The following is a 72089-nucleotide window of genomic DNA, read 5'->3' on the forward strand; positions in this document are numbered from 1 at the left end:
CCCAAAGTCTCCAATAACCATTAATGGTTAATTCAACCCTCCCACATGGTTAAAACATTTGTTTTGACTCAACCTCTACCCAACCCAAAGGTCTCATCAGGCCATTAATGCTTTGACCATGATTATCTCTTAAACATTTGCATAAAGGTTTATCCTTGGATTAACTCTTAATCCAATGGGTAATCTTAATTTAGACTTGACCCTTACCTTCTAGATAACCATGAGGTCTTCTCAGGCCTTTAATGCCTCCAACCTCTTCTCTCAACCCAATCCTATGTTGAAACTTGTCACCATTTTATTGGTGCCAATTGTGCACATGGATCCCCAACTTTCAAACTTGGCCCTTGATTAAACCATTCAATCTTAACCCTTCATTTCCCTATTTCTTCTATAAATAGAACCCTTCTCCTCAAGCAAAGGAGAAGCATTTTAGAGTATTGTTGTTATACTGGCATTAGCATAGAGCTTTTTCATAGCATCACTATCTACTCTAGCATAGTATTTAGCTTTTCATTTCATATTTGAAGCTTAGTATTAAATCTCAATCCTCCATAAGCATCCATAGTGCAAAAAGCTGCTGAGAGCTACACTCATTTGGGACTTGGAGAGGAGAGGAACAAGGGAGGAGCAACTATGAGCATCTTGATTAGCTATTTCATTTTATGTTTATATGCTTTCTATTTCATGCTTAATATCTCTCTTGATATGCCTGTTTAGGATAATCTTTTGTTGCTAACACTAACGTTTGTTTCTTGTGCTCTTGTGTGTGTTGCCATCAAACAGATTTTCTAATCCTTTTTGCAGAGCATCATTTGGTGAACCCGACGTGAATCCAAACACCAAAAAGATCAACTTTTTTTTTTTTTTTAACCAATAACATGTTTGAATGTTGAAAATGTCACACAGGTTGCGATTTTGACACTGTTTTGGTGCGTTTGGCATTATTTTGGCGCTATTCACCCTGTTTCAGTGCTTTTCCCTTCTATGTCTTTCCCTTTCTTTTAGTACGTTTGTGTTAAATAGTGCCTCTGTTCAAACGCAGACTAGCGCTATTGTAACAAAACGTTGTACAAATCACCTTGTAACCAAAAAACCAAAAAACCAAAAAAAAAAATAAAAAATTAGGCTTGTAGAAGCCCACCAAATAGGCGGATTTTACTAACTATTTTTCTCTTTTGTGCAGATTTAAATTAGATTAAAGAGTAGATTTATATTTTTTTACTAACTTGTTTTTGAAGTTGGTTTTAAAAATGAATTCACTTTTTATTTTGGTTTAAAATTAACTTCACATTTCAAATTTGGGCTTTTAAAAAAAAAGAATCACACATTTGTTTGGGGCTCTTAAAAAGAATTTCATTGTTCAAAGGTAAAAAGAACCACAAACTTATACAAAAACAACTTTATTTTTTTTTTTGCAAGTTAGGAAACAAACTTCGTTTTGGTGCTTAAAATCAACAAGGCAAATTTTATTTCTTGCATCAAGATAAAACTCACAATCCACACTTCCATTTTTGGTGCAAATAAAATTCACAATCAACTTGTCTCATTTTCAAAGCAATTTTACTTCATGCAAACGTGTTTTTCATTAAGTTGACCAGGATTTTCAAATTCTAGTTTACTCAAACAATTGCCTTTGAAAATTAAAAAGAACACCATGATTGTTGGAGCAACATCTCCGAATAGTTAGATCACATTGCAATGACAGATTAAAAAGAACAAGTGTTTTTCGTGCTTGGCACACTTGTGCAAAGAGTTGGTCGAGTGGTCCTACTTCTAACACACACTATCCTCTCCCTTGGCTTTCGTGGTCCTAGGTGCAAGAGAAAAGTGTTAGTAACACTTAAAAAATTTATCTTTTTAAGAGAGGCCTGCCAAGAGACACATCACTCTTGGGAACGACCTTGAGCGGTAAATCCTTCGAGCCGCTATAGAAATCAGGTGTGAGCGAAAGCTGTAGCCTTGGGTATAGCTGTTCCTACAGTGTAACTGGCCGAAAGGACAAATGGGCCCCGCCACCAGTTACAAGGCTCTTAAGTGAGTCACTGCAGAATGAACTTATGTCCAAAAACATCGAACATGACTAAACACCTTTAAGTAGTAGCCCACCCGTTCTATTGATTGAGGATATTTGAGGTATAATTTAGTGCAAGAGCATAGATGGTTTTGCTCCCAAGATACTCACCATACATATTTCCTTGAGTAGAAACATAGCTTTTTGAAAGGTCACTTGTGGCTTGATAAAAGTGGTGACTCCCCCATCATAGGGATCATCTATTTGTTATGCTCGTGCAAGACTTAGTATATCACATCCTTACCTGCCACGGCGGGATTCATAAGGTATGTAGTACCAAAGTCGAAGAAATATCAAGATGTGGGCTAAATTTATCACAACTGGCCATTTGACCTTAAGGATAAAGAGTGTTTGAAGTGTGTTCGTTTTACAGACCTAGTGCAAATTGAGCCGACTTCAGGCTTTGGAATTACACCTTAAAATAAATCTAAAGGAAGGGTCAAAAACAAGTCCAAGGATTGGGTTGATCTAGACCCATACTCATTTGTGCCTTTTGAGGCAACATTCTTGTGTTTGTGTGCTTGCTTTGTTTTCTTGTCAAAGAAAAATCAGAAAATCAATCCCAAAAACAAAGTATTCATCCAACATCTGTCAACACAACCAAAAACATCAAAAACAAGGTACAAACAAACAAAGAATCAAAAATTTATGACCATTCTTCACATCTTGCGAAAGAAGAAGTGTCATTAGAATATCACCTTGAAAAGGAGACCACTAAGCTCAAAGGCTTTGATCAAAAGGAGGAAATTCTTCTATATCAATCGACAAATCTTTGTCTCCCATAGAGTCTTTTCTACATCGCATGCGTCTCTATCTTCAAGGTAAAACAAACGAGTTTGATTCCAAATCATTGAACCGCAGAGCTTTTATGCAATATAGAGCTCTGAGTTATCACAAAAATCAAGGAGGAAAGATTAATCCCAAATTCTTCCCAAACATTTGTATCACCTACAACACAGCTCGAGAAGTGCCACCAACACCTGAAAGGGAAGAAGAAGAGTTTGTTCCATTTGTGACACAAAGTTTTTATTGAAAGATTGAAAGTTGAAAACAAAAACATCCATCATCTCATTCATACATCATTATTCCATCATCAATCCATTCCAAAAATTCTCAAAGCATTAAGAGGTTCTTGTCCCAAATTCTCTTTTTAGATATTGCTTGAAATCAAACACATCACATCACTTTTTATATTGTTTCTACATCTAGGATAAGCTCATCCTAAGAGACACATCTACGCAGGTTAAAACTAGTTCATGAGTGAATCCTCTCATTACTAGGTAGTTAAATCTGTAACACATCTCAGATTTCTCTACACCTTATCACATCCAAAAATCATCAAAACAAACAAGCAATTCAAAGAAAGAATTCTGGTTACATCTACCTTTAGAGTGCTAGAGATCTACATATCATACAATCCACTAATCATCCATCTTTCCTCAAAACAACTCATCATCATCATCAATCAACTTCAAACATAAACTTGCAAACAAAATGGCTCAAACCCGATCGCGATCAAGGCAACGAGAAATAGAAATTGAGGAAGAAGAGGACAACCTCAATGAATTTCAAGAAGCACTTGGAGGAAATGGGAATGATGAAAACCCAGGTACACCCACTCCTTCAACAATCGAAAGGGTTCAGCATAATCCTCATTTTAACAGATTATTTGATGAAATACTAAGGAGCAACGCAGATGCTCACTTCTTAAAACTCGCTCAAGAAGGAGCCAAACTCCCCTCAGACTTTGATCTTGCCCAATTAAGACAAGCATCAGAAAGACAAAGTCGCCATGAGGAAGAAAGGCGTAGAGATCCCATCAGATATAACATCCCTCGAGGTAACCCACCACCTCCTCCTCCTAATGAAATGGAGATGTTGCGGCAACAAGTCGAGAATCTCGCCCAACAACTTCATAGTGGTGTTAAGACCAATCAATTCTCACTTAACGACATCTGTCCCTATCCGTTTGATAGGAATCTTTATATGCCACCCTTTCCACGCGGATTCGAAACACCAAAATTCGAAAAATATAGAGGAAAGGGAGATCCCCGCGATCATGTCCGAGAATTTCATTCCGCTTGTCTCGAAGTTGCATATGAAGACACATACTTAATGCGCCTTTTTCCCCAAAGCTTGGGAGGAACAACCACATCATGGTTTTCCCGACTACCAAGTGGCATTAGAACATTTGAGGAACTCATCCAGAAGTTCCTATCTCATTACTCTTATAATATTGAACGCGACATCACCATGGCTGATTTGTGCAATACCAAACAAAAACCAGGTGAACTATTCTCAGTATTCCTGCAACGATGGCGCCAAATGTCTAGCAGACGTTCTCTTCAGTTACCTGAACGAGAACTAGTGGAAATTTTCATTTCCAACTTAAACGAAGAAATGGAATTTCACCTGGATGTCAAAGACACAGACTCCTTTAACGATATGATCACCAAGGGTATAAAATGTGAAAGGGCACTCATCAAGAAAGGACTCATCAAAATCTTTAATGAACCAAAAGATGGTCCTCGCCCGCGATTCAATAGTGATAAACCAAACTTCTGGAACAAGAATAAAAATATCGTCAACGATGGGGTTGTGGATGCTCGGACTGTCCAAAATGCACAACCTGTGGTTCGGTTTGCAGGACAAAATCCTCCACCTCAAAATAACACAAATGTTCCTCTTAATCAAGGTCGCATCACATCTCATGATGAACCAAGACCTCGTCCACAAAAACAAAAACGCACATACACTCCCTTAGGGGAACCCATCGAAACAGTGATGCGACAACTCATTTCTCAGAATTTGATCACTTTACCTAAGTTATCAAATTATGAGCCTCAAGTCAAACCGGCATGGTGGAGAGATACTGAACATTGTGAGTTCCATCAAGGAAGAGGACATAAGACAAGTAATTGTCATCGATTGAAAGATCTCATTCAGGATCTTATTGACCGAGGAGAAATTGAAATTGAAGGACATGACCCAAAAACAACCAATAATGATCATCAGATGTTCAAGAATCCACTTCCATCACAAGATCAAAGGGGTCCTTCCACTTCCAGACGAGGTCCTGATACCACTGATTATACGCAGGCTGCGTATAATTACACTGTCAATCACCTGTATGATGCCAGTGAACAAATTGCAACTATCACCTTCAAAAATCCCACCTCAAATTGCAATGTTGTTACGCGTCGCGGCAAAGTTACCATCAAGGCAGCTCCACAAGGCACCACCTCCATCCCAAAGCAGTACAATCTTGTGGAACAATTAGACAAAACGCCTGCGCTTATATCCATTTTAGAGCTGTTACGCCTATCGCCATCTCATAAAACAATCTTGGATCAAGCACTCCAAGAGGCGTCAGTCCCTGCAAACTTGAATACAGACCAATTTCAAGCCATGGTTGGAAATCTAAAGTCATCACCTTGTCTCACTTTTTCTGAAAGCGACAACTCTTCTTTCCAACAACCTCATAATGCCTCACTCCACATTGAAGGCTTTGTCAACCAACACAGGATCAAGCGAGTCTTGATCGATAATGGAGCAGGCCTAAACATTTGCACACTTCAGTTGGTCACAGCATTGGGATATGCAATAGAATCAGTGGATCCTCGTAAGAAGATCACCATCAAAGCCTATGATGATGCAGAGCGTTCATCCAAAGGAGCTGTGGTACTACCAATCCGAGTGGGCCCCGTGGTAAAGCACATCATTTGTCAGGTTCTGGACCTTCCTCTGCCATATAATCTATTATTAGGGAGACCTTGGATACATGCCATGCAAGCTGTTCCATCTACCTACCATCAATGTATCAAGTTCCCACATAACGGTGTAGAGATCACAATCCTGGGCGATGCAAATCCCTTTGCATTTTGCCATAATATCAGCCATCAACCAGAGATTACTGTTCCTAATAATAGGGAAGCCATTTCCTCCACATCATATGTAAATCCCGCCTCTCTTGCTAGTTCGAACACCCCTATACCCAAGCAAGAAAAGCTTAAGATGAAAGTCGCAGAGGAAGGTCCTGGAGAATACAACTTGAGTCAGCTCTTTTGTGTGGGACAAATGCCCACTTCTCCTAGAACACATGGTAAGCCACAGCAGTTACTCCAGCAACCACTAAACATGCCTGCATGTGCCTTAACGCCTTTCATCCTTGGAAAGAGTCAAGAGGAAGAGACACAAGATGAGGACCTAGCGGACTGGATCTATAAAGATCCCATCACCACTGACAAACCGCAAGTTACACTTCCTACGGAACAATATGGCAAAGGCCTCCTCATTATGCAAAGAATGGGATATGATGGTCAGAGTGCTTTGGGATACTGCAAACAAGGACGACATGAACCTCTGCTACCAGAATTCAAGCCCAAAGGTAATACAGGCCTTGGCTTTGAAAAAGAGATCCTTCCTAAACTCAGATTCAAAGGAAAACCCAGCAAACCATTTTGCCCACCTACTGCAAAGAGGATACCTTTCATAATCAAAGCACCATCAAGCACTATCCCCACTGCCCCCTCAAGGCTCACAACTCCACCATCACCAATGTCACTCATCCCATCAAACGAACCAGTAATCCTATCAGCAACACCATTTGTAGCAGCAACTATATTGGAACCCGCAACAGCATCTATGGCACCAGTAGTTCCAGCAGAAGCCACTGAGTCACCATTACCGATACTTCCAGTGACAAATCCATTAAACCCCATCACAATTCCTGCAGCACCGATCACTACAAGGATACATAAACCAATCACACCTGCCGTGTTTAACTCCAAAGACATCCCAGTATGGTATAGCAATCGGATGCTGGAGAGTGATTCAGAGACCGACTCACATGAGTGGGAATTCGATTCAGTGCAACTTAACACTTCAGATGAGGAAGACACATCACCACCTCCACCCCGCAAAGACATCCCTGTTTACGGAGAAGCACAAATAAAGACCACTTGGGTACCTGAGCTGGAAACATCTTCCACAGACCCTACGTCTCATCCTACGCCTGATTCTGACAGGGAGAGTACCATCAACGACCTTCACCACACTGTCTTAACCCTCACTGATACATCTCCCGCACTTAACTTAATCGATGAAGTAATGCCCATTATCCACCCTGAACTCATCGAATGGAACCAACCAAATCCCCCATGTCTTGACCTCTTCCAAAATGATGAGGCTATCATTGACTTTTTGGAATTAAGGGATAATCTACCAAGCGGGGATCACAAAGCTGGATTCACCATTGAACTTAATAGCGCAGCATACTTCGGGGCGGATGCCAAACCCTTCAGCTGCAAAAATATAACATTAAAACATGGATCTTCTAGTGAAAACCACACTGTGGCACTGTTTGATCCAACAAAAGTAAAAAGAAAGAGCGTATCCAACGGTGAAAACCTCTCTGAGGCGCCTGAGGATGAAGGGTTTGACATTCTCCCTGCTAATACACAACAGGAACGATCAACGATCCTCATTGAGGAGACCAAAGAATACAATGTGGGGACTCCTGAAAACCCTCATATCATACATCTGGCATCTCTTCTCACTCCAGAGGAACAACCTCAATTCATAGAGTTCTTCCAGAAGCGTCAGATCAACTTCGCATGGTCATATGCAGACATGCCTGGGCTTGATCCTGATTTAGTCATGCATCATCTCACAGTAGCAAAAGGAGCCAAACCTGTCAAGCAGAAGCTTCGTAAGATGCATCCTCAGATTGCCGTGCTAGTCAAAACAGAACTCAAGAAACTCCTGGATGTTGGTTTCATTAGACCAATTGATTATGCAGAATGGATCTCCAACATTGTACCAGTTGGCAAACCAAAAGGGGGCATTCGCATTTGTACAGACTTCAGAGATCTGAATAAGGCATGTCCTAAAGATGACTTCCCCCTACCAAATATCGACATCATAGTGGATTTGACAGCAGGACATGCCATGCTTTCACTCATGGATGGCTTTTCAGGATACAATCAAATAAAGATCGCACCAGAGGACCAACATAAGACAGCCTTCACATGTCCATGGGGCACATATTGCTGGAATGTAATGCCTTTTGGTCTAAAGAATGCAGGAGCGACCTATCAAAGAGCAATGACCACCATCTTCCATGACATGATGCATACTATAATGGAAGATTATGTGGATGATTTACTAGCAAAATCACTTACTAGAGAAGGACATCTTCACATCTTAGATAAAATCTTTGATAGACTGGAACAATACCATGTTCGACTCAACCCAAAGAAATGTGTCTTCGGAGTGACCTCCGGGAAGCTTCTAGGATACATTGTCTCAAGCAAAGGCATTGAGGTCGATCCAGCAAAGGTTAAAGCAATCATGGACATGCCACCTCCAAAGAATATCAGTCAGCTAAGAACACTACAAGGACGGCTTCAATCTATCTGCAGATTCATTGCACAATTGGCTGATAAGTGTCACCCATTCACACACCTGCTACACAAGAACATCCGCTTTCAGTGGGATGACAAATGCCAGCAAGCATTTCAGGCACTTAAAAACTATCTCATGAATCCACCATTGCTGATGCCACCAGATCCAAGTAGACCGTTGTTACTTTATATCTCAGCGACAAGTACAGCACTGGGTGTGCTACTGGCACAACATAATGCAGAAGGAAAAGAGTGTGCTATTTACTATATCTCTCGCACACTGGTGGGCTATGAACTCAATTACACGCCTATTGAGCGAGCTTGCCTAGCAGTAATCTTAGCAGCCACTAAACTGAGGCACTATCTGTTGACACACAAGGTACAACTCATCGCAAAGATTGATCCACTCAAGTATTTACTCAGCAAAGCAGCATTGACAGGTCGCTTGGCCAAATGGGTAATGATTCTAAGTGAATTTGACATTGAGTATGTGGACCGTAAAGCTATCAAAGGTCAAGTTATTGCAGATCAGTTGGCTGATGCACCTCTCATAGGTGATCATCCTCTCATTTCCAATTTTCCAGATGAAGAGATATTCATGATTACAGAAGCACAATCATGGAAATTATACTTTGATGGTTCATACACTAGGCACGGCTCGGGGGCAGGCATTCTGTTTATCACACCTCAAGGTGATAGCATCCCGAAGTCTTACAGGCTCACATTTCCATGCACAAACAACATAGCAGAGTATGAGGCCTTGATCACAGGACTCAGATTAGCCATACAATGGAAATTAAAAGAATTGCAAGTATATGGCGATTCCCAACTAGTCATTCGACAAGCAACAGATGAGTATCAGACCAAAGATGATAAACTCATGCCATACAAGCAAATGGTGGACAATCTAAAGACATCATTTACTACTATCACTTTTGAGCAGATACCAAGAGATCAGAATCGAGCTGCTGACGCTATGGCTACCATCGCATCTCTACTAGATCTTCCACAGAATTCAACACGCTACGAGTTCTTGGTAGAACAACTTTGGATCCCGGCTTATGATATCCCCGAATCTGAAATGATATGTTGCCTTGTTGGTTCTGAATCCCCATGGTACGGTGAGTTCTACACCTATCTCCGCGATCACACCCTTCCTCCCAACCAATCAAATAACCAACGTAAAACCTTCATTCGCCAAACTGCTCGATATACCATTATTGCCGAAACCCTATACCGACGCAGTCTTGATGGTACTCTCCTTCGATGTCTAGAACAAGGTGAGATAACAAAGGCTTTGGAAGAGGTACATGAAGGAATTTGCGGGACTCACTCAAGTGGTCCATCACTAGCCAAGAAGATCATGCGAGCTGGATACTATTGGCCATCTATGGAAAAGGATTCCTACTACTTTGTCAGGAAATGCAAGAAATGTCAAGTTCACGGCGACCTAATACATGCACCAGCTCAAGAACTGCAACCAATCACAACACCATGGCCTTTTTGTCAATGGGGTCTTGATCTTGTGGGTAAAATCCATCCATCTTCATCCAATGGCCATAAATTCATTATTACCGCTACCGAATATTTCACCAAGTGGATCGAAGCTGTTCCACTTACCCAAGTCACCGGCAAGCAGATCGCCTCATTCATCCTCAATTACATCATCTGCCGGTATGGTGTGCCCATGTCCATTGTCACAGATAACGGTCTTCCTTTCAAAAATCAGGATGTCCATGAGCTCTGTGATAAATTTCATATCCAACACCGCTTTTCCACTCCCTATTACCCACAAGGCAATGGTCAGGCCGAAGCATCCAATAAAAACATATTGAGAATCCTAAAGAAGACAGTCAATGATGCCGGTCGTGATTGGCATGTTCAATTGAATCCAGCATTATGGGCATATCGAACTAGCATTCGAACCCCTACAGGTGCAACTCCTTATTCATTGGTCTATGGTGCTGAAGCTATCTTACCTATTGAGGTCGAGATACCATCCTTACGAGTTTCCTTGCATAATCTCATCGATGATGAAGCCTACAGAGTATCCCGTCTTCAGGACTTGGAGCTACTTGATGAGAAGCGACAAGCTGCATACAACCATCTCAAAGCCTATCAGCAGCGCATGAGTAGAAGCTACAATCACCGAGTTAGACCTCGTACATTTGAGGTAGGTGATCTTGTTCTTCGCGAAAATCCTCGCAACCAACCAAACAGAGAACATCAAGGCAAGTTTGAATCAAACTGGCTGGGCCCATATGTTGTCACTGCTGTGTTCGGGTCCGGGGCATATCAGTTGGCTACTTCAGAAGGAGAACCGCTCGCAGATCCAATCAATAGCATGCACCTCAAACGGTTTTATACCTAAGGTATACAGAGCATCAGGCTCCCCTACATATCAGAAAATACCAAAAAACATTCAGAAAAATGTCCTGAAGAAAATATAAAAACATTCAAAAAAGTAAAGAAAAATCATGCATCCAAACGGTGAACAACCACTCCGGTGGCACCTTGGGTAAGAACGATGGTGAAAACCTGGCAAACAGGTGCCACTCGTAAAGGCTATGGCTCCATTATCTTTCAGACTTGTGGCGATCACATCTACTTCATACATACATCCATCCATCCATCAACCATGGCTTGTTATTCCTCTGCAATTATGATAGTACTCCATACATCTTGCATCCCGCTTTTTCATAGTCATGTCTAAAACTGGGGGCAATGCCTTTAACCTATTGATGGAAGTGGATTCTACATTGTCTTATGATTCATTAAGTTCTTCATTCAAACAATCATCAAAAATCCAAAAACATTCAAAAATATCTCGCAAAAATACCAAAAACATTCAAAACAATTCAAAATCCAAAAACATCGACAAAACCATTGAAAAATCACACAAAAACATGGCAACACCTTGTACATACTCATCCATGCAGATACCAAAACAAACATTGCGACAAACTACTCACACAATGACCATTTACCAAACAACCACACAATCCACATCAACAATCCAAAACTGTCTTTAAAACAAGGATGCATCCTTCCTTACCAAAACAAAGACAAGATGATGTTTTCTTTGACAAGAAAATTCTGTTAGGCTGTCAAATACTTGGTTGATTTGTGAGTAATTCATTTGTTTATCTGTATCGGGATCTTTTCAACATTGTTTTGTATCGTTTGTGCATTATTTCCGATGAAGTTCTGGGGCATGTACTAATGGTGTCTACGTGGGAAGTTCACCAAGCTACATGATCGTATGCAAAAATATAGTCATAGATCACTACGACTTGCTGACTACAGCGTATACCTCGACCATATGAGCATGAACCATTACCAAGGATCCATATTCTTTATTCTTTATGTATATACTATTTGTTTACAGGTACAATGCTCATTCTTTGGTTCCTCCTCATCCAATTTGGATAAAGGTTTTTATTTCTTAGTACGGTATGCACTTGTCTCAGGATATGATCAACCTAAGATCAAGGAGGACGATCCAAGTCATGCATGAACGGAGATAATCCTTGTCTGTTCCGCAAGCAATACTCAGGTCAATTTGATCCATTATATCAAGTTGCTTGTATTAACTTGCTATATAAAATCCATGTAAGAAATATTCTGGTCATCTTGAATCTTTATGTCAAGTTGCTTGTATTTTCTTACAACATTTTAAAGCTCAATGATGAAAATAGAGCACTATGGATCGTCATTCCATCTCATTTGTATATATTGCATTTCGTTGCATTCCATCCATCCATACATTCATAAATAGCTGCATATCATTCATACATAGTAATGACAATGGATACTCTATTTTCCTCTTCTTCCATAGGAATGTAATAGGTCCTCCATTTCTTCTATTTAACATTGAACCCCCCCCACCCTCCCCATCTCGATAATCAGCATCACATATCCTTCATCGCTTCCCATCCTCACTCATCCACAAAATTAAGCCAGTTACTCTGTCTACACAGATACATCGACTCCCACACACCTAGACTATCAACAGATACTCTGATCAAGTATCTTCGGGTCTCAACAGGTAATCGATCATGGTAATCCTAGATTACATCAGGCATTTATCATAATGACCTAGTCTCAACGGGGCTGCCATGATTCCCCACAGCCATCCATCACACGCACACACTATCAATTGATCAACCAATCAAACACAATCCAACGGACAATTACATCAATTGTCTACGTCTCAACGAGTATTTTGCTTCATATACCTTGACTTCATCGGGCAATTACATCAATTGTCTAAGTCACCATCAGGTCACTTTGATTCACTTACTCAGACTTTATCATGTTCAAGCGACCAACTGACATCAACTGTCACGCTTTGACTTGACCGGGGCAATTCAACAGATTGCACCAGATTGTCCAACCAATTTTGATCAATTGTATAGCATCAATCAAAACCCCACACTACATTTGCTATGTATCTCTTGCATGACCTCAGGGTACTCGCTGGCTTGTTGTTTCTTCATATTCACTCCATTTTCTCCCATTCTTTCATCATTAGTTCTAATTTCTTCTATTCTACCTCCCCTCCGCTTTTCATTCTTTTTCGAGAGATCACCCGATTTTTCAAAAAAATTCGGCCCATCCCTCGAGGGGGCATACCACCCATTAAATTTACATTTTATGGGGCATTTCTTCACACCTATTTTTCTTTCTTTGAAACGACGCGATAAACCGCACCGTCTCAAAGAGGGGCAAATGTAGTCACATAAATCTGTCCACTTAATTAAATGAATACTTAGTATTTATTTGATTATTTAACCATCAATTAATAATTAATTAAATTAATATTTAATTAATTCATCTTAACCCTATTCTCCTATTAATTAAATAAATTATTCAATTTATTTGATTTAATTCACTTAACCAAATTCAGACCATTAATTAAATAAATAAATCATATTTATTTAATTAAAATCTTCTCTCACATTTAAATAAATTAATATTTATTTAAATCCCCCAAAAATCCCACCTCTCACATTTAAATAAATTAACATTTATTTAAATCACCTTTATCCTCCACCCACTTGCATTTTCCTACAAAAACAAGTTGCACAATTATTTTAAATAAATAATTTATTTAAATCACCTTTATCCTCCACCCACTTGTATTTTTCTACAAAAGCAAGTTGCACAACTATTTTAAATAAATTATTTATTTAAAATCTTATTTATCCTCACCCACTTGAAACCTTTAATGGTTTCCCTTAAAGTAGTCAAACTTGATGGCTTTAAAGTCTTCAAACTTGATGGCTTCCTTCTATAGTCTTCTTAAGACTTTAATGGTTTTCCTTAAAGTCTTCAAGCCTTTAATGGTTTCCCTCAAAGTCTTCAAGCATTTTAATGCTTTATCTTCATTTTTCTCATTTAAATAAATTAATATTTATTTGAATATTTATCCAAATGCAACTTACACCATTTAATTGAAATAAATGATTTTATTTTAATTGAAAATACCAAAATTTCTCCCACTTGCATTTTCCTACAAAATCCACTTGTATGCCTAAACCCCTTCTAAATTCTTCTAAACCCTTCCTAATTAGCCTAATCCATCCCCTAAATATTGTCACATTCCTAAGCAAATTGGAGTCACTTCTCAAAGACTCCAAAGTCTTTGAAAAGCAATTAATGCTTTGTGTGTTCAACAAATTAACCCTCAAAGTCTTGGATAACCTTTGAAAGCTTCCAACCTTCAACCACTAAATGGCTCAAAGTCTTGGATAACCTTTGAAAGCTTTCAACCTTCAACCACTTAATCCCCAAAGTCTCCAATAACCATTAATGGTTAATTCAACCCTCCCACATGGTTAAAACATTTGTTTTGACTCAACCTCTACCCAACCCAAAGGTCTCATCAGGCCATTAATGCTTTGACCATGATTATCTCTTAAACATTTGCACAAAGGTTTATCCTTGGATTAACTCTTAATCCAATGGGTAATCTTAATTTAGACTTGACCCTTACCTTCTAGATAACCATGAGGTCTTCTCAGGCCTTTAATGCCTCCAACCTCTTCTCTCAACCCAATCCTATGTTGAAACTTGTCACCATTTTATTGGTGCCAATTGTGCACATGGATCCCCAACTTTCAAACTTGGCCCTTGATTAAACCATTCAATCTTAACCCTTCATTTCCCTATTTCTTCTATAAATAGAACCCTTCTCCTCAAGCAAAGGAGAAGCATTTTAGAGTATTGTTGTTATACTGGCATTAGCATAGAGCTTTTTCATAGCATCACTATCTACTCTAGCATAGTATTTAGCTTTTCATTTCATATTTGAAGCTTAGTATTAAATCTCAATCCTCCATAAGCATCCATAGTGCAAAAAGCTGCTGAGAGCTACACTCATTTGGGACTTGGAGAGGAGAGGAACAAGGGAGGAGCAACTATGAGCATCTTGATTAGCTATTTCATTTTATGTTTATATGCTTTCTATTTCATGCTTAATATCTCTCTTGATATGCCTATTTAGGATAATCTTTTGTTGCTAACACTAACGTTTGTTTCTTGTGCTCTTGTGTGTGTTGCCATCAAACAGATTTTCTAATCCTTTTTGCAGAGCATCAATTATATATGAAGAATTTTTTAAATATATTTTTTATTTTAAAGATATTAATAATTGTTATATTATAAAATGTATAATTGTTATATCTATCCCTCTATCTCCCTCTCTTCATCTTTCTAGAGTTTTACATCTATATCTTTTTTCCTCTCCATATGTATCACTTCATATTTCTTCTTCCATCTCTCCTTTATATATATATATATATATTATTGTCTCTCTAGATCTCTCTATCACTATATATCTCCCTTCGTCTACTTCTCTTTATATATCATTTACTCTCTCTCATTCTCTATCTCCACCTCCATCTCCATCTACATATCCACCTTCCTCTCTAACTATTGGTAGGAACTTGTACAAAATTCCTATTCCAAAAAACAAGGAAACTTATTTCTAAATTCATAACTAAACTTGGATTATAAATTTAAATTCACTTTAAAGTGAAAGTTAGCAAATAAAATTTTCAAAATTTATTGTACCTATTTTTTTAGAGAATCCTCCTCTAACTTGTCTATGCTTACATGCATATTTTTATTTCATTATTTTCATCTTTGAAATAAAACTATAAACTATATTTGTAGAATTAACAAATTTCAAACTTTGAATTATTAATATCAAATTATTTTTATGGGGATTATAATTTAAAATGTATACAATAATGTCCTCACCCAATATTAGCTATGCCTACATTTTGACTTTCAAAAACTAAATATTTTAAAATTATAAATAAACTAAATATTTAGATTTTAGAATATATCTAGTATAGTCATGCTCCAATGCTATGCCTTTTGTATTGAATCAAGCAAAGGAAAAAAATATCGCATGGGAGGCAACCAAACAACTACCAATATGCATGAATAAAACAATAGCCTTAACGTCCCAAAAGATTAACAAATTGTACTTCATATAAAAATCTATTTACCAAATGGGTTTACTTGCTTCCTCCAAATACTATTATTAAAATAAAATAACATATATACTTCTCTCTACCTCTCTATCCCTCTATGATAGTGCCACATATATCTCTATTGATCCTTCTCTCTCTCTCTCTCTCTCTCTCTCTCTCTCTCTCTCTCTCTCTCTCTCTCTCTCTCTCTCTCTCTCTCTCTCTCTCTCTCTCAACCTTTATCTCTCCCTCTATCTCTCCATCCATTTCTCTCTCTCTTCCTCTTCCCCTCTATCTTCATCTCTACTTTTATCTACTCTAAACTAATGGCAGGAACATGATGCTTTGCGTCTCTTGTTTTAAGAAGTAGATATTCTTTTCAACTTCAACTACCTTTAAGTGCTAAATGTAGTCTTCAGTTGAGGGCTTAAAGTTGATCACATGTTATTAATTTAGAAGGTTGATCCTTCTTCTCAACTTAAACGTAGAGCACACTAATGTCTTTACATTCAATAGAGAGAATGTTTATGTGTGTAATGTAATAAAAAAACATGTAATATCAAATATTTATCATTTATGCAAACACAATCAACATTAACTATAAAGAAGGAACATGGCATGATGTATTTATCCTTTTTAAGATAAAAATTGTTTATCACTCTTAGGAAATTATTTTTCACTTGAGGAGATTTAATTTTTATTTTAATTTTATGATCGTTAAGAGATGAAGGAGAATGAGTAAATGTATGTTTAAGAGTTTTAATAAAATTAAATATTGGTGATTTTTAAGAAGTGGGTACTTTAAACACTACACAAAACATGTGCAAAGCTTGTCGGGTAAGCTAGTTTGATGTTTGTGAAGGAGTCAATCCATTAGTAAGGTTTCCTCATGATATTTATATGGGTGGTAGGCTGCATGGGAGACATGTAACATTCATCCCCGTTATTATTTATGATTGCAAGGAACAAGAGCTAAAGGGGAAAAAAATACTATTTTATAGTCTGATATTTTTATACTCACTAAAATAATGTTCATGCTTGTACGCAATAAAAATTTATTTTTAAATACAAATGGACCTCGTACTCAACTTTTATTATTTATCTTTCTTACCATTCTTTTATACTAATAATTACTCTCTTAATTTACCTATATGTCAACAAGTTGTCATTGTTAAATGATATATTATTCTTTATATTTACATTTGAACATTTTATCTTGTCCAATTTGACATTAATGTTTTCTTGTAAAACTTCTTCAACTTCAAGTTTCTTCCCTTCAAATTTAACTATTTATCTTTCATCTCGTATGGTCCTCGATCAAAGTTCTTCATGGCTCACTTATATCTATTTGATTTTTATTAAATTCATTACATGTCCCTTTAAAATTACCCTCTTCTTCACATTCTTGTATAGTATTTATATTTCCCAGATATCAATTTGCATTTCTTTTAACCATATTTTATCCTCATATATACAACTTTCACAATAATAAAAAATAATTCCAGTACTTCTAATTAAATTATTATGTCTCTTATTCTCACTCATTTCTAGTCTTTCTTTCTTATTATCTATTCAACATATCCTCGTATGCCCCTCTTCACTTCCTCATTGCCACTTCAACTACAGTCATTATCACTCTCATAAAGTTTGTGATTTCCACTACCTAGATAATATGACACATAAAGTATTGAGTTTATTATCTATGTCTTACTATTGCCACATAAACATCAAAGCATCCATCTCAACTATGTTAGCAATATTTGCATTGTATGCATATGTTGAATGTCATCTATTATCATTATGTATAAAATAATTTACAAACATCCATCAATTACGTCATGGTAATGAGACTCTAAATTCAATGTAGGGATGTATTATGTGATAACATGTAAAAATCCATCAAATATTGAGTGACATTAGTAATTAATTTCAAGTTCTATAAAATCATAATGTAGTCTCTAATCACGGTGGCAAGAAATACCTTGAACATTCAAGAGCAATGTGAAAAAAAAAAAATGATTACAAATTGTTTTTACTAGTTCGTATAAGAAAATTATTGTTAAAATTATAACTAAATTATCTTATCCTTTAACAGTGAAGTTTCTAATTTCTTAATGCTTCCAACTAATTAAATATATACACTCTACTAGTATGAGATGGATCTCAATTTAATTTAAACCCAACTAGTAGTTGTCCTTAATTGTTGATGTAAATCATATATATCACACCTTAGTTTATATTCATCTTTCTTGGGCTGATATTATTTATATCATCCATAATTATTTATGTATTTTGGATAATACTTGAATTTTTTGTTAGAGCATATTTAGCTATTAGTTTCTTTTTTACAACTAGTTATGCTTTTTTGCTTAAGCTCACTTAGGAGTGTTTATTTAGTTGTACATCTAGTTTAGCTTTTATGCATCTAGTTTAGCTAGAGTTGAGCTTTATTTAGCTCCTCATGCTTGCACTTTAGCTCTGTGCTTTCTTTATAAGCACCTCATTGTACAATTGTAACTCATTTTGAATTCTTTGCTTTTGAGTAATATAGCATTCATTTGTGAAACTCATGTTTGTGGAAGGTGTTCTTTTTTGTCGTTTGATCTTGTAGGTACTTGTGTTGCAACATTCAACATGTATCAAAGCTCAATCTTTAATTCAATGTGGTATTATAGCTCTAATATCAGTATAACTCATTTTGTAATGTTTTCTTTTGAGTAATATAGCATTCATTTCTGCAGCTTCCATTTGCGGAAGGTGTTCTTGTTTGTCGTTTGATCTTGCAAGTGCTTATGTTGATCATACAACACAATTGTATGAGTTTTAAAAATTTTCTCCCATTGAGCATGCATCTGGCTCTATCTCGCATGAGTAGATAAAATATGATGAGAGGTTTGGTCACTTGAACCCATGTATGCTTCAATCATCTACAGTGGTTCCTAAGACTTGTGTTGATCCTCCTCCACCTCCTACTTCTTCAGAGATTAGTTCAATTCAGCAAGTTGATTGTTCCCTTCCATTTTTAGCGGAGTGGCATGAGTACTTGCTAGATATTGCAGGGTTATTTGATACATCACACACTCCAAACATTGGGGACATAATTGAGGATATTCCATTCCTCCTTGATGGTAGTTTGAGCATTTCTGTCATTCCATCTCCAATGCCTTCAAAGGTTGTTGAATATGTATCTTCACAACAACTTGGATTTGCTTCAATTAATTTGGCATCTTTTGATTCAAACAGTTGATCAGTCTTCCATGGAACACATCATGAGACTTTTCCTTCCATCTCCTTCCATGGAGTTGTTTCAACCTTGGCCATTTGATTTTTTTCTTCCTAAGGGGAGGATTGTGGTATGTCACTCTTAGATCTTCATCAACATTCGTCCTTGAGCCTTCATCTTCGACATTGGAGCTTCTTCATTATGGGGAGGATACATTGCCTCTTCTTTTCTCTCCTATGGGGAGAATCTTGATTGCACTTATGTGACTGATTCAGTACTTGGGGGGCCACTTGGAGTCCTTCATCTTAGTCACATGTAGTACCTTTTTCATTTCATTGCATCTCTCACTTTTGAAGAGGGTTTTTTTTCCCATGTGGTTTTTCTCCTTTTCTCCATTTAGAGAGACCTCATCGGTGTGAGTTGCATTGATTTGCATTGGTTTGTACATGGGTACCTAATTAGGCATTTTGTTGTCGGGACCCATTTTTGTATTCATGCATTTAGAGTTTTTCTTCTCACCCTAAGTTTCACTTAAGGGAGGGTGTTAGAGAATATTTAGTTATTAGTTGCTTTTTTACAACTAGTTATGTTTTATTACACAAGTAGGAGTGCATATTTTAGTTGTGTACCTAGTTTAGCTTTTATGCATCTAGTTTAGCTAGAATTAAGCTTTATTTAGCTCCTCATGTTGACACTTTAGTTCTCCTAAATTTAGCTTTGTGCTTTCTTTATTAGCACCTCATTATACCATCGTAAGTCATTCTGTATTCTTTGCTTTTGAGTAATATAGCATTCATTTGTGTAGTTCTCATTTGTGGAAGGTGTTCGTGTTTGTCATTTGATCTTGTAGATTCTTGTGTTACAAAACTCAACATGGTATCAAAGCTCAATCTTTAATTCAACATGGCATTGTAAGGAAACTTGCAACCAACTTTATGACAATTTCAAATAACCCAATTTAGATCTCAACAAAATAATCACATAGAATCCACATGCAAAGAATAAACAACATACCCATCAAATATGACACAAGATATATCCTGGGAAAACCCTCACGAGGGAAAAACCCAACCTCCAAAAGCATCCATCACCATGTATTATTCAACAATGCAACCATTACAAATACAACTGTGAAAGTGTATGAAACCTAGCCATCAACAAGCACTCCATGTGAACAAGCATGTAACCACACATCCCATGCCATGCTTCCAACCTCTGCAAATGCTAATCTTGCTAACCAACCCAACTGGCTAACCCAAACAACTATTGCTTTTATAAACAAAAGCTCCCACAAAACCACCAAGTGGTATTACATCAAAACCACGTGCTCCAAAACCATGTGCAAATATCATGGGCTACCTACCCCCTTGACCCACATCTAATATTGAGTACTTTATTAAATTAATTTCACCAATATTAAATAAATATAATATAATATCCCAATGTTACAATACAACTCATCAAGCGGTCTCGAGAATATTCCCAACAAATCTCTACATGTTACATGTCCATGTGCAACATTAAAAAAAAAAAAATTACTTTACATGTCCATAGAAAACTCACATAATAAATAAATATTACAATTACAAACATTATTATGCAAGGTGTACAACACCTATTTTTCCAATATTCTCCCACTTATCCTATACATTGCATAAGGGGAAATAAGTAACCACAACATGAATAAGGGAACAATCCATCAAGCACATATACCATCATGAAGCCAAGTTCTCCATGTGCTCCATCAAGATACTTGCAACAAGAAACAAAGTGACCACCATCTCATACATGAATGCTCCCACCCTTCACGATGCCATTGCCACTAGACATGAAAAGACCATCCAAAGAGAAAGCCACACAATCTCTCATAACAAATAATAGGTCCTATCTCAACTGATATCCAAACACAAACACTCAATCCAAAGGTATCCAGTGTATTGGTAGCAGTCAATAACCAATAACCATAGCCGAAATAGCACCCATATCTAGTGTTGACACATCCAACTATCCATACCTCCAAGGTATACATATCAAGTGAATCTCATATCATCAACATATACAACCTGTAACATGCAATCATTAGCTCCAAGTGCAATACTTGTCACATATGTACACCTAGAAACTCCCATTGCATAGGTAATGCCAAATCTGAAATGAATCCACTAACAACATCACATAGAAAGTGTAACCATAACCATGTAGTATCAAAGAATGTCCACAACAATATGAATAACCTATAAACCTATAACTTGCAAGTACAACTCTCACCACAAGTCTCCATAGCTCTTCCAAGTTCTCCACAACCAACAAAACAAAGAGATAAAGAAGCCTCCATGTCATCTCCCACATGACAATTCATGAACACAAACTAGTGAATGCATAGCTCCAAACAATCTCAAACCAATGTAACGTGAAATCGAACATCCAGGAAGATAACCTAGACCAAAGAGAGAAACACTGCAAATCAAAACCTGTAGCATGTCCTTCTACATACACCTCTAAATTCCAACTGTGTCAAGTATGATCTCCTCCATAAAACCTCAAATGAAAAGCCATAACAACATCCAAAACCCATTCAATCCCTTGGACCAAACAAACATATATAACATGTAATCAACATAGATGTAAGCCTCTCATAACCAAGAAGATCAAACTAATAACATTCCAAATCCCAAGGGAATATGCCCAATAAACCATCTCCCAAACTCAATAATCAATGAATGTCATCATAATAATAAACTCAAATGCAGAAGGAGATAACCAATGCCAAACATCTCTCAAATTGAATCCTCCAGAACTAACCATCCATCCATAGCTAAAGATCCATGTCCATGACAGATAAGCCGCCGAGTAGACCAAGAGTGGGGAATGAGAATGCTCATCCAAGATATCCAAGTCATCATGACTCATCTAAAAACAATCTCCTCTCAAGTCTATACCAGGTGAATGCTCCTCACTCTTCCTGCTAAAACCATCAACCGTCTCAACACATGTCTCTAATCACAAGAGAACATTAGCATCGCCTATGTCTCCAAGTATCCATGAGTACCTGTAACCAATCAATCCATGCCAAACTCTGAATGCAACACAACACTATCATGAAGTAATCAAGCAAATGATCATGTACCCAATATAAAGAGAAATACCAAGATTAATGTCAAAGCTCCAACCACATAATCAGGAACATAATCATGACAACATGATCTAACCATCTCCTCCAAAGAGATAAAATGCTCCATATGAACATATCAAATAACCATATCATGCAAAAACTCTAAGCTAGCCATCAAGAGTATACCATGACATAATATCAACCATCCTATCAAGCAAGGATAACATGTCAAAGGAAATCATAAACCACCTCTCAACTAAGAACTCCGTGAGGCCTACAAGATGTCCACATCCTCAAATATCATGAAGATCGCCATCTCCTATCAATATACTCACAAATGTGAAAGACCCTTATGTAGCAATAGGATCTAAGACATCCTCCAACATCTGCACACTAAGAAGATCATCCACCATCCAATGGTGAATAGACATCACTGCTAGAAGCTCTCACTAAACTGTGATACCAAGCTCTTCATAGCATAGTGATAACCATCTCCTAAATGAAGATCATCCAGGTCTACACACATATAGCTAAAATGTCAATAACATCAAGCAAACCATGAACTCCAAGCCAAGAAGATGAAAAATTGCCAACAAACAATTAGGGACTAATCCTAGACCACCACATAATCCTAGACCACCACATGTCCATGGGAAACTCACATAATACATAAATATTAAAATTACAAACATTATTTTGCAAGGTGTACAACACCTATTTTCCCAACAAATATTAGAGCTTTGAAACTTCAATATTTGTTAAGTTACTTTCCAATTTTCTCTAGATTGGTGTTAATATAATCTTGTTTTATTTCTTTGTTTTCTAAGAAAGAATTTAAGAAAATCACATGCTAATTTTCAACTATTGGGTTATCTCATATTCCTATGTATTCTCTATAAAATACAGATGCATTATTTCTAGATAAAAGGTGTAGAGCACCTATAGTAGTATTAACATAAAACATTTTTAATAAAAGGATTGATTGATAAAAACTGTATAGAATAACAAAATAGAAAACTAAAGCCAAATCATTGGATCAAAATACATGTGTAACCGTTTGCCATACTTTTCACATGTTATCTTGATGTGATCTTGTGTATCATCTTTAGGTTCTTTATAAAGCATTTTGTATAAGTCCTCTTCTTCCATCTCACCCCACTTTTGAAATATAGTAGGCTCTTATTTTAATGTGATGATAGATACCTTTTTAGAAGGATGTGGCCGTCCATATTCTTTTGGAGAATCCATTACTTGTCTTAGGTACATAGTTTAATTTAGAGACATACTCGCTCATGCCTTTTTCCTGATGTTTCCCTTTAATCTCACCTTGTTTTTATGTTGAAGGTTTTAATGATTCAAGATCAATATATGCAGATGATGGAGTTGCTTCTCTTTGATTGGTATTATTATTTCCAATTTTGATCACAAGTTATTGCAATATATGAACGGATTCAGATTGCCATTAACAGTCACTTCAACTCCATTATGTGGGAACTTGATACACTGATGATATTTAGAAGGAACTGTTAGAGTATTCGGGTATTTACTTGATTAATTAAACAATGTTTTGTTTAATTATTTAAGTTCCCTTTATATCTTTTACTCTTAAGCTAACTTTAGGTGCATAATAATTAATTCTTTTATAAATTATTATGTGCAAACCTAGGCTTTCCCTTTTAGGGTTTCTTGACCTATTAAAGGTTAAGTTCTTTCTTTTCTTTGTATGAAGAAGGATTATTATTGACAATACATTTTGGAGATTATTGAGCTCTCATCTTTTGGAGCATATTTTTCTTGTGTTTTTGTTCCTTCTGTGATTTGCTTCCTTGCTTCTCCTTGTAACAGGTTTTTCAGCTTGTAGAGATCATTTGGGCTCTTGTGGTGTTGTATTTTCTCAACTCCTATATGGTATCAGAGCTTCAGATTTGCAGCTACCTATTCTTGTTTTGAGAATTTTTGCATTGGAAGCAGATCTAGGGTTTCAAAAAGTTTTTATGCACCTAGGGATAAGAATTTTTTTTTCTTTTTCTGAGCACTTTGGGCCTAAACGGACCTCACCATCATGCTCAGAAGGCCCGAAAACCCTTATGGTCATATAAAACTTGACCTTTTTTTTTACTCCTGAGCCTCTGGGTGATTTTTGGACTTGTTCTTCAGATCTGTATATTCGGGGGTTTGTGCAGTTGTTTTTTTCCATTTCTGGGGGTAGCTGATTTTTGGGTACATTTTGGTGCCAAAAGAACCTCACAGTTGGATTCAGAAGGCTGATTCCATGAATTTTGATATATAATTTGCCTATGTTCGGTGATAGGGGTATCCAGGGCATGATTTTTTTATTGGCACATTTTTCGAGGCACAAAAAACCGTACAACTATACCTGCAAATGTGTTAGAAAAAAAAAAAAATTATTTTTTTTAACGTTTTTTATGCCCTAAAAGAGGTTTTTTTTATTTTGGTCCTAACTTGGTCATACGAAGGCGTTTTTTGACAAATCTTATATCGTCGGAAAGCTCTTTCCAAGCTCTATCCAGATCTAGAGGTTTGAACTTTTTATTTTTTTATTTTTTTATTATTTATTTATTTATTCATTTTTTTCTATCAAAACCAGATGTTCTTTTTTGCACTCTGGGAGCCATATAATGAGCATCCCACCTCCGTTTTTTGAAAAGTTTATATTTTAGAAAGCGTGTGATGTGTACTTTCTAGCCATCTGAGTTTTATTTCCAGATTCTACTCCATGCATATTTTATTCAATTTTTTTCTTTTCAGTATTCTGGTGGATATCTTGGTTGTTTCAGGTCTTGGGATCTCTTCTCTGGGTAAGATGTCTCTATTTTGGTTCCCGTTTCTATTTTCAATCTTCTTATCATTGTAGCTTGTATTTATGCAAACCCACTAAGATAAAGTGCCATCATGCATTGTTTACTTGGGATCATGCACATCTTGTGCCTTATTGTACATGCACTACTTATAAAGTGCCATGAGGGGGTCGATGTTTGCCTTTTGTTTGCCATCTTCCTTTGTCAAGTGAGTGTTCCTTCCACAACATTCACCTCATGCTATGTGTCAAGTGAGTGTTTCTTCCACGACACCATGTACTTTTCTCAGCACCTTTGATGTTCCTGGTTCTTCGTCATGCAGTTCTTCTTGGCTGTTCTTTTCAGTGTTCCTGTCCCTCTCCCTCTTCTGCATTATGGGGAGGTTTGTCCCATTGGTTCTAATGCTTCCGTGGTTCGATTGATCATCTCTTCAGGCTTTGGTTTTTTAGCTACTCCCTAAGTTCATCTTAAGGGGAGTGTTAGAGTTATCTTGTATTAGCTAATAATTATTTATTTAATTATTAGTTTATTAAACTCTACGCTTAAGCTAAACTTAGGCATTTAATAATTATTAAATACACATTATCCCTTTAGGGTTTATTTAGGGTTGCTATTATCCTTTTATAAGGATTGTATTGTACTTGTTCATTAAAATTTGATTCTCTCTCTGAATGATAATCTTCTTCTTCAGAGCATTTATGCTTTTTTGTTTTATGTGCCTCCATTCTTCTCTTGTGACAGGTATTTGCATGCAGGTGTTCTCAGGATCTCTGAAGTTGTATTTCCTCAACTTCTTCATGATACCATATAGGAGTTGAGAAAATACAACACCACAGGAGCCCAAATGATCTCTGCAAGCTGAAAAACTAGTTATAAGGAGAAGCAAGGAAGCAAATCATAGAAGGAACAAAAACACAGAAGACAAATACCTACAATATTTTTCTTGTGTTTTTGTTCCTTCTATGATTTGCTTCCTTGCTTCTCCTTGTAAAAGGTTTTTCAGCTTGCAGAGATCATTTGGGCTTTTGTGGTTTTGTATTTTCTCAACTTCTTCATGGTATCAGAGCCTACATTTGCTGCTGCTTGTTTCTGATTTTTTAGAAGAGTTTTTGAGGAGGGTTTCAAGTTTTTTCAAAGTTTTTTATTGGATCTGGGGTAGCTGTTTTGTTTCTGATCATTTTGGGCTCAAACGAACCTCATTGTTGAGCTCAGAATGGCCCAAAACCCCCGTTTCCATATAAATTTTGTTAAAATTTTGACAAATTTGGGTTTTGAAATTTTTTCTTTGGTTTTGATGATATTTAGAAGGAACAACTCTCATTTCATGAATCCATGGATGTCCCAAGAGTATATTATGTGTGAGCTCTAAATCAAGGACTTGACAAACCACATCCTTTATAACTAGCTCAACTCTGAGAGGTAAGGTGATTATGCCCTTGGACGAGTGCTCTTCGTCATCATACACTTTTATGCTGATACCATGTATATAATTCACAACCATTTTAGAATGTCTCAATTGGTTGATAGTATTCAATGTACAAATATTCAAACTTGCTCCTCCATCTATCAAGACTCATTTTAATCGGTTTTTATATGTAAAGGCTTCAATATGTAAAGATGCATTATGAGGCTGGGTTACGGATGCGTCATCGATTTCTGTGAATGTGAGGGTATGCAGAATGAAAAAGGTATCCCACCATGGCTTGGAACTGGTCCACATTCAGATTAGTGGGTATAAAAGTCTCTCTCAAAGTCTTATCAATGATGGCTTTATGTGTAGGGGATATGCATAAAAGCTCAAGGATGGAAATGAGGGCGAGTATTTTCCCTAGTTGATCTACAAGGTCATACTCATTCTTTGTGGATGAAGAGGCCATGGTCTTGGAAGGAACGCTTTGCAAGGTGACTTTACCTCGATGGGTTGTGACATTACATTTGAAGGTTTCATCTTTAGAAGATGAGGAAGATGGTCCAATGCCTTTCAAAACAACTTTACTCCTTTGGGTAGGACTTTCAAGAGTTTTGTCGTTTATGATGATGGTAGAAACATGATTGTCGATTGAAATGTGATTAATAGTAGAATCATAATCATAGGGCGTCTTAGTATAATTGGCTTGTTTATCTGTAGTATTTGCTTTTCCCTTGTCATGTTTAGGAAGTGGCTCCTTAAATAACACATGTTCTTCATTGGAGGTGTGACCATCAACTTCTGTGTCGCCTTTGTCAATGTGATCCTGTATGATATTCTTCAATATGTGATAATTTCTAGTTAGATACCCTTTTTTCTCTTGTGATATTCACAATATTCATCATCATTCCACCAATTTGGTTTTACTTTTGGCTCATATGGTGGATTATCTGGTAGTGTTATGAGCTTGTTTGCCACTAACTCTTTGAATGTTGTTTCAATTGGTTCTCCCAATGGACTGTATTTTCTTCGAGGTTTTGATTGCCTTTGATTATTTACTTGATCATTCATATTGGATGAGCTTGCACCAGGGAAAGTTATCTTAGGTTTGACAACATTTGCATTTACCACCCCTTCATTGACTATGTTCTTATTCTTGTTTCAAAAGCGGGGTTTATCTTTCCCATTTGATTCCTCTTTGTTCTCTTTGAATATCTTAATGACACCTTGTTCGCTATGGACTTTTTCTGTTGCCATTCCTTTTTCAATGACCTCTTTGAAGGTAGACAAACAAGCTTTTCTTAGCTCATATCCAATATCCTTGTTTACATTTTGAGTGAACATTTCTACCATTTTTTTTCGTGTTATATCACAAGAGCATCGACTAGCAAGACCTCTCCATTGCTGTAAGAATGGAGAGAAAGATTCCCCATTTTTCTGCCTAGTATTGCACAAGGTAGATAGTGACACATCTGTTTCAATTTTGTATGAGAAGTGTTGTATAAAAGCCTTTTCTAGATCACTCCATGATTTAATTCTAGATGGAAGTTGGGAGAAGCATTCCATTGCTTGTTCACCTAAGCTTTGTGGGAACAATTTTATCAAGTATGTTTCTTCTCCTGCTACCTCAATGCAAGCTATGAAAAATTGTCTTATGTGTGCCTTAGGATCCCCTTTGCCTTTGTACTTATCAAACTTTGGTGTCACAAAATGAGGAGGGAATGGAGGCATTGGAATGCTTCTATCAAATGGATAAGGACATATATCTTTCATTGGGTACTATTGCTTTGAAGTATTAATGTCTGCCATTTGTTCTTGTAAGTCGTTAATCTGTTGTTACAAGTCATTCTTGGGTGTTGTCTTTTCTCTTTGAGCTAGTCCCATGCCTCAGCCACTGGCTGGATGAGGAGGGATATAATGCATATATGTGTTCGTATGGAGGAGGAACGTAGTTATAGCTTGGATAAGGACCACTCGGTATGGTGTTGTAATGAGGAGTACTAGGTCTAGGTCGATACATGTCATAACCATGAAGATGAGAGGTATCATAAGAGTGATCTTGAGTATTGCCCCCAAATCTGACATGGGGTCTCCTCGTGTCATGATTTTGAATATTCACTTGAGTGTAATTGTATGCATTAGTATGATCTTGGGTATCATCATAAGCATGTGCACAGTGGTAGTTCTTCTCCATGGGAAAGGACGACTGCGGGGTTGTTCATGAGAGGTTCTATCATAACTGACATGAGAATGAGTGTATGTGTTTGGAATTTTATGTTTTTGAAATAGGGAGGAAGGTAAATCAAGAACAAGATGCTCTCTCCTATTACCACCGTTATTGGGCCTCCTTTGTCGTGTATTAACCTGATTTATTTGGTTTGTATCATTCTCCAAAATCTGTGACATATCAAAATCATGGGGTAATCTTGTTCCACTTGTGCCATAGCTTGTAGGAAATATTGTCTATCCCTCTTCATGATTTCTAGAACCAATTTATTAAAATGGGGATCCATGATAGTTTCCTCAACTTCTGCAGAATCCACAGATACATTGTCATTGTCATTATTGTTTTCATTGTTGTTGTCATTGTTTGGTATATTACTGTGATTGTCAAATGGATTGTAGAATTCCTCTCCATCAAGCTCAAAGGTACTCATGTTTAAAGACCTTAAAGCTTCTTTGGCTTTCCTTCTAGACCTTTGTGAATGGGTTTCAACCATAGACTAGAGTCTTGACCAAAATGAAAGGTAAGATGAAAATTAAGAGATTATGGAAGACCAAGAGGTGTATGACGTGCAGATGAATCTAGGGTAAACTTGCAATGTCCAAGAATGTAAGACCAAAGTATGTATGTTTGAGAGTAAGGTGTGGCTTCCAAAGAAATGATGGATCTCTTGATGAGGTAAGTTGACCTTGACTCAAGAAGACCAAATGAGACCCTAAGATGATAGATCCTGATGTAGGAATCACCTAGTGTTGTGTTGTAGTATGTTTGCAAAGTGTGATGAGGACAAGCAAAGTAACCTTTTGACTCAAATTTAAAAAATATGTATGAAGGCAATGCAAATGGAGGAAAATGATTGACTATGTGCGACCAAGACAGGTTGAATGAAAAATGAAGCCCTATAGGAAACAACCTTAGAAGCTCTTTGAATTTGAAAACTTAAGTCCCTTTTGTTCTCAAGAATTTTCTGTAATCTCTTAACTGTGAATGCAGACACAATTTTAACAAACCCAGACATGATTTTTAATCTCAAACACAGTTCCAGTAGATACAGACGCTTTTTTCTAAGTGATAATGACAATTTTAGCCTGAAAGTCAAAGACACAATTCTGCTCTGCATAGACATGATTTCTCAACACAAACATGGTTTTAACAGTCAAAGACGTATTTTTTGAAAATGTCAAAATTTCTTGTTGATATTCTATTGTAGGACACAAATATAATTTTGTACTGCACATACACAATTTCTCAACACAGACGTGGTTTTAATAGTCATAAACACATCTTATGATATTTTGTGCAATTTTGTCTGATTGTGAAGTTTAATGTGACCAAATCTCAATGATTTTGACTCTTTTCATGGTAAGAGGACACAATAGCAGTGAAGACTCAATGTTTGAAAGTGTTTTTGTTCAAGGGATAAAAAATGTTTCCAAATGTGATATATAATAAGAAATATTATTGCATACACTTGAAAACACGGTAGACACGACGTTTCTTTGTTTTGTTTGAAAATGTTTGAGTGTTTTGATCATGCAAGTACAAATCCTAGGGCTGGTCGAGACAATAGTTGTTGAATCTCACTTGGGGGGTTACTCTGAGGCTACACAATTCAAAGAGGATACTTAGATGCTTGACCACACTGGCTCAACCCTCGACACTCACTTTCTCTAGGAAAACCAAACACCAATCCCCATGAAAACTCCCCATGGCAAACTTTATATCTCTACTAAGAATCGTAGCAATGTGAGCTGCTTCAGAGGTCTGACCTCCTGCACCAACAACTATAAGGTTTTTGGCTTGTAACACAAAATGGTGTCTAGTAAGGGCATCTGTTTGGTTGGCTATAATCAATAGCATGTTACACTCTGTTAAATGGAAGGCCTCCTATCCTATAGAGGTTGCACTGTATAGGGTTTATGGGGAGTCATAACGTCGTTATAGCAGCATGTGATACTCGTTGCTTGCAACTTTCATCACAAACACTTATTTATAGTGGCTTGGAAGAGCTTGGCTTTAGCCCGTTACCACTTGGGTCATTCCCTCTCACTTGGCCTTATGGGCTACTCAGGAGGCAAGCCCTCTGAAAAAGGTAAAACAAAAAGAGTCGATTGCTCAAGACACAAAAGACACTTGTTAATTCTAGAGCACCAATTGAAGTGTTTGCTAACTTAAAGAAGAAAAAGCAAGAAATTTCAAAATCAAATCTTTGCCAAAGGTCCTGCACCAAACTTGTTAGTAGTTTTGAAGCAATGCCCCTCTTGCAAGCACACAAGTTAGGTAAAATTTTAGATCCAAAAGACTTTGTGAAATAAGGGTCTTCGACAAGACGTTTTCTCCCTTTTAAATAGCTGCACCACTTCGTTATTTGGATCAAAAGAGGTTATCCCTAAAAAACAAATCTAAAAACCCTAAATCAAAGCGGAAAAATGCAAAACTGAAAACATAGACGCAAATGTACAAACATCTCATAGATGCAGACATATGGAACAAAGACACAATTTCCAGATCCGAGACCTGCAAAACAGACAGTTGAATGCAAACATGACAGAAACTTGCACAGATGTAAGATCTGGACACATTTGCAACAATACAACTCACAAACACGATTCTAGTAACCTAAAGCTGCAAAACTGAGCAAAAACCCTGCAAAAACAAAAATGCAACAAAAAACAACATATACGTGAAAAGAAAAGAAAAACGTGGTTATATGCTACACAAACGTAACTTTAGGATGATAGATCTGCAAAAACAACAGAAAATAAAAAAACTAGAAATAGTAATCGTAGACACGGAAATAAAACACAGACGTAGTCAGATCCGTCGCAGACGTCGAAAAAAGCAGAATCGTCACAATGCCGAACCAAAACTTTTAAAAACACAAAATCTGCAAAAAGGTGTCAAAATAAAAGGGACAAGAGTCTCATTGGGCATGCCAAAATGTATACGGTGAAAATGAATAATGAAAACAACAATATTGAAAGACTAACAAGGATCCAACCACAAAAACCCTAGCCTAACAATGAAAATAATCCACCATACACAAATGAAGACACCTGAGACCATGCAAATAAACAAAATAAACCAAGATATACCATTCACATGTCAAGTAGGGTTTCAATCTCCATTTCTTCCTATCTCTATTGATCTTGTTTGATATATTTTCTCTTAGATTTTATGTGTGCAAAAGAGCTCAACAAGAGTAGAAATGTGGTTGATAGCTTGATCACAAGAAAGCTTGATTGCATGAGAGATTTGACCATTAGGTGATTAGGGTTCATAATGAAGGAGAGTATCCTCTTATATAAAAGACACTTTAAGAAATGGAGGGACAAGATTGAGAGGTATAAAGATAAATGGTCGGCTAGGATTAAAGGGTAGGTATATGAAATAATTAAATGATAAAGGGGGTAGGTAAGAGAATAATTAAGAGATGAATGACATTTGTCATGGGTAGAAAAGGCTAATGAATTAATTAAATAAATAAAGATCTATTTAATTAATAGAGGAAGTGGGATCAATTAAATAAATAAAATATTTATTTAATTTAGGAAAAGGGTTATTTAAATAAAAATATTTATTTAAATGAGGAAAGGCTTAGAAGAGGATAAATGAATTAATTAAATAAATAAAAATTTATTTAATTAATAGAAGACTTAGGATAAAATAATTAAATAAATAATTAGACAGGACAATTTTAGGTGTTTACAATTACCTCAGTTACCGTGGTTGGTAGCTTTTTGGAAACCCTAATCTCTATGTGAATGCCTAGTAAATGAGTGTCTAACTATTTTATGCAATTTCATATTTTCATAAATTTAAATTAAAAATGCTCTATGATTTGAAATTTTCATTTAATGTTGAAATTGATATGTGGAGTATATGTGCTTGATTATTACGTTTTTGGGAAATTAGGGGAGATGAATTAATTATAGATTGACAAGGAATTATTTTATTTATTTTAATTCAAAATTATGGAAAAAGTGTTTTGGGGGTTAATAGAACAATAGAGTTTAGTTTTTAGACTTGGCTTATTTTGTAAATACAAATGGTGCAAGAAATACCTCCTTCCTTGAAATGTTTTTTATGGATTGGGAGGGCATGAAATTTTGGTTTCACAACTTCTATTTAAAAAAAAAAAATCAAAGGCATTTTAATGGAGTTTCTAAAATTTGTTGGTTTTCGTGTTTTTTGAGAAAAAATGGGAAAATGTGAAATTATGATGAAATCAAATGACTTATTGTGTAGAAATGATGTTATATTTTGTCAATTGTGAAAATAGATCCATTTGGATCGCATGTGAACAATTTGGTGAAAATGAAAGAAACTAAGAAAAGATCCATTGTTGACTATTTTATACTTTATGCTTGTTTTATGCCATGTTCACCAGAGAACATGATGATCCTAAGGTGTTGGTGCTAGATTCAATAATGGGAGTGGCTTCTAATGGGAGCTAGGGCATAAAGGGGTTGCTAAGATAACTCATTAAGAAGTTATGGTAAAAAGTGATTTTTTTTGAAACATGATTAATAATGAACCAAGATAATGGATGCCCCACTTATGCCTTGAGTACTTATTGAAATTAAGGATGACTTGGGAAGACTTAGTCATTCCTAGGGCATTGATCTAGTAAGATTGAGTCTCCTCGTCTCTTGGAAAGGACTACTCAATTTTGCATGAGTCATTTCATTGAGCTACACAATGATACTTCTCTCTCTCTCTCTCTCTAATGTCTAACCCCTTGAGTAGTTAAGTAGCACCCGAAAGATGATCATTCCTTTCCCGTTGGTGTTGAATTTGTTGATGCATGTGTGGATGCCATGTGTTGTTATCTTTTGGATGTTGCAATATACTTCATGCTTGGATGTTGCAATATCTCTCATACTTGGATGTTGCAATATCTCTCATACTTGGATGTTTTAATATCCGTTGTGCTTGGATGTCATGCTATCATTATATCTTGATGCTTTATATGCTTCATGTTTAGATGAGTGTATGCTCTTCTCATCATGTGTCTGAGTGTTTTTGGCCTTTTTACTATCTCCTAGTATGGAGGGAGTAGATATTTTGATTCCACATGGTTCGGTGGCATGTATACCACCATTAGGGTCCAGAGGATAGCGGATCGAGATTGCTTAATGGATTCATCTTATGGTTTTACTTATGCTTTTCAGTTGTTTCATTGAAATGTAAATTTTATATTGAAAGGGAGTAATGTTATTCATTATACCTCTCTCCTCGAGATGGATGTAACTAGATGGATTATGTTAGTGTATATGAATCAATTTTCATGTTTTGGTGTTGAAACTGAGCATGATTGCTCGGTGATTTGATCAAATTGCTTATGTTGATTAAGGTGAAATGAACATAGGCCCTTGCAGATGTATTATCTACATTTATAGTGTCCTAGTGACTAATCCCTAGCTCTGGATTTCTCACTAGTTAGGACACTAGAACTACAACACGACATGAGGTGTCCTTTCTAGGTGCTAGTGTCCCATCTAGGAGCTAGTGTCCCTAGACGATATACTTTTGTAATTTAGTTGCCCAAAAGCTATTGGAGCCTTCAAAGGACATCATCATGTTTACAAGCATCCTACATTAGGATTTAGTACATCTCCTTTTTGGGGGAAGCGTGTTGTGGTTAGAAGTGATTTGTCATCCTTCTGTTTGATAAAGAATTGATTCTTATTAGTTCAATGATTGATTGAGTAAGTTTGACCTTGTATTTGAGGATCATCTTGGTTCTTATTGAGTGTACCATAGGTTATAATGCCATCATTCTACTCCTATAATGTAGGAAAGTGAGATCTAAGCCTAAAAATACAAACTAGAAACCATTTTCAAACATTATCATTGGAGAACAACCAATAAAAAGCAATTTCAGTCTCTTAAGAGTGTTGAACACTTGTTGTTGATCATTTTATTTTACATTTGATTAATTGTATATGATTAGAAATTGAAAATATAAGAACTAGGTTAAATGATACAAAATTAGCAATGAGATTAGCATAAATAGACAAATGCAAAGTTGAGAATAAACTAAAATGTATAGAACTAGAAATGAGATGCAGAGAGGAACCTACGTTTGAAATCACAGATCAAAATAGCTGGTCACTATAGCTAGGTGTCATTGTCTATACAGGTGTCCAAGTACAAACAAGGGTCAAAACTATCTCACGATCCTCCAAACTAGCTTTTGGTCCAATTTCAGGTCAAACCACTTGGACGCTAACACTAAGTGCCCTAGTCTAAGTGGACTAGGGTGCCAAGCATCATAGTCCTTGCCTTTTCTAATGTATTTTGTTTTGTTACCTCTATCTCAATCTATACTATGCTCTTATACCTTCAAACTAAGCTTGAAACCTATTTCTAAGGCCGCAAATGCACAAAAGGAGAGAAATATGGTGTTGGGCTATATAGTGGCTTGTCTAAGTTAAACCCTAGGTATGTGTTAACCTCCACTATATCAATGAACATTATATTAACAATGAAAAGAGAGCTTACCCTTAGTAGCACAAAGGCTAAATCTGAAGGAAATACTAAATTGAAGTGTTGAAATGAAATGATTATACCTTTAATTGATGATGTAATGATCTTTACAAAATTCCTCCAAGTGTTGATGTAATAACATGATAAATCACAACAAATTCCATCATGAAAACATAATCGAAGACAACTTGTTGTACCTTATGCTCCTTGTACTCAAATTTTCTCTTGAATGAAGAATAATTGTTATAGGAATATTTTTTCTAGATTGTGGAATATCAAAATAAATTAAAGACGATGTCTTATATAGGGTTCTCAAGGTATTTTTGCATTTTGACTGACTTACATTGATCATGTCCAAATTTTGAGACCAAATTCAAAAATGTTAAGGCCAACACATTACTCTCCTTAAATTTCAACCAAAAAGTGTTGTTCATTGTAGCTAGGCTACAATGACTTGACAAAATATGTCTCGATTTGTAAGGAAGTGAGATATTGGGACCCTAATATTGGATCTAAAATTTAAATTTAGATTGACGATATTTAAGTGGCGAATAAAGTACACCTTGAAATTTAAAATAGGATAGAACCTCAAATAAGCTTGGAATGACATATGAGAAGTCGCATTAAAGAAAGGGGCCCAAAGAGGGGTGTGTTGTTATATGGAGCCTAATCAGACTCAAAGGTTACATTTTCCCTACTTCTATCAGCATGGTTTTCCCCCATATTTTTTGATGGGGGTTTGGGGTCAACGCCCCCAAGGTTGGGTCAAGGGGCAACGGTCCCTGCATCGGTATTGAGTTGCAAGGGATTGCTAGTTGTAATCGGTTTTAATTTTTTGGATAATAATATTGGACTCTCTGTTTGGTGGATGTAGCCCAAGATTGGGTGATCCACATTAAATATTGTCTCTTCACTGTTATTATTTTTGTGTTAATATTTATTTGCTTATAATTAATATTTTCTGCGTGCAATTCCTAACAGGGTGTGAAATTGTGAGGGGTTACAATTTACAACACTACATTTAGCCCCCACTTTAGCAGGAGTATAAACTTATGCTCATACTCACAATAAAGTATAATGAAGAGATATAGCATTTGAGAGAAAGACATGTTAGGGATGAGAAGACACTAAGTTTGAGGGATGATCAAGCTCCCAAGAATAGGATCCTATCAATCCATGCAAAAACCTTTAAATATACACAAATCAAATAATGTAAGTACTAAAGCAAACAAAAGGTTCCAATTCAACTTTTCAAAGATACCTCAATGTCAAAAATGATTCAATCACTAATATGAATCTTGACATATTGTTGCAAAGGCACGAGTGGAGTTATAGAAGTAACAAGGATGCAAAACGATTGAGGAGAGAAGGCATGAATTCCAACAGCTAACAAGGTGTGTTATGTTGGGTGATTCGTGTTTTGTTTTTGGTTGATAATTGAAACTACCCTTTTCACCCTAAGTAAATATTTAAAATATTAAGATAATTAATATATCTATTGTTATTAAGACTTTAAATAATATTTAAAGTAGTTCCAAAAGTAAGTTATTTAATGTAATGATAAATGAATTAACCCTACTTTATATTAAATAAACATTTAAAACATAGCAACATAATGTTTATGCAACAATATATTATAGGAGAACATGTATAAACATCAATGTGTGTCAATAATAAGATCATAGAAATTTAATAGCATTAATAAGCAGTAATAAATAAACTAATGAAATATCACTATATGCAAATATACATATAAAATACATATCCGTGTGCAATTTGGAGAGAGGGGTCCTATCTAGCATGTAGAGGATCATTTACAGGTCCTGGCTTTTCACGGCAAGGAAGTAGTCCAAGAGGACAGTTCCTAAATAGAACTTCGCATGCCTTCACGACACGATATAAAATGCAACCCTAGCTAGGACACTCCTGGGTGTACGTTGTACCCTGAGTTGGAAAAACATTGTATGCACCTTTTCCAATGCCCCATGCCTAGCCACATACCTTAACTATCCACTCCCTTGCACTCTCCTTAATTATTCCTTCTCCTCTATTTTTCTCCCTCCTCCATTCTCTATTAATTGACAGGTTTTAATAATACCCCAAGGGTGGTTACAAAAGTCACACCCTTTCATTATAATAATATTTCTTAATTACTTTGATTTATATATTCCTTTATTACAAATTATTTCACGGGAAAAAAGATCCATAACAATAATAATATATATTTTTATTAATTTTCAAAGCAAAAATATAGTCACCATAGTATCATCTATCCACCATCAAAAAAATAATGGAATCATAGTATAACAATATAAAGTATATAAACAACTAATTCGAATCCACACAAAAAATATAATTTGAACAAAATTTATAGAAATATTTCTATCATTTCTTTCTCATTTCCTTAAGCAACTATTCACCCACTAGTCCTTCAACTCAAACCCTTTTTCTAGCTCATTCACCATCTCCACATTCCGTTTTTCTTTTTCTTTTTCTCATGGCCCCCTTAAGATGTCAACATAATTCCATGTTGATATCTTAAGGAAGATAGAGATCCACATCAAGGATAAACACCTTAACTACCAAGGAGATATCATTAACAAATATGCACGTGTTTCAAGCAGGAAGAGGATTCAACTCTTTAAGAAAGGAAGAGATAGTTGTAAAAGAGATATCTTGCAACAAGTATAAAGAGATCCTTGTGAAGGATGAATGGATATCAACAAGGGAGGAAGATATCTTCACCTAAAGATATCTACCTTTAAAAAGATGAAATATTTAATAAAGATGACATCTTTAACTAAAGGGGAAGGATATTAAGGATACACACCATCCCTATTGCTTAAAGAAGGAAATTTTTATGAATGATTGCAACTATTTTTCTTACATTTTGTTGTTAGTGCATTTGATCACCTATCAAAGTTAGATGTTCTTTTTTAGCTTTCAAGATTATATATTTTCGATAGTTCCTCCTTTTTTGTGATTCTTATGACATTAGAAAGGTTTCTTAGAGATCTTCATAACTACTCATGCACTTTTTTTTATATATTTTTCCATAGGTACCATTTATTTAGTTTTTCATTTTTTCACATCTAGATGATTACTTGGACATTTGACACTTGGAAAAGTTTTATTTGTATGAGATGAAGTTTCTTTTGAGTATATTTACATGCATTTCTAGTACATTATCCTTTCGAGGCACTGTAGCCATTTTTTAAATGCATTTCTTGTTTGAAGACAAAATGAGATAAATTGCCCTAGTGTATGATTTTTTAGAATTTCAAAAATCATTTTGTTTCATATTTTGTACTCACATTACATTATAAAGTCTCACTAGGAGTTTCTTAAATGTGTGTCTTCTTGTTTAGAATCACAACCTTTTCTACCTTCATATGCTTGTCTTGTTGTTTATAGCCATAACTTTTCTACCTTTGTGCTTTCTTGGTTTATACACCCTTTTGTCATAGTCACGTACTTTCTCGAATATATTCAAATATAATTTATTCTGCTTCATGCACTATATTTTGATACATAGTTTTAGTAGACATATCATGCCTCTCCCTTATAAACATTATGGGGGTTCCATACTACTGGTGCTAATATTTCTTTAGTTTCACTTTGAATTGAGCTACCTATCCAGTATTTGTTACCATGTGCTAGGTGGATGCACCAACTAGTTACCAATGTATTTTAGTCAGATCCAAAGGACTTAATATATGGACACTCTTGCTTTCCTATTTTGTGGAGGTGATCTTCCATCTTTAGTTGATGAATTTTTAGACTATTGACATCTATATTATTGAATCACAATTTTTTTGCATGCTTGATTAGGATCGTTGAGGTCACTTGCGTAGATTGATGTGTCATATGAATCTTTGACTACTATATTTGTTGCCTTTGTTTGCCATTCGATCATTGTTTGAGTAGTGTTGTTGGGGGCACTTGTGCAAATTTTTATTTTCTTGATCCAAATCTTCATTTTTAACACTATAGCAGTCATATTTTGATATTTTTTGTAGCTTCTTCATGCTTAAGTGGTGTTCTTCATGTTCCTACTCTTTTTGGTAATTTGTTTTAGGGGTTTCTTAGTCATTTACTTATATTTTCTCCCTTTTGAAGAAGATATTTTTCACGAGGATTTCTCCTTTTCTTTGTTTATGATCTATATCTTTTTTCATTTATACACGAGTACCTCATCAAACCTTAGTTGTAGGGACACATCTTTTTCATTTTATGCATTCATCACGTATAGGTTTTAACTACTCCCTAAGTTGTATTTGGGGTGGGGGGTGTTAAAGTAGAAGGGTATTTACCTTATAGGTCCCTTTTCACTCTAGTACTTAAGCTTACTTCAATCATGTGATTTTTTAATGTCTCAAGTCATAGGATGAGGACACATACCATGATCTCTTTTCATCCTCACCTAAGACTTCTCTAGTTTTTTTCCCTTTCACAAGGATTCATGTTTTAGATCAATAGCTTATGGCCTCCACGATATTTCTATTTTTCTCCTTCTATGATATGTGCTTGGTCTTTAAGAGTTGTACTGTTGAGGAATCAACTCCAACACTCAAGACACTCAAAATAAATTAAATTTAAAAATATTTTCAATTTGTATTACAATATATATTATTCACCAACACTTCTAAATGTGCATAATAACATTAGGAATTATCATAATTCACATTGATATACCATCACCATGGTAGTTTATTTATTTTAGATCAATATGCTTTATTTGTATATTAAAAATAACAAATAAATATGAATTGACAACTTGAATAGGAGTATATTGTTCATTGGGTATGGTTTGTATTAGTGTAAAAATACATCTCTCATAAGTAAAATTCTTTTTAGCACCTCATGGAAGTCCCCCTTAGTTTAGCAAGCTAGAAGTATCACTTGGGAAAAGATCCAACCTTGTGGGACCTACAAATTCATGCACCGATAAGAGCAGTAATACCACCATCTCTTTGTAAATCTTGTGAAGGATTAGAAGTAGTTGAACAAGAAGATGAGTTTGCAATGAGACTTGTAAATTGGTATCAACATAAAAAGTATACATCTTAATGTTATAGATGAACTTAAGTTACCTATGCAAAGTAAAAGAGACAATTTGCATACAATGAAGCCAAGGTCATCCTAATAGAAGATTATAATTAAGATCATTAGGCATAACATGGATAGGTGTAGGTAAAATAACAGGTCCCATCTTGATAGGCAAGGTTATAATACCTATAGAAGATCTAGGAACATTATCAAAGCCACAAATAGTAAGAGAATCTGGTTTAATAAGAGATGTATCCACCTTGATTTTATGCAATAGACTAATGCTACAAACGTTAAGGCCGAAGCCATTGTCAATAAGGGTTCTTCTTATAACAATACCATTGATAAGGATAACAATCATAAGAGGACCATATTGGTGTTGAATCTCATGGGAGGGCAACTCATCTTGGGTGAACACAATTTGAGCTAGGAGTATTTATAGGATTAATCAAAGAAGTGTACTGCCCCGCTAGGAACCCCGAAGGAAAACCCACAACAAGCGTGAAACAATTTTTTTTTAAAGTATAAACATAATAAGTGCATAACACACAACATGAACGATAACACAAAACACAAGTGAACCTAAAGAGAGAGTGTCATCTCATAGCTTAATATGGATACCATGGTACAACCTCCATAGGTCTCGACTCACTGTTCTGGTAACCTCTCTCGAACCTCTGGTTCCAACTAAGTCTCATGCAGACCCTACCAGCCTTTTGTGAAGACAAGGTGGTCGGTTTGCCATTCTAGGCCTTCTCACTACATTATGAGCCTCAATACAAGCACTCACCTATGTGCGAAGTACAATATCTTTATTAATGTTTGAGAACTACCCACCTAATTAATTAATTAGATCACTTAGTATCTTACTTTTGAAGGGTCATCTTGCGTACCACTTTGGGCGCAACCCCCATTCAAAAGCCACTCTCTCAAAGGACACTAAACAAACATGGTCACTCCACGAGGACCCTACAGTGAAACAAACAACCATAACACCACTATCCAGAAACAAGTGGTCAAAACAAGGACATACTGACTCTTGGTTAACCATAAGGCAAAGACACTACATGGTTAAGACAACAAAGTCATCATATATCACTTGCTCAAAGGTACCAAATACACCACCACAGGATGACTGAACCACAAACCATAAATAACACAATATAACTCATGCAAAGAAAGCTAATTTCACTAAGTCCACACTCAAAAAATCTTTGAGAAAATTAACATCACAAGCACTTGCAACATCATTGATTGAAAATTAAATAAAACACTCTTTTACCATTCACATCTATTCAATTTCCAAATCAATATTCCATCAAGAATAAAATTCACGTCAAATACTCAACCGAATAAAAACATGAATTCCTAAAACATGCATTTAATTCATTTTTCAGAATATATCCAAATTAACCAATTTGAATTCCCAATTTATGCCTTGATTTCCATAGATAAATTTATTAAACCACATAATAAAAATCACATGAAAAATCACCATTTTCATTTAACACTAAAACCACTTTAAAATATATTTCATTTTATAAAATTTAAGTTCATAGCATAAACTGGTTTGTACCGGTAAGGGTACAAGGTCAAGCGGTGGCCAAGGCCAACCCAAAGTAGTGCCGCTGTCAAGGCAACAGACACTACATACCGGTAGTACCGCTACTGCTGGTAACGGGCCTACCGATTAGTAGCATTGTTGTCGACCGGTAGCAGGCGCTACCGACCGGTAGCACTGCTACCAACCGGTCACAGTCCTACCGATCGATAGTGTTGCTACCGCCGATAGCAGCCGCTACCAACTGATAGCAGTCCTACCGATTGATAGTACTGCTACCGAATGGTAACAGTCCTATCGACTGACAGTACTGCTACTTGCGGGCAGCAGACACTATCGACCCGTGTGGTGGGACTAGCCCGCCGTAGGGTAAGGTAAAGTCCAAAATGATAAAAATTCTTACTTCTTAAGCATTTAAAAATCACAAGATACTTAATGTTTAAACATAAAAATGATTCATTTACAAATTGTTTCACGACACACACATAGTGCCAAGATCCAATTCAAGTGGATATTTGCCAATACAGTAAATGGTGAAATACAATCACACAAGAACCCCAAATCTTGGGCAACAAGATAATAAGAAGCACACAACAACCTAAATCCAGTTCATTCTATTCCAAATAGAAGAGAAATCTAAGAAGTTGATTTGCAAGAACACAACATACAACAAATAGAGAAATGAACCATTTCTTTCCTAAATGCAAACATATGATATAAATTTCACAAAACCAACAATAATAGACACTCTTTCTTCTATTCCAATCATTCCACAAGAATCTACAAGAAGATTTGCATAATTTCTATACACAGGAAGCAAACTGAAAAATTCAAATTTAAATTTAAACCAAGAAGATATTATCCAACCTTGAAGCAAACTAGCAAGCAAAATGATAGAAGAATCCCAATCCTTGCAACCCAAATCGAATTCCAGCTCCTCCTTCCAGAACGATTTAACAAATTTCTCTCCAGAAATTCTCGCCCTCCTATTCCCGTGAATTTCCAGGCATATATGGAAAAATATATTTCAACCTAAACTTTCTAGGTTGAAAGTTTGTCCATCCAATAAGATTTAAATATTTTTAAAGTAAAAACAATCAGATTTACCTTTTATCCAAAAAAACAATTCTTTTCCAACAATAAAATGCAAAAGTTAAAAAGAAAGGTAAAAGGAAAAGCTTTTATTTTATTTCCTATTTTCCAAAATACTTTCTTTCAACATAACCATTTATCATTTAAATGGCTAGGCAATTATTTATTTCCTTCCACAATATATATTAATGCAACTTTTACATAATGAAATAAGTCATTTAACCATTTAATCTAGCAAATCATTAATTCAATTAAATCAATAATCTTAGAGCATAATAATTAACTAATTATGCCAACATAAGATAGCATCATCCATTCAATTAAATAACCATACAGATGAACGGAAGCACACAAAATGAAGAATGATCAATGACGACTCACAAATGATCAAACCAAAGCACTATGACTTGCATATCGGCCAGCCGGGAAAGACAACCGACTGACAACACTCACACGAGTGTAACTGCGGGTCAAGTTAGGGTCCAACAACTATCTCCTCCACTCCCATTGGACATATAAGGCACACTCAGACCTGTGAAACCAGGTGGAGTCGATACCCCGTACCTATCTGGTACTTGTACCTGCAATGTCCTGCACCAAAGAACCACACATACATATAGACAAATATATATATAAAGACACAACACACACACCGATGAAGGAGAATCGTAACATTCCCTGTCTCACTGGAATGAGTGAAGGAAAATCATCTCCACACATCCCATACATATGCAAACACACAACACATAAATAACACATTGCACATATAAGGTAAGAGTGTCAATCCATGATAATGATCCATAAAATAACATTAATCATACACACCGAGATACTGCATAAAATCATACACCACAAATCCAGATAAAGCATGAAATAACATCGCATAACATCTAAATCAATATACAATAATGTTCCACTGAAGTCAATCAAAAACATACAAAAAGAGTCTGATCAAGGAGGGGTACTACAAGAAGTCATATTGTTAGGTGTCACTACAAGTGAGACATCTAAGTTCTTTAAAGCATCTTGTAGAACTCCATGATAAGTGGATGAAGTTTGAATCAAATCCCAAAGAGATATCTTGGTAGGAGTAGCTTTAAGTTGTTCAATAAGGTCAAACTCTTTACTAAGAGTTTGTGATATACAAGGTGCTTGTGGAAGAATAGGTTGGGAAAGAGAAAGTGAAGAAGGAATAATCAGAGGACGGTTAGGTTGCTTATTGCTTTACGTATTATATGTGTGAGCAACCGAATTATAACTCTCTTAGGTGATTTGTTTAGCACACTCATAAGGACTCTTAGTGGGATATCCTCCTTGCACAGTAATAATGGGTTTGTTAGGAGTGTAAAAGGGATAATTATTATAACCACCTTGAACCAGAAAGAGAGGCTTGTTTAGATTTGGAGAAGGAATAGCACCTTGAATTGTGAAGAGGGTTTTATTAGGTGTTTCATAACCATTCACATGCACCATATTGATTGAAGAAGGTTTGGGAACATGTAAAGAGGATCTAGTAGAGATAAAATCATGAGGGGGTTCATAAATAGACTTATCATATTTAAACATTTCTTCATGAATAGGTTTTTATTTGGATTAGATGAAAGGGAGATCCTCATGGAAGGGAGTATTAAGGATATCAATCCCTTGTGACCTAAGATCATTCTCTTGTTCCAAGGCATCCTTATGAATTTTAGAAGAAGGATGAAAATCGTTCATATGGTAATTGAAAGAAGTGTTAATAGTCTCTTCTTGCACCAAAATGTTATCATGGTTAGGATAAATTTTGGGAGAGGGAATACCATTATCTATTAATGCTTCATCAAAAGAAGGTGTAATGTAACTACGAAAGGTAGCTATAATTTCCTCCTCTTCAAAAGGATCCACATAAGGGAGCTAGACTCTAGGAGAATGATTACTTTTCAAAGGTTCATCCTTGAGAGGGAGATCTTTGAAAGAAATATTAACAATCTCTCCTTGAACTAGGGTATCCTCATGGGTAGAGCCAAGTTTGGGAGAGGGAGATGCTTCATCTTTAGAGGAAAAATGATTGAAATCAATAGAAGGTGAGGTGTTATTAAGGGAATTGTCAATCATATCACCCTCTTTATCATAATTTCATCCTCTTTGACCAAGGTAATCTCATCGGGGAGAAACAAATTAAGAGAATAATCAACATCATCATCCAATGGTTCATCCCAAATAATGAGATCATTAGGAGGAGTGATAAAAATATCTTATTGCATAATGATGTCCTTATGGGTAGGGTCAATTTTGGGGGAGGGAATAGCACTATTTATTAATGCTTCATCTTTAAGAGGGAGAGCATTAATAAATGTGTTATTGAAATCATCCTCTTGCCTCAAAATATCCTCAAGGCTCATTGGGAAGGGAGTGGAGTGTTGGAACAAGGTCTAAGAAACTATCATGATGCAAGGACAAGTTGACTGAAGGCCAACGTAGGTAAAGTGGGGTTTGGGGCAGCACCCAAATTTTTTTTCGGCATGGAAATATTTGAAAATGTCATTTTTTTTAACAAAATGTAGTGAGAGAAACAATGCAAGAAAACAAAGTAAATTAAATGTCTAAGCAATGAAGCAATTATGCGATAAACTAAATGCAAGCATAAAAGTGCATGAACTATATGTTTAAGAAATGAACACACAATGCATACAACAATATTTTGGGTTTTTTAAAAAATATTTTTGATAGAAATGAAACATGCAATAACAATATCTAATCAAAAAATGTAGATCTAAGAAGGTTTGATTCACGTCGGGTTCACCAAATGTGATATTGAAAAATGGGATTAGGTAGTTTAGGACCTAACCCCACTTTCCTCCACACATTGGAATACGAAAGAGCCTAGGGAGATATTTCACTTTAACTAGTTCTTGTGAGAGAAAGAGAGAGTCAAGGAATATCTAGCTTAGGGTTTCTATTCCTTTGTTGTAATGTAGAGGAGATGTACAAAATATGATGCAATAACCAACTATGCTAGGAGATGAACAATGAAGCAAACATAAACTGAAAATGCAAAATTTGATTGATCTGAAACTAAGAAACTGAATGCAAAGCTGGAAAATGAACTCAAAGGTGCACTTGTCACAAAATTTTGGTGTTGACTATGTAGGAACAAGGCGCTACACCGTGGTCCCTGATGGGACAGAGAGCTGAAATCTAGGATCTAAGAATAAAAAGATCAGAAATGCAAAAATGCCAAAAGAAGCTGCAAAACCCTAGGGACCAAGGTGCCACAGCCTAGTCCTGTCCCAGGGCAACACAACCTAGTCCCTGTAAATTGGGATCAAATTCTGCCACTGGGTCTATATCTGTGCGTTCCGTTGGTCCTGAAGGTCGTGCGTCCGTCAGATTCCTGTACCTACACCTGCAACTTGAAAAAAAGTGTCTAGGTGGCTATATAGGGTTTTGCCTTAGTCAAACCCCTTGTTTTGGTGGTTCCACCTCCACAAATAGTAGATAATGTATTGAAAATGTGTATGCAAGATCCTAAATGAACATGAAAGAAAGCCTAGAGTTCTACCCTACACTTTGGAGAGTAAACCCTAAATGCTTGTAAATGCTTCAAATCATAAATTTACAATAATTGATCTAAAGCATGATTGTAAATCTGAAAATGAATGTTATGAAGCTCATAGAAAGACATGAAGATAATATGAAACCATACAAAACCCTAAGGGAGAGGTACAATCCAATCAACAATCAATGATCTCCTATTATTCTTCAATGTCTTCAAAGCTCCTAATTGATATTGAAGATGATTGATGTAGACTTGACTGATGTTTGATTTGTTGATTATAGACTCTACATAACCTGCACTTTCACTTCATAAGAGGCTCCCTCAATTGCTTGTAGATAGATCCAAATCCTTTAAATGAGGAAAGTAAAGGCTATATGTATGAAACCCTAACTTTGTTTGAGTCATAGGGCTACCTAGAAATGATATTTTTTGCCAATCTCTTGGATTTAAACATTAAAATACCACCAACAACATGCTCCCCAAATTCGGGGAGAAAAAGTTGGGACTGGGTAGCTAGCTACTTGGTTCGACCAACCTTTTGCCAAACTTTTGGGAAAGTAAGATATTGTGATTTTAAAGGCAATTCCAAGAGTACATGGGAATTTGAGATGACTAGATATACTAATCGGGCCTTGAAGGTCAAAATAAGACATAATTAGGGTATTTGATGAATTAATTAATTGAAAGAATAAAATAAAAAGGGGCACACTTAGGGTAAATGGCCCAATTTTATGATGTGTAGAGTGATAAAAGAAGACTTATGTGTAGAGTGATAAAAGAAGACTTTAGATTAAATTAAATTAATTAATTAAATGCTTAAAGGGAATTTTAAATGCAAGATACAAACACGCTAAGGCAGGTGCAAACCTAAGCGTCGAATTGTACCACCCAATTAAGGGTGTACATTTTACGATGCTAGAATCCCATCTATAAATACTGCTAGTATACACCTTGTACGATGGGCAAAAAGGAAGATACATAAGTAAGCCTTCTATAGAGCATTACTCTCGATGGAGAAAAATTACGATTCTACACTCTAGTCTAAAGAGTCTATAGATAACTCTAGCCAAACTTACTCACATGAACATTTATCATGCATCTAATGCCCACTTTTTGTAACATAAGGCAAAATAGAAGGAAAGTAACAACTATTTGACCATTATGATTCTCATTTGCTTTATATTATATTAACTACATTATTCTAACCATCACTATTCTCATATATAGAATAAACATAGCATTTGAGTTACTAGGCTTCATGTTTACACATGTTAAGTCATAGATTAGAATGCTTCTAGAAAACTTGTAAGTTTTATTGAATCAATGTTTTTGATCAAACTCTATGATCTATGTGTTATAGTTTTAGCACATTGGTTAATAAGTTCCATAGTAAATCATATAATTCATAACACTACTTTTGTAATCTACATTATTTGGATATGTTGTGAATTGTCTCTTAGTCTTTCTATGCTTTTTAGACCAACTTTCTTGTTGTCTTCAAACTTTTGTGCACATTTTTGTGGGTTGACCTCTAAGAATGTGGCTTCTTGTGATGAAATGAAATGAGAACCCTTCCAAAATATTTTAAATATTGCTAGTTGTTAAATATCGGGAAGAAGCAAAGCAAACAAAGAATGTTCAAGCAATCAATAGAGTATTCTCATTATACAAGATCAGTTCAAACTAAAGAAATAAATCAATGTCCACAAACTTGACCTATACTTGTAAAGTTGATCATTGATAAAGCACATAATGAAAATCAGAGGCCATTTATTAATAAAGAGTTTCCATTTCTTATATTAATATAAATTAGATTCTAGAATTCTTGATACCCACTCTTTAACCATATAAATAAATAATATCCTCCATATTTATTTAATTTAATTGTTTTAATTATCAAAATTATTAATTCTTATTGTCATCACTCAATTCAAATTAATTTGTATAGAATTATTAACAATTACTTAATTAACTTAAATTATTTTTATTTTTTCTTTATTATATAAATATAATGATATATTTCTAACTATACCCTCTACCAAAACTTCAAATCTCCTACAGTAAAATACATTTCATATATTTATATAAAAAGATTTGGTCCTTCCACAATATCCCTTATATGATGTATTTTAATGGTCATATTCCTTGTGTTCTATTTTATATTTGTTTAGTAGTTTGTTTGATAACTTTTTGTATCTATAACTATGCAGCTGCTATTGATAACTTTTTGTATCTGTAAGCTGCTATGGTGTCTGTAATTTTTTTACATTGTAATTTGCTGTTTATATGATCTAGTGGTAGAGAACTTATACTCTTGAAAGAAAGGTCACAAGTTTCATTTCTATAATGGATAAGATATGTATGTGGGTCACAAGTTTCATTTCTATAAGAGGTAAGATATGTATGTGGGTCACAAGTTTCAATTGTGTAGGGGTAAGATATGTACGTGGGTCACAAGTTCTAATTATGTAGGGATAAGATATATACATGAGTCAAAAGTTCTAATTTTGTAGAAAATAAGATATATACATGAATATTTTTTTGTAATAACAAAATTAGATGCCTTCCCAAAGAAATAGAGATTGATTTCCAATCTTGCTAATATTTTGATTGTATCTTCTCTAAGAATATTTTCGATAAAATAAAAATTAAATTGATAATCGAGAGGTTAAGAAACATGATGCTTGGCAAAATGGTACAAAAATTGGCTCGGGGAAGTACCTATTTTCGGGTGAAGGCAAGGGGTCTGTGAGCTTCCCCATTTTCGAAGCGTGATCTGGTTTGGATATATAAATTCTTGATCAAGTCTGGATTATCGAGGACTGGAGAATATGGTTGTCTGTCAAACAATTGCAGATTCCCACATATCTATTTCTATATGCATCTATATACTATACATTGGAGGCTATGTCGAAGCACCTAGTAACTAGGCTCTGCGCGCTGTTTTCTGAACACGAATTTCGGTGGGTTTCTAATCTGGAGAATGCTTTGACTGACTTAATAGACCCACAAATCCTCACACCATCTCTTGTTGCAGAGGTTCTTCACAGAAATGAAAAGCACCCTTCTTTGGCGTGGAGATTTTACAAGTGGGTATTGGGGGAAAAAGATGCTCATTGTAGTCACAGTTTAGCATCAATCAGAGCCATTTCTGACATCCTCTGCAAAGCAAAAATGGTTTCCCAACTCAGACAACTGTGCCATAATTTGTATGAAGAAGAAGACGCAGAGATTGCTGTTCCAGCACTTTGGAACCTTGTGATAAAATTGGCAAAAGCTGGATTTGTGGATGATGCATATGCAAGCTTCGAGGAGCTGAAGAAAAAATACAACAATGGTGTTGCTCTGAATGTCAGGATTTTTAATGTATTATTGGAAGCTTTTTTGAAGAAGGACAGGCCAGAGATGGTTCCTATGCTCTACAGGTACAGAGATGTTCTAAATTTAATTTAGTGGTTGTAGATATTTTAGTAAACTAAACTTTCTGCTGCTGTAGTTATGAACAGTAAGGAATTTCCCAAAAGTTTTGGTTTATGTGAGGATTTTAGCCGTGCATGTTTTTTGTGATCGAAAGATTTGGTTTTTATGATTGATTTTCATTTTGGGCACATTTTTATGTGAAAAGAGTAGAAGGAGCATTAATAATATAGGGTAGGCTAGTTTTGAGGAACAGAATTCTGATTAAGGTTCATTGAATTTGAAAGGATGTGTTCTGTGTTCCTAGATGTGGCCATTGCATTCAAGTGGTGGTGCTGTAATGGCAACGGAGACACTGGTTTCCCAATTCTCTCACCCTGGCAGCCTATAACTTTAGGGGCATGTAATGATTATGGTATTCTTCTTAAGAATGTGGTCCAATCAGCTTGACCTTACACTACAGGCCATAACCTCATCCAATATTTACCAAGTCCGAATGCATTGTGGACATTGTTTTCTGATTAATTTTTTGAGATTTTCACAGTTGGACATCATATCGTGTGTCTGGACACCACTGTGTAGTGTTTTTAATTCCATGTACTGTTTTCTGATATTGTTAAAGCCCTGCATCGGCAGGCAAATGTTCTGCTAGATCAGAACATGACACCCACAAATTAAAATACAAGCATAAACTTTCAAGCTCAATGACATTGGATCAAAATTCTGTTCCTCACAACCGCTCTACTTGAAGTTATGCATTGTGTTCTGTGTTTTAAATTGTGGCTGCTGGGTTCTGACTTTTTAACTTATACTGAATAATTCATGGAAGTCATTATGTTAAATGATAGATATCTTAAATTGTGGATATTGTATTCTGATCTTTCTAAGTGACTGCATCAATAGGGAAATGCGAAGTAGAAAAATCCAACCAGATGCATTTACATTTAATATTATGGTTCAGGCCTTGTGTGCTGTGGATAGGGTGGATGATGCCCAAACTCTGGTGCAGAAAATGGATGTAAAGGGTTGTGCTCCCAATGTTTTTACATACACCATTTTGGCCAAAGGATTATGTGAGAGAAGCAGAACAGACCGAGCTTTGGAGCTGTTGGCAGAAATGAGGTTACGTGGGTGCAATCCTAATATTGTAACATACAACACTGTTATTGATGGTCTCTGCAAGGAGGATAATGTGGAGAAGGCACAACAGCTGGTTGAACAACAAATTCCAGATGATGGATGTGTTCCCAATGTCATTACGTACAATTCTTTGATTAATGGCTTCTGTAAAGTGGGGAAGATAGAGAGTGCGTTGAAAATACTCAAAGACATGGAGGATAAGCTGCTTCCTGGCCCTGACACAACTTCTTTTAACACGATTCTTGATGCATTCTGCAAGCAAGGTAAACTGAAGAAAGCCTATAAGATTATGGAGCACATGAAGGGCATTGGACATACTTGTAATGTGGTTTCTTACAACATTATTTTAGGTGGACTGGCCAAACTAGGGAGGATTTCTGAGGCTCGTAGGGTCTTTGAAGAAATGATTGGGGATAATATTGCTCCAGATGTAGTCTCCTACAACATATTAGTGGATGGCATGTGCAGAGAGGGCATGGTGTCTGATGCAAAGATGATGTTGAAAGCAATGACAGGAAATGGAATCAAAGCAGACACTGTAACATACAGCACAATGCTTGATGCATATTGCAAGAGAGGTAAGATTGTGCAGGCAAGAGAGTTGCTAGGTGAAATGTTGAGGAAAGGTCTTTTACCTAATACGGCTACTTACAATATATTGATCCAGAGTGCTACTAAAGAGGGCAGGATATCAGAAGCAGAAAAACTTTTGCAGAAAATGAGGGATAGAGGCCTTACTCCAAATACCATAACCTGTAATATCATAATTCAAAGCCTCTGTAAAAATGGTGAACTAGACAAAGCTATTCAAATTATGGAATCAATGTGGCTACAGGGCAGTAATGCTATTGTGGCTAATGGCAACATCGATGAGGAGGTCTCTTTGGGACTAGTAAATGAAAATAAAATTGAAAGTTGCTTTCCTAATGCTGTCACTTATTCCACAGTCATTGATGGCTTATGCAAAGAGGACAGAATGGATGAAGCAAAGATACGATTTGTTGAGATGTTGGAGAAAGGCATCAAATCGGATGCAATTGTTTATAGTACCCTAATAGATGGATTTTGTAAGCATGGAGAATTGTCGATGGCTTTCAAACTCTTAAATGAGATGCAAACAAGGGGATGTGTTCCCACAAGAGGAACCTACAATATATTGATGCAGGGTCTTTGCAGTAAAGGGGAGATAGACAGGGCTTATAAATTGTTAGAACACATGCAAAAGAAAGGTTATGCACCTGATGCATATACTTATGGCATGATAATGAATTGCCTTTGTGAAGGAAGCAAACTGAACAAAGCTCAAGCCCTTTTAGAGGAGTTGTGGCAGAAAAGCTTTGTCCTCAATGCTTCTTTGTTCCACACACTCATTGATGGTTTTTGCAAGGCAGGCAAGGTGAACGATGCTTGGAAGCTTTTGAAAAGAGCAGAGACAGTATCTACTCTTGATTCAATCTCCTATGGTACGCTGTTCAATGCACTTTGTAAACATGGAAAACCATTTGATGCTCAGTCCATTCTTGATATAATTTTGGAGAAGAGCTTTAAACTAGATGGTATTTCTTATGTGGAACTGATCCGTAACCTGTGTAAGGAGGAGAAGTTAGATGAGGCAAGAACCATCTTGAATAAAATGATAGACAAAGGCTACACTTTTGATTCTGCTGCATATATCCCATTAATCAACATATATGATAAGCTAGGTAAAAGGAATGAAGTTAGTAAACTCTGTGATGCTATGATGGACATGGCTACTCGCCATGATGCATCCAATGGAAGAGCGCCCCACCCAAAGGAAGATTTTAGTTTTAGAGAAAATTATTGGCACTCTTTATTGCATAGGTATATTTCCTTGAGCCCCCACTTGTTGGAATGTGCTTTGGCTTTAGAAATACTAATCTTCATATATATACTCCAGTTCTAATTTTCCTCATCTTCCAGGGATGAAGGAAGCGCTGTAGCAACAAAAGCTATAAAGAGAATAGCTGAAGGCTGGGGTCGGGGCAACGTAGAGGACATTTCATCACACATATGGCAGTCTGAATAGTCAATAGATGGCCAGGTGTGTGTCCTGAAACCAGAAGATGAAAACTGTGGAGGATGTTTATTTGTAGAGATTGATAAAATTATATGCATGCTAACATACATGGCAACCTAGAAGAACAGTTTACTTCAACAAATAGTGTGTTCTGTATTTGTTTGGTTTAATGTTAAAGTTCATGTTGTAGGCACCTAAATGGTGTTCAGTTCAAATCTTCTACAATACAAAAAAGAAGTTGACTAGTTAATTAGATAACAAAGTTTGACTGTTGTTTTTGTGTTTAATCAAAATTTGTTTTATGTGCAGTTATCTTCAGTACTCAAGTACAGTTGAATTGTTCAACATTGATAGACCTTTCGGACACTTCTACTTTAGGGTCATAAGTGATACACATACAAAGAAGAGTTGTAACAGTCTTCCATGATCCTAAATCTAAATGATTGGATTGCTCTACAAGAACTTGAAATAACAGTTTGGGGAATGCAACCATGTGAAGCAAGGCAACTGTAATCTTCTAACTGAATGGCAGGAACGACATGGTTTTTATCAGAATCTTCTCCTAGTTGTATGTGTGTGCCTGTATAGATCACCGAGGATACTGTCTTTGGTATCCTCCTCCTTTCTGTTCATTACATAAGTTTTTAACTTTTCCAAAATCATGCTATATTGGAAGGTAAAAATTATTTTGAATCATATTTAATTGTCAACTAGAATTTAGATTTATAGCAACATCCTTGTTGTTAGTTTTGGTTATTTTGTAGAGATGATCTACATTGCCACAACATGTCCTTGTTTTATTGTTGATTTTGCAGGTGATAAAGCTGATTTTCAGGCATGAGAGTTTCAATTGAAATTTCAAACTACAGATTAAAAAAGGCAATTTTCTTTGTAATTGATATTTTTTCCTGGTTCAAAAAACATTCTAAGCTGATAAAATTACTTGTCTGATTGGCTGGAAACATGGAGGTGCTCATGGCCTAGCGAAGCATACAAGAAAATGTGGTATGTTGAAAAGTTTAAAATATGGAAATGTGTGAGATGATTTTGACACATGGACAACACTACAATGCAATAAATAAATGCACAAATAGCAAGAAGAGAGCTATGCGTATAAGTTTTGTGATCCCATTCTCTATATCTGGAATTAGTTAATTTATTTGTCTTTCAACTGGCAGAATCAGTGTGAGATGACTATGTTAGATAATTGATTAATGAAAGATTTAAACTTATTTGCGATTCTGTAACTGAGATTAATATGCCGGTAAGCAAACAATAATGCAACAAAGAGAAATAAAGGAATCAACATCAATGCACACCATAACACAAATATTTTGGCAAGGAAACCCGGTAAGGGAAAAACCTCGGTGGGATTTGTGACCCACAATATTTACTCACTGGCTAGATAAATAAATATTACTTAGTACAAAAAGGGGCCTACACATGCAGGAAGGCCAACTGCCTAGAGCTCACTGCTCAACAACAAAAGTGGAGTCTCACTAACTACAACATCATACTGATGTAAACATAAAATGAACTTTTACAACTTGCATCAAAATGCTAGATGAGTTCGCTGTTATGCTCTGTCTGATACCGGTTCTGCCTCTGCCAAAAACCCTAGCCTGTATGTTGTCAAATGATTTTGCTTATACAGAATAGTCTTCGCTCTGCTCTGCTTCTTATTCACTCCAAAATAAACACATCAAAATGCATATACAACTATTCGCTATCATATCCTATCTTATCTTATATTTTGGCTTACGTACATTTCGAATGACCTACAAGAACTCATAAATATATGAGTCTTTACAATACAACATGTCGGCCATACAATTATAGTTTACATTGCAATTCATTTTGCATAAACAATGCTATTGCCAAGTCGGCTTGGAATGCCGGTATAATCTTCTGTCGGTGTAAACTGGATGCTGGTGTGAATAAGCCTTGTTGTATTTGCCGGTGCCGGTAGGTGAAGTCTATTGTCGGTTGAACCTGTGGAACCTTGTTGCCATCAATGACAACATCCACCATTCTCATCTGAGTGTATAATGCCAACAATCTCTCCCTTTGGCATTGATGGCAACACTCATGAGAAAAATAAAAAACTGTGAATCCAAAACTGTGAGTGCTCCCCCTGAGCAAATGATCTGTTCACTGTACATTTTTCTCACTATACCACTCCCCCTTTGACATCAATGACAAAGGATGTCAAAAGTTTTCAAAAATTCAAAAATTTACTTAGAACCTTGAAGCCGGTTGCGTACAACTTAAAAAATATCTGCCAGAACTAAGTTCAAACCCTACATGAACTTCGTACTGTCGGTGATTAATGTTTCTGTTTGCCTGATCATCCCGGTATGATAGTGCATTTTCTGTTCCAGTGATCTATCTCCTTGAATTGTAGCTTTTGATAGTGCATTCCGGTGAGTGATTAGATTGTCCAGTCTTGGACCAAGCTTATTCTTCAACTCCCTGGTTTTCATTTTCAGTTTTGCCTTTTCTTTTTCAAGATTTTCAATCTTTTCCTCATATATAGCCATCTCCTGTTCTATGATTGATGTTAGTTCGGAAGAACCAATTATGTTATCCGCAATATCATCGATTTCCTTTTGAGTTTTTCTGATCTGATCATCAATATCTTCTGTTAGGTGATGTGGTTTACAAGCTTCCTGGTATAATTCCTTATATTCCAAAATGGTAGAATTCAATGCCGGTAGCAGTGTATCAATCTGCTAAGTACAATCCTTTATTGTTTTTCCAAAGAATACTTCCTTTTCTTTATCAACTTTTTCTTGAATAGTCTTCTCATTTATTTTGTCTAATGTCTGAATGTTAGTAGAAATGAATTTAGACAATGTGTCCAATTTACCTATTGAGCCAACAATGTGATCTACCTTGCACTCCGGTGCAATCATCTGCAAAATTGGTAGAGATTCATCGATAGCCTTAAATGCTAAGGCATTACACTCTGTTATTTTCTTTATAGAATCCAAAAGTACTTCTGTAACAGTTGTTGGTCTGAAATCCAAAATTGAAGTAGTGGGAGAAGTGCTAGGTTCTGCATTATCTTTCTTCTCTTCTCCCGATATTTTTGACCCTTCCTCTGTTTTCTGTTCAGCTACCACTTCCTCTTCCTTATTCTCATTCTTATCCTTTGCCGGTTCAGATGCTGTCCGTTCTTGTGCTTTATTTGCCGGTATCTCAACATCCTGCTGAGTGTCAACTGCCTTTACTGGTGAGTCAGAAATCTCAATATTTACAGATTCTGATTTCTTTATCATCAACAATTATTTTATCAATATCAACATTTAAAGGAGTGTCCGTGTGCTGGTCCTTACCAATTTCTGGAATAGATGTATCATCCATTGTAATGTTGATGTCCTGAGTGTCAACCTTCATCGTGAATAGAACGTTTGACTCGGGATCAACCACATCTGTTGCTTTTTCTTCCTCTGATGTCTTTTCTGTGTGCTGATTCTGTACTTCTGCTTGTGCCTCTGCTGCTGCCGGTGTGAATAAGCCTTGTTGTATCTGCTGGTGCCAGTAGGTGAAGTCTATTGCCGGTTGAACCTGTGGAACCTTGTTGCCATCAATGACAACATCCACCATTCTCATCTGAGTTTATAATGCCAACAGACTATTGCATGAATGCTATTGAGCTACACAAGCACTATAACTCATGAGCTGGAGGCTAGCCCCACTCTGAACATTATTGCTGGGGTTCTATAACACAACCAATATTTTTATCTTTGAACGACTTACCAATCAGTCTACACCTTGGGGGCTTATAGGGCATAAGTTATTATTTCTCACATGAAAACACTAGTAATCCTGTGGTTCTAAGGCTATTTGTTTTTTCATTTGAGATGTGTCAAATATATGTAAAAATGGACATGCACACCTCTCTGAATACTGTTTAGCAAGCAATATGCCCATTTTTTTCGCGACTTTTCACATAAAAGGGCTTGGCTGGTCCTAACACAATCTAGTGATGGTTCCATTTTGTAGAAACATGTTTGATGTTACTTGAGTTGCTTACCATATTTGAGCAAATGAATTTTCTAGAATTCTCATTTGGGAAAACTCTGTGATTTCCTTACATTCTAATTTCTTATACCATTATTTGTTGCAGGGGTTCTGTATGTAAACAGCTTCATCTACATGAAATTTCTTGGAGTGGGAAGTTAGGGCTGTTGCTTCTATGCAGAATTTGAGAGTTTTAGAACCGTATGTAATGTTCTCTCCGACACTACAATTTTCACTGAACTGAGAGAGTTAAAATGAAAATCGATGCTGAGGTAGTTGTGCCTTCATGTCGGATACAGGTCAAGTATTTACCGAAGGTTTGAATCGTGGACAAAGCATATGCAGCCTTCAATTAGTTGAAGAAAGATGAGATGTTGCTTATTGGTCAGGTTTGAGGTGTTATGTTGGAAACCTTCTGTGATAAGGATAGGCTGGGGACAGTTCCTGTTATTTACAGGGGAAGAAAATTCTCCAAGTTTTATTTATATTCAACCTTATCCTTCACGCCTTGTGTAGGATGCTTGAAGACAGGATTCTCATAAAGATGGCATAGAAATTGGGAGATAGTGGTTGCACTCACAATGTGTTTGTAGTTTATGTACACAACTCTTGCTAGATTATTCTGGATTACAAGCTAAATACAGCTTTATCTGGAACTTTTGAAGTATATGCAATTTTAGAGATGCAACGTCAAATGAAACATGTGTTACCATCCTAAATGCTCTAAACAAACATATTAACTATAGAGGAAGCAGACAAGTGGTTTAAAAATTATCAAATGATGGGCTTGTTTTTAATGTCATCGATTGCAATATTCATGTTGGTGTATTTCAATCTTGAAGGGAATGTTGAAGAAGCTTTTTCCTCATGTTAGACATGATTGAATTCAAGATAACTGTAGATATATTTTCCAAAAGCCAAGTTGTATGTAGGTTACGATCTTGTGCAGAACAGGAAGAACAATTGGCATTCCTATTATGCACTCATATAGGACATTCCTTAAAGCTGACTGGCCAAATGCAAACAATTTAAAGAAGTTGTTAACAATAGATTTACTGTAGATATGAGATATCTATTGCGATATGTGAATTCATCTTGTGTAGGAAAGTTATGATCTCCAATACAGATAGGAATCTAAGCACAGTGACAGAGAATGAGCTGCACCAAGCAGTGTGGATTCTATGTAATTCTTGTAGTTTATTGAAAGAAAGACAGGTTTGCATGAGATTGCAAAGACAGATTTGCATTAGATTGCAAGGAAAGATTTGCCTGAGATTGCAAGGAAAGATTTGCATTAGATTGCAAGGACAGATTAGCGTGAAGCTGATCACTTGGTAGATGAAATTCTGAGCAAAGCATATTTTCCTAAAATTAGTACCAAAAAACTATACAAAGTCTTTGAAGAGGAAGATTTTTAGCAACAGACCAACTTGAAAGGAGAACACGTTTGAAAGGTTTTGATTGATATAACATAAGTCTTAATACTACGAGTGATGCGATTGCATTCGGTTTTCTGGCATTGTTGCTATCTAAAATCTCCACTGGAACTGGAAGTATGACTCTTCTCTGGGATTATTAAATATAAAGAAAAGCAAAATGTGCGGTAATATTGTGACCTATGCCTAGTCATTGACAGTATGTCCGATGGCATATTGGATGAAGCAAAAAAAGGAATTCTTTCGGAAACTATATTGGAATCCTCACAAGCTTGAGAATGAATCACACTGTCAAGTCTTTGCCTGCTATTTGTTCAACTTCTTGTGTAGTTTTGCTGCACCACACAATCTCTTTGGACCTCATAGCCTTGGTCTGCAGCACTTGCAGTGCCCTATGCAGTTTCCTTGGCTGCTATAGCCCTATGAAGACACAATTCCCTATACCTGCCGTTTTACTAGCTTGCAGATCAGTCAATAGCCTAAACTTTCCTTTATTGGTTTCCTCTATTGGCATCATGTTCTGTGGCCTGCAATACCACGTGGTCAACTATCTCCTTTTTAGCCCCGCTACAAACACAACCATGCTTATTTAATTATGCCTTAGCCTAGCATTCTCATTCTCCATATGTGGAATCAGCAACCTGCTTGTGGTATTTTCAGTTCTGCATTCAAATACTGTTCTCATTTCAATAGAAGCTGAATCTACATATCAAAGCAGAAATGACATAAACGAGGAAATGGCAATGGGAATGACATGGACTGGTCATTATGAATTAATGCAATTAATATCAGATATCCTAATGAAATAGTTGACTGTTGTACATCTCCCCACTTTAGCTTCTACTGGTCATGATTTTACATATCTTAACTTTGTAAACGGTTTCCATCAGTAAGGAAAGTATATTAAACATTCTCTCTGGTTGGCCTTGCAAGATCTATGATGTTGGATAATCCCACATTTATGCATATAAACAATTCACACTGATCTATAGCTTCACTAGGACACTGTTGTCCGAATACATTATGGTTTGCATCAGTTTGCTAGCCAATTGTTTATTAATTAATGTTAATGTGGGCTAGTGTGGTGGAGATGTGTCTACAAAAGAGAAGCTTACCAGAAAACATGGAGGAGTTTTGACATCAGCAAACTCATTGTTGGTTCCACCTGTAGAACACAATAAAGAAATGGCTAGCAGGATTTCAAAGATTCCATCCATAATCTCTAGAATAATGGGAAGCTTGCTCAATTGCATGCAGCTGCCTGTGGATGGTTTTTGGGGTATGCTCATATGAAGGATGTCTCAGGTGTGGTGGGATAGGAACAAAATAACCCCCATTATTCCTAGGACAGCTTGGGGACTTCTGGAGATGTTCTTCAGCTGCCCTAGGGAAAATGTCCCAGACTATAATGTAAAAAAAGTCGGTTTTTTTTTCCCAAAAACAAAGTGTAACCCTAAACTTAAAAAGGGGCCATCAATGCTGCCCAAACTGAAGAAAAATATAAAAATCCTAACACATTCTTATACAATCATCAAAAGTGAAGAGGTATAGAGACGAAGAGGAGAATGAACATAAAAACACCAACTTCTTGAGGCATGTTCATATTTACCAATTCCTATTGATCATTTGTCATCCATTTTGCAAGCATTTACCAACTTCTTAAAGGAAATTTGTATGTAAGCTATTCTAAAATCTTTATAAATATTAAATAATATAAGTGAATCGTTCAAATTAAATGGGACGAGATGTGTGCATCCTTTGCTTTTGTGTTTTATGTGATTTGAAGCAAGAAAAAGAGAAAGAAAATATGTGTTTGCATGTATTGTAATGCCTACCTAGTCCTAACATGAGATGTTATTTCAAATGAAGTATTATGTGTGTTGAGATACTATATTGATCACATTTGATACCATATGGTTGCCTTTTGATACTAATGTTCAATATCCTGATTTAGTGCTTTCATTGTGGTTGTATTCTTGAGATGTGTTTGTGACATGGGCTAGTCCAAGTTATTATGTTACTTATGCTATAATTAAATGCTGTTATGATTTGTATCTTTTAAATGTAACGAATTTATGGCTCTGATGTTGTATCCCTTTGGGTGATCATGTGATGCTTCAACTATTTATATATATATTGATAAGGTACATTTGATGTGTGTGGAGTGGTTATAGGTATAGAGCATTTCTCCATGTGGCTCCATAGGTTTGAGATATATCTTGACAATAGTTATATGAAAATGTCACATCGGCCGTAATTATTTTTCCTTATCCATCGTACTCAATTTGAGTGCAAGTTGTTAGTTATTTTACCCATGTTGACTCGAATATCACCATTAGCATGATTTTGGAAATTGTGCCCTATGTGAATGCCTAGTGAATGCCTAGTGAATGCACAAATTAATATGTTTAAATTTTAGTTTTTGTAAATTAAATTTGAAAATATAATTTTATAGATTTAAATGAGTTATTGGGTTTGGGTGAAGTGAGTTATTGGATTTAATTTATTTGAATATATTAAATGATTTCATACTATGCTTTAAATGTTGAATATCAATTATGGATATATTTAACTATTTTATTTGGGGTTTGAGTAAATTATGGTTAAATAAAATAATTTGAAAAAAAAGGTATATTATTTTTAATTGAGTTTGGACATGGGAAAAATAGGCAAAAATAGCCTTTCATTTGGATAATTGGTTTTTGGAGAAGAAATTTGGATGTGAAAACCAAAATATTTCTTGTTTTATTGATTTTGGATCAAGTGGAGGGCAAATTTGATGGGGTTTGAAGCATTCAAATAAGAATTGGAAGGAGAAGGGGAACATGCTTGTATGTGGATTCATGCATTTGTGAGGTGTATTTAAAGTTCTTTTCATATTGAATTTTGGCTAAATATGAGATAGGTTTTTAAATTCTTCTTTTTTAATCACCATTCTTTGTTTTAAATGGTTGGGATAGATTTAGGGGAGTGTTGAAAGCTTCCAATGCCTTTTGTTTTGCAATTTTTCATTGTGCATTTTATTATGTATTTGTTTTTTAAATTTCTCAAAATTTTGTTATAATGCCCATTTGTTTGGGAATTAAATGAAAATAATTTTATAGCTTAGAATGGGCATTAGGCATTTTTCAAACCAAAGAGTATCTTCTATTCTTTTGCAAAATCAATAAATTTGAATGTTTTTATTTAAATATGATGTTTTAGAATGTAGAAATGATGGTGTACTTTAAGAAATATTGAATCAAACTTATTGGAATTGTGTTGAAAATTATTGTAAAAATCAAATTGTCCATTATTTTCCGTGTCGCCTTCCAGTTTGGGAAAGTAATGAGCCTATGGATTTGTTCTATTCCACTAACTTGCTCTTGAGAGTTATGGTGTTTCACCTCATATGTGGTCATTGATGACCTAGTGTTAGTTGTTAGTAACTTACCTCGTCTCTTGTGAGAGTACTACTTCGCTTGACAAGTACTTAAGGCCATTGAGATGGCTCTGCTAGACAGTTCAAATAATCGGAAGACAACTTGGAGGGGGGGGGGGGGGTGTGAATCAGTTGTCACAGATTATTGGAACCTTAAGCAATTAAAACTTTAATACCAGAATGCTTAAACCAAATACCGGAATATCAGTTAAACCAATTAAGCATAAACAATAATCACATAATAAATACCATCCACATGACACTAAGATTTGTACGTGAAAAACCCGGTAAAGAGAAAAACCACGGTGGGAAGCCTACCCACAGTCAGATAATATTTCTGCAGTAAGTATGTGAATTACAATTGAGGGGCCTGCACTTGCAGGAGCACCAACAACCTAGAGCACACTGCTCATCACAAAAGGAGTCTCACTGACTACATAGAAATCTAGACTTCAATCCTGAGAAGTGTTCGAACTGCAAAGATAACATCTCCTATGCCCGAGTACAGTTTCGGTTAAGCTCAATACCGGAGGACTAAGTCCTCTTACATAAACCCAATTCGATCTCCAATGATTGACCAAATCTTCTGCCTGAATGATATTACATTATTCGCACATTACATATCCATATCCCATACCATGATGATCTGCAATGAGATCTTACATCTATATATACAAACCCTCAACCATAAACAATCAGGTCGACCACCAGACAATAAACCAATTACATAATTACAAAAAATGTCGGCCTTAGACCAAACAAATAATATCCAACACATAAGACATCCCAGAAACACATCGAGAGGTCCAATCCACACGTTACATTAAATTGGTCTATAACCTAGATCAATTGGGACCCAATATAGGTCCAAACGCTGAAGCAATGATCTTCATCCGCCAAGTCTCAAACATGATCACCATCAACATTGTGAAACTCCACGAGAAGCTGCACCAACACCACTTATGCATATCATCAAAGATCTTCATCAAAAGCTCTGCCGGTGAAACCCTCGCCAAAACCATAAGCCAAGCTTCCAAGCAAACAAGATAGCATCCGATCACTAGACCAAGACCAACTGACTGAATATGAACATGAGTATCATGAATAAGCCAATTCCATAACCAAATCATACCGGAGTCTACCGGATCATGCCGGATCCAAACCAACCAGAAACCACTCAACCTATCGGGACCAGAATGTTGGCATCCTACACTCTAGTGAGAAATGATGGTGTTGTCATTGATGACAACTTACCGACAACCTACTAGCAACCTTCTGGCAACCACCCGACATTCATCTGGTAAAGACACTGACAGACACCGGCACCAACAACGGCTACAATGCATACCGACACCCCAACCAACAAGAATAAAATTTTGTTTATTGTATTTAATTGTAAATATCTTTTTGTAAAGTCGACATGGCATATTGTAATAGACTCGTATATGTATGAGATCTTGCAAATCATTTTATATATAGAGGATGGAATAGGAGATAAGATAGGAATGAGCGAATAATAAGGGCAGATTTTGTATAAAGTTTATGGTTATAGTATGAGCTTAAACTGGTACTGAACCTGATATAGTTGATGTTGATTTGAAGCAGTACATTGTATTGGATTTTTCATAATCCATTTTGTAAGTCAGTGAGACTTCTATCTTGTGATTGAGCAGTGTGCTTTAGGCAGTTGGCCTTCCTGCATGTGCAGGGCCCTCATTGTAAGTAATATTCATTCATTGGCCAGTGAGTAAATATTGTGGGTCACAAATCTCGTCGAGGTTTTTCCCACACTGGGTTTCCTCGTTAAACATCTTGTGTTATGATGTGTTTTCTATGCTGTCTTTATTGTCCCTGTTTACTGCATTAATTCTTATTTACCGGTACACTGTTTTGGAATGCAAAATACTTAATAAGGTTAAAGAATCTGTCAACCGGTTAGATACTGATTCACCTACTGATTCACTCCCCCCCCTCCCCCCTTCAGTATCTTTGGGACTATCATTAATCCTAACAATTGGTATCAGAGCCTGGTCCTCTATTTTCAAAAGCCTAACAACTTGAGGAAGATTCTAACACTGGTACAAATGGAGAACTTAAGAAAGCAATTGGAAGGAGCTCTTGTAGACTATGATTCAGAGAAGTTGAAGAATATCAAACTTGAAGATGATCTGAGGATTGCACAAGAATTCATTCAAGGATTTCAGGAGAATCTTACTATTGCTAGAAATAAAAGAAAAGAACTTCATGAGAAGATGCAGATTGATAACGATGAAAATGAAACTCTTAATGAGCTTGTGAACAAATTGAGGCAGGAAAACACGACTATGAGGAATGAAATGCAAGATATGACAATGAGATTTTGTAAAAATATTGAAGACATGAAAAAGAATGAAGATGACTCGTCTAGGAGACTCAATGATGCTAGAAATGAAAATTTAAGACTTAGTCATGAAAATGACATGTTAAAGATAGATCTGATTCACATGCAACATGATAAAACTGAACTTATGAGATAGATGGGAATTCTAGAAAATGAGTTGGCTACTGCAAATCAACATAAAGAGAAATTCAAGAAAAAGTTCAGAAGAACTTGATGATATACTGAAAAGTCAGAAACCTAATGGAGATACTAATGGACTTGGATTTGAAGTTGGTGAAAGTTCCGATACTACAAACAATCAGGATCACAGTAAACCGGTAAGACAACCTAATGCTTACAAATTTAATGGAAAATGCTTTAATTGTAACAAGTATGGTCATAGAGCAAATCAATGTAGATCTAGAAACAATCAGAACATTAATGCACCCACCGGTCAATGTTCCAAATGCAACAAAGTTGGTCACAATTCAGAAAACTGTAGAATGAATGTGAGATGTTATGTTTGTGGAAGATTTGGGCACTTATATAATCAATGCAGAACGCAAACCGACATAGGTTATGGAAAGGTTATTTAGAAGAATAATGTGACTTGTTATGCTTGTAACAAGATTGGACATATTGTAAAATTTTGTAGAAGTAAGACTTCATCGACAAATAATAAAGGATCCAGTTTGAAAGGCAAAGAAAAGGTTGATGAGATAAAGAAAGAATTTTCAAAACAATGGATTAGAAAGACATATCAAAATGTTGATGAGACTATTCCTTCACTGATAGAATAGAGTATTACTCCACCGACAGTAGATTCTTCATCCAACTGAGAAGTAACCCTTGGGGGTATTGCAGAAAGTTGAATATCATGCAGATTACCCTCGGTAGATGGTGAGAAGATAGATTTCTTCTTTACCGACAAATGTGTTAAGTTTTCACTTAACCGACGAGCATTTATTGCGGTTGTTGAATGAAATTTCATTATAAATCATCGGTTTTCCTTCATTTTTGAATCACCGAGCATTCAAACTAGCAGAGAGCGCGGAAATTTGAGCGAAGGCATTCAAGGCGAAGAAGTGAAGTGATTTCTTTCAAGCACTCAAACATTATCAGACAGATTAAGGTATTTTTCAAATGGCTTCATCTTCTACTCCCAAATTTATTGCAAACCCTACTGTTGTGGAAATTGTAAAATGCCCTAGGCCCGTTTTCAAAATTATTCCCGAGATAGCTAAGCAAGATGATTCCATAGGCGCATTCTCAAATATTTCTAAAGGTGTAGCTTATGCTGAAGACCCTAGAATTTATATTCACTATAATATTGAAGAATTAGGTTTTGTGGAAATATTAAAGATGTTTAATACCGTAATTTGTGATGAAAATGGAGATGTCAAACCCGAACACAGAAATCTTGAACATTCCTAAATTTCCAGAGGAGGTAGTGAGAATTGTCCTAAGTAGGGCACATGGAGAATTTCTTTGGTTAGATTCAATCTGCAAATTCACTTGGCAAGCAATTAGGATAGTGACAGGTTTACCCCTCTACCAACAACAGACCAGACAAGACAAAGAAGGTACCTAACAACACAGTCATGACCTTAACCAGAGCAACATTTGATAGTAGATCTCTGAGAGTAAATGACATCAAGGATATCAAAGTGAGATTCATAAGTATGATTTTAGGCTATAAGACCAAACATGCAAACCAACTTAACTCAATTTCTAGTCTTTGCATTAAAAGTGCTTATAATATGGTAAATAATGATGCAAAAATAGATGTGTGTGAATGGCTGAAAGATGAACTTGTAGATAACTTGAAAAAGATAAAAGGAGACAAGAAAGGGACATTTCATTTTGGTAATATTTTGGTATGCCTTATGTTGTATTTCTTAAAAGAAATCCCCGGTATTGGACATAAAGACTTTGGATATGGGTACTGCTAAGGAAAACACTATAACCGAATATTTCAAAGCTTTCCAAACAAAAATGAAAAACATAGAGAGATTGCCACAGAGCATAGTAGATAAATATGAAAAAGAAATTTGCTTTGTGATTAAGAAAGATGAAATATGGATGGAAGCAGTTCTTCCTAGAACTATATGGGTAACTGAAATGGGGTATGAGACTGATGTAAATATTATCGAGACTTCTGCTAAAGCCCTGTTAGAAGCACCTAGAGAACCAACAAAAAAAGTGTTTGGTAGTGCAAAAACAATTGAGAGTAGTGTACAAACACTGAAACAAAGGAAGAAAAGATAAAAGTACATAATGAGTGCATCAAAACAAGTAAAGGAAATAAAAGAAAATGTTATGAACCTTACTAGAATAAAGGAAAGTGAACTGGAAGGATTGCAATCGGAGGCACATATCTCACCGGTTGGCACATCATCTAATAGTGAGATACCTGCTGAGTTTAAGAGAGTTGATAGGAAGAGAAAACCTTCACAGGTACCCTCTTCTCCACCCAAGAAAACAATAACTCTGAGAAAGAAGCAACAAGCGGTAAGACAATCGACAAAGAAGTTGACACCCAAGAAGAAACGGAAACAAGTGATACCACCTTTGGATAACTTACTAAATGAAATCACTGATGATGGTAACTTGGCTAATGTGAGCAAGTTGTATAACACATTCACTGATGCAGAAAAGGAAAGTATTGAAAACAACATTATTCTACATTAAGAAAGTGCTAATTGAAGTTGTAGATGATTTACCAAATGATCTATATAGAAGTTTAGATGCAAAGAGGATTGCGGTAATGGAGTTAGATAAGAAAATTAAGGTTGAAAAACTTTTAGCTGTACATCCAGTTAACTTGAAAGAGGAGATTGATGAATTAATTTGTGAAGCTAACAAATCAGTTTTTGCAAGCGGTCACGGGCAAGTGAGCTTAATGGCTGACAGAGTAAATTAAATTGCAGAGGAAACAACTGACAAATGGGATCTTTTTTGTAGAAAAGGAAAAACAGGAAGAATTAAACCAACCCAAGAAAACATTCAAAGTCTATCAAAAGGACAAGGACAAAGGGAAAGGTAAAGTTGGTGGAATACCAAACATCAAAATAACTGACAACTTACCACCACCCTTGGATACTACTCTGGCTATTGAAAATGTGGACATAACACATGATGACACTAACCCTGAATCAGAAATTCTATTCACCATGAATGTTGATACTCAGGAAGTGAACATTATTGTGAACAAGGACAACATAGAGGTACAAGATGATATTGCTGGCAATAGAAACATTGCTGAGCAACCGATAGAAAATGTTGAGGTTCAAATGCAAACAGAGCATACAGAGCAACCTTTGGACAGTGGAATGAATACTGGTAATATGGATGATGGCACTAAGAAACTGACAGAGACAGAGATACCGACAACTGATAACATAGAGAAACCAACAGAGCAACCGACAGAGGCACATGTACATGTTGAGATAGTAAAACCGACAATCACTGAGAAACCCAAACCATTGCTAATAGAAATGGAAACTCATATTGATCCACCGACGGTTGATACAAGAAAATTGGTTACTAACACTGGAAGCACTGAAATAATAAAGGCAATTGGTTAGACATCTGAATTCAGATCTACTAATGTGACAGAGGTACTTCTAGACTCAATTAAGAAGATAACTGACTGTAATGCATTGGCCTACAAGGCAATTGATGACACAATACCTATTCTTAAGATGATTACACCAAAATGCAATGTAGATAATGTAAAGGATTCTTTAGGACAGTTAGACACATTGTCTAAATTTATTGCTGGAAATGTAATAATAGTGGATAAGGTAAACGAGGATACATTCAAAGAAAAAATGGAAAAAGAAAAGGAAAAATTCTTGGAGGAAACAATAAATAAGTGCACTGAGCATATCAACACACTTTTACTGGCACTAAATACAACAATTTTGGAGTATAAGGAACTATATAGAGAAACATGCAAGCCACATCTGTTGACCAAAGACATTGAGAAAGAAATAAGCAGAGTACAAAAGGAAATAGATGATATAGCTGATAAAATATTTGGTTCATTTGAACCTATATCAGTTATTGAGAAAGAAATAGCAGGATTTGAGAAAAAGTTGGAGAAATTTGAGAAGGAAAAAGCAAGGATCAAAGCAAATGCCAGAGAGCTGAAGTATAAACTTAGTCCTAAACTAGATAACCTTATCTCTCGAAGAAATGAGATCTCTAAGGCATTAATTCAAGGAGAAAGATCACTGGAGGAGTATATGCATCATCTCACCGGCACAATCCAACAAACCGAGGCAACCATGAATGATAGCAACAGATTCATGCAGAGTTTAAATTTGGTTTTGGCTGATATATTTTAGATTGTAACCAACCGGTTACAAACCTTAAGGTGAAATTTTGCACTCGTTTGACAATTTTGATAACCTTTGTCATTGATGTCAAAGGGAGAGTAGTAACAAAGAAAAATGACTATTCAGAGGAGATCATCTGCTTAGGGGGAGCACATCTTTTTGGTAATTTTTTTGGAATTCACTTTTTGGAAACAGTTTTTGGATTTTTCTCATGAGTGTTTCCTTCAATGCCAAAGGGGGAGATTGTTGGCATTCTACACTCTAGTGAGAAATGATGGTGTTTTCATTGATGGCAACCTACCAGCAACCTACTAGCAACCTTCTGGCAACCACCAGACATTCATCTGGTAAAGACACCGGCAGGCACCGACACCAGCAGACACTTCACCGGTAGTGGCTACAATGCATACCGACACCCCAACTGACAAGAATAAGCTTTTGTTTATTGTATTTAATTGTAAATATATTTTTGTAAAGCCGACATGTCATATTGTTATAGACTCATATATGTATGAGATCTTGTAAATCATTTTATATATAGAGGATGGGATATGAGATGAAATAGGAATGAACGAATAATAAGGGCAGATTTTGTATAAGGTTTATGGTTATAGTATGAGCTTAAACCGGTACTGAACCTGACATAGTTGATGCTAATTTGAAGTAGTACATTGTATTGGATTTTCATAATCCATTTTGTAAGTCAGTGAGACTTCTATCTTGTGATTGAGCAGTGTGCTTTACGCAGTTGGCCTTCCTGCATGTGCAGGCCCCTCATTGTAAGTTATATTTATTCATTGGCCAGTGAGTGAATATTGTGGGTCACAAATCCCACTGAGGTTTTTCCCACATCGGGTTTCCTTGTTAAAATTTTTGTGTTATGGTGTGTTTTCTATGCTATCTTTATTGTTCCTATTTACTGCATTAATTCTTATTTATCGGTACACTGTTTTTGAATGCAAAATACTTAATAAGGTTAAAGAATCTGTCAATCGGTTAGATACTGATTCAATCCCCCCCCTCTTAGTATCTTTGGGACTATCATTAATCCTAACACAGAAGGGTGTCGGTAAACCATCCAAACAACTAGTGTTGACATCAATGATAAAACATCAATGCAACACATAATCAATTCAACCAAATGGTCAACAATCTCCCCCTTTGGCATTGATAGCAACACTAGATGTGAAAAACATCTAAGTACCAAGAAATGCCAAACAAGTCTCCCCCAATGGAAGACAACCAACAATCTCCCACTTAAAGATATAGCAATGAATTTCTGAAACAAAGACCAAAATCCCCCTATGAATGATATCTCTATAAAGATCTGAATTATACATACATCTCCCCCCCTCATGTATACAACTACTTAATTTTTTCTTTTTCACATCAACATCTCTCCCCCTTTGACATCAATGCCATAAATATGACAAAAATATCAAAGAAAACACATAAACCACTGAATCACAAAGCTGACTAGTCCCCCTTAGCAGTAGCATCCCCACATCAATGCCGTAATGAATAGTATTTCTGATAATGCATACCAGACTGGTGCCAAACCACATCAATCAAGTCTCTACTGAAGGGGCAAAAACTCCCAATATGTCTCTAAAATATTCAAATAATTCCTTAGGCAAAGGTTTAGCGAATATATCTGCAATCTTCTCTTTAGTGTTTACATAAACCAATCTAACTTCATTTGCTTCCACCCTTTCCTTCAAAAAGTTGTACTTGATAGATATGTGCTTTGTTTTAGAATGAAATACCTGATTCTTTGATATGTCAATAGCAGCAGAGTTATCACAGTGAATAACTACTAGTGCATTACAATCCACCTTTATATCCTTCAACATTTGCTTCATCCATAGAACCTATGTATAGTTAGTAGCAGCAACAACATACTCAACTTCAATAGTAGATAAAGAAGTACATGATTGTTTCTTGCTGATCCATGAAACAAGTTTCTTTCCAAGAAAGAAAGCTTCATCGAAAGTACTTTTCCGGTCATCAACATCTCCAACCTAATCAACATCTGTATATGCACATAAATTAAAGTCATCATCCTTAGGGTACCACAAACCATATTCCGACGTACCTTGTAAGTATCTAAAAATCCTTTTCACTGCACTCTCATGATTTTCTTTAGGATCACTCTGAAATCTTGATACAATACAAACAACATTCATTATGTCAGGCCTAGTCCGAGTCAAATAAAGCAGACCTCCAATCATATCTTTGTATCTTGTAGGATTTACCGGTGCAGAGACATCTTTTCTTGTCAATTTCTCACTTGTAACCATAGGAGTACTTACCGGTTTAGAATCCCCTATACCAAATTTCTTCAACAATTCCCTAGCACACTTAGTTTGATAGATGAAAATACCTTTATCAGTATGAGTAATTTGCAAACCTAAGAAAAATTTCATTTCCCCAATCATAGACATTTCAAATTCTTTCTCCATATTCTTAGAAAATTCCATGCATAACTTATCTTCACCTCCAAAAATAATGTCATCAACAAATACTTCAATAATCAGTATATTATCATCAATGATCTTACAATATAAATTACTGTCAACATTATCCTTAGTAAACAAAGTTTCAAAAGATACTTATCCAACCTTGCATACCAAGCTCTGGGTGCCTATTTCAATCCATATAAAGCTTTCCCTAACCTGCAAACCATGTTTGTATCATTTGATAATGAAAAACCATCAGGTTGCTCAATGTAAACTTCCTCATCAACATCCCCATTCAAAAATGCACACTTAACATACATATGATAAACCTTGTAGTTTTTATGAGTAGTATAGGCAAGAAATAATCTTACAACTTCAATCCTAGCTACATGTGCAAAATTCTCTCCATAATCAATTCCTTCCTTCTGAGAATATCCTTTACAAACCAATCTAGCCTTATTCCTTACAACTTGACCATCCTCATTCAATTTATTCCTAAAAACCCATTTAGTTCCAATAACATTCTTATTTTTAGGTCGGGGAACCAAAGTCCATGTGTTATTTTTCTCAATATGATCTAATTCTTCTTCCATAGCTTTCAACCAATATTCATCTTTACATGCCTCAATTAATGATACCGGTTCAACTTGTGAAATTAAACATACCTCATTAGTTGCCAGTCTTCTTCTTGTCATTAATCCATTGTTCTTATCCCCAATGATACGATCTTCTGAATGATTTAATCTCACATACCTAGGAGTCTTCTGACTCTCTGTTCCTTTCCCTGGTTCTTTAGTTATTGTAGAATTTTCTGATACTGCCAGAGTAGCTTGTTCAACACTCTATTCCAGTAAAGCTGCTACCGGTTTAGATATAATCATTTCCACCACCGGTTCCTTCTCATAAACTCTGATTTGACCTCTATTCAGCTCATCCACTTTTACATTAACACTTTCCACAATTCTCTGTAATC

At 35.9% G+C, this 72089-nt stretch overlaps 1 protein-coding gene across 4 annotated transcripts; it reads left to right on the forward strand.

Annotated features, from left to right (window-relative positions):
• Nucleotides 1-49134: 49134 nt before the first annotated feature.
• On the forward strand, nucleotides 49135-59444 carry LOC131028520 (pentatricopeptide repeat-containing protein At2g17140). 4 transcript variants are annotated; one of them, XM_057958803.2, is made up of 7 exons: nucleotides 49135-49902; nucleotides 50798-52876; nucleotides 52976-53096; nucleotides 53382-53748; nucleotides 53888-54077; nucleotides 57205-57303; nucleotides 57398-59444. In XM_057958803.2, the coding sequence occupies exons 1-3, from the start codon at nucleotides 49385-49387 to the stop codon at nucleotides 53079-53081; spliced, it is 2703 nt and encodes a 900-aa protein (XP_057814786.1). In that variant the 5' UTR covers nucleotides 49135-49384; the 3' UTR covers nucleotides 53082-53096; nucleotides 53382-53748; nucleotides 53888-54077; nucleotides 57205-57303; nucleotides 57398-59444. The 4 variants fall into 4 exon arrangements, with proteins under 4 accessions (XP_057814786.1, XP_057814785.1, XP_059075690.1 ...); XM_057958802.2 differs by having other exon boundaries at nucleotides 57205-57299; XM_059219707.1 differs by having other exon boundaries at nucleotides 49135-49440; nucleotides 49515-49902; nucleotides 57205-59444.
• Nucleotides 59445-72089: the final 12645 nt, after the last annotated feature.

The sequence above is a fragment of the Cryptomeria japonica genome, chromosome 4 (genome assembly GCF_030272615.1).
Source record: "Cryptomeria japonica chromosome 4, Sugi_1.0, whole genome shotgun sequence".
Lineage (NCBI taxonomy): Eukaryota > Viridiplantae > Streptophyta > Pinopsida > Cupressales > Cupressaceae > Cryptomeria > Cryptomeria japonica.

Coding starts and splice junctions, on each gene's coding strand:
- LOC131028520 (XM_059219706.1), top strand. CDS start 49,385: ATGTCGAAGCACCTAGTAACTAGGCTCTGCGCGCTGTTTTCTGAACAC. Junction 49,903..50,797: donor ATGGTTCCTATGCTCTACAG/GTACAGAGATGT, acceptor CTGCATCAATAG/GGAAATGCGAAGTAGAAAAA. Junction 52,877..52,975: donor TGGCACTCTTTATTGCATAG/GTATATTTCCTT, acceptor CTCATCTTCCAG/GGATGAAGGAAGCGCTGTAG.